Raw genomic sequence first — 72,089 nt, forward strand, 5'->3', positions numbered from 1 at the left:
TCATTCAATGACTCATTAGTCTTTGAGTCAAAATGTTCATACTCTTGAGTGAGTATTATCTTCCTGTTCTTCTTAATTGTGTCAGTTCCCTGACACCTTGTTTTCAGAGCATCCCATATCTCCTTAGCAGTCTTGTAGTTGATTACCCTGTTTGACATTACATTATCAATGGCACTATGCAGTAAGTGTCGTACCTTAGCATCCTTAGCAATTGATGCTATATCTTCAGCAGTATAATCACTCTTCTCCTTTGGTACGGTCTTTGCTGCTTCACCTGCAACTGCAACAGCGAGCTTGGTTGGTTTGTGAGGCCCTTCCTTGATTCTATCAAGGTATTCTGGATCTGTTGCTTCCAGGAACATGGTCATCCTTACCTTCCATATGGGATATTCAGATGGTCTCAGTATGGGAACTCTGATAGTCTCATACCGACTTTGAATTTGTGTCTTTGGAGGTTCTTCAGTTTTGGTAGGCTTAGTTGGAGTTTCTGTGTCAGACATGATTGTGTTTGGATCTTTAACTGTATGTGTGTTAACAGATTGGCTCTGATACCACTTGTTAGGTCACACACACTGTAGAGGGGGGTGAATACAGTGTATAGTATAATCAAATTGAACTTTAATATATTAAGTAACAGAAAACAAACTTTATTGAAACAATAAACTCTGTTACAGTATGGAACTGTTACCTCTCAGTGATGAACAGATATCACGAGAGCTGCTAGGGTTACAATAAATAATCTCCTCGAATATAATAACACTTGTAGTGTAAACCCTATGTCTGTGTTTATATACTACACAGTTACAAGATAATCGCTAATTGATATGGAATATAATTCTGCTTCCCAAAATATATCAATTAGATATCTTTTCTTCCAAGTATTCCATTCTTCACGGAACTCCTTCTTCATGCATATCTCTTCTTATGTTTATCTCGATCTTCTTTCATTTAATCAGCTACTGTCCTTATCTGAACGTCCTTCAACACTTAAGTTCTGATATCTAACTTCTGATGATTATCTCCTGATAATATAAGTACTGATATCCTTAAGTCCTGACTTCTAGTATAAGTACTGATTAATGGTTAAGTACTGACTTGTCCTGTTAAGTAAGATCTGAAATCTAAACATAAATTATATTAGCCATGACATTATCAAATATATCTAACAGAAGACTTCAGCTACAGATCAAACTTTGCTGCTCACAAGTTCTGAAATTGAAGATCAAGTTCTGATAATCAAATTCTGATGACAAAGTCTGATGTTCTCATTCAAGGTGGCAGTCAAGACTCGAAGAAATTCATGCAAACCTTAAAGTTCAAGGGAAAGAAGGCAACGTTCTTTTACAAGGATCCTAAGATTCAAGCCTTAGATGAGGAACTTGCAAAGAGACTGTTCCTTAAGGATAATCCAGGAGTGGATTTAGAGGAACTTAGAGAAGAGGAAGCAAGATTTAATGCTGAAAAGTCAAAACTACAGTCTACAGTTTCTAATGCAAAGAAGCCTCCCAAACCTAAGGAGAAAGGTATAGTAATAAGAGAAAGATCTGCCACATAGATTCCTAGATCAAGGACTAGATCTCAAACTACTATTGATCCCAAAGACAAGGGAAAAGGAAAAGTTGCGGAGACAGTCAAGAAACAGAAGATGAAGATTCCTCAAATTTTGATGGATCCTGGGTGCAAGATGGTTCAAGTCTTTGATGATACTGCTGCTGAAGATGAAACAGTCGAAACTTTGAAGAGAGGATGACAGAAGAATATAAGACAACCTCTGACATAGCTCAAGTTGTTCAGAGTGAAGATTTTTCAGAACAGCAAGGTACAAATGAAACTGCAAATCCTGACCAATTCATCCAAACATCAACCTCTGACACTGCTCAAGTTGACATAGACAGCTTAACACTTGATCAGAAAAAGAAGCCGCTATGGAACAAAGCTACTCCAGTGGAACCTAAGACCAATCTAATGCTGAATCAGCTTGTATCTTTTGGGTTTAGACCTAAACATGCTAAAGACAAGTCTGGATTAGGTTCTGACAAAGAAAAGATACAAACATGAGTAGAAGTTACTCTCAGAGATCCTTTCATTTTGAGAGACAAGCCATATGAAGAAATCAAACAAAAGCACCTTGACAAAGTGTTGTATGCTCAAATTATCATGGATACTCATAATGAATCGGAAGTTAAAGAAAAATTGATCCTGTTTCTCAACGATGGCAGAACTTACAGACTAGCAGATTCTGATGTGCTAAAGAAGTATGTCAAAGAGCTTCAACATATTCACTACCTTCTGGAAGTAAAATCTGATGTTACAAGAAGATGGTCATATTACATTTTGAAGGTTATAAGAGATCTTCTTATAAATTCTGGTGCAAAAGCTTCTGAATACATTCCAAAAATTACTGAAGATGATGGAAGGGGAGTTTCTATGAAGAAGAAGTCTGCCAAGATTGAAGTAATTCTGAAGGGAAAGTGTCTATGCTACAATGAAGACTCTTCACATCCCAGACTTATCAGACTTGGAGATGGGCTTGAAAGAACATCAATTCCTGCACTCAGAGCAGCCATTTATCAGATTGGTGATAATGAAGATGAAGAACTGATGCAAGTCAAAGCATAGTTAGTTGAAGTTCTGAGAAATGCTGAGGTCAAGTTGGTAACAGACTTTACAAGGAATCACTATGGATTCAGATTGATCCAGTGATATTGGTAAAACTACATGTACTGTAAGTTGTATTTAGCTGTTTAAAATAATATCTCATTGCATTTGTACTTAAATGTTTTTGACATCCTCAAATCTGTTAACTTGTATATTTTTCATAATTTACAAGTTGGGGGAGATTGTTAGATATATTTGTGATGTCATGTCTAATCAGAGTTGTTTAGTTTCAGAACTTATTATCAGAATTTAACTGAAAATCAGAACTTACTAAAGACAGGTTGTTATAAGAACTTAAGCCATCAGGACTTACATCAGTACTTAAGTGCGGATACACTTCAAGGATGAAAAGCGACTGATTTATAGGAGAGGATCTGGATTAAACAAGTAAAGATATGCATGAAGAATTGGACAACTATAGGACTGCAGTAGATAATCTCTGATTGATGTATTCTAGGAAACAGAATCATTATCAAATCAATTAGGAGATATCTTGTAACTGTGTAGTATATAAACACAGATTAGGGTTTACACTATAAGTGTTATCATTCACGAGAATATTATTCATTGTAACCCTAGCAGCTCTTAGTGATATCATACATCACTGAGAGAGTAGATTAAACCTACTGTAACAGAGTTTGATATATTGAATGGAATTGTTTTCTATTACATACTTGTGTTTATTATCGAATTGATTGTAGATACTATATTCAACCCCATTCTATAGTATCATTGAGGCCTAACACGCATGTCGATGACTATTTCAAAGGTAAATTTATGGATTGTAAAGTATCATTAACAAAAAGTCGACTATTTCATATTACCTAAACTAATGCTTGAACAAATAAATCAGAATTGAATCCATATGAATATTGTTGGATTTTAAACGCAGCGGGGACATGGCAAAACACTTTTACACATACAAAATCCAAATAAAAGCATATAAATCGTGAATAAAAATTCGAGGGATCGAATCTAACCTTTTAAAATAATTCGGAGACAACGATCAGAGATTCTTAGCAGTTGCTCCTCAAGTGTGAAGCACTCCACCGGTATCCACCAAGAAAACGATGTAAAGGAGGAGGAAGAAGGTGGAGAGAATTGGGTTTTCCAAACTTTTTGGGTTTTCGGGTTAGAATAAAATTAGGGTCTATAATAGTGTATTTATAGGCAAAATTTTCAGCTGAAATTTTCCCATAAATATTATTATTATTATCCCATTTATTATTCTCATTAATAATTAAAACACCTTTTAATCATTAATCCTTTTTCTAAACACTTTAGAAATAATTATCTCTCTTGATTTAATTTCCAAAAATTAAATCCTTTAATTAATAATATTAAGAACTTTTCTTAATTAATTTATAATCAATTAAATCTCATTTAATCAATTATTAAATTTGCCAATTAATTATTTATTTCACAAATAAATAATTATTTAGCCATTATTAATTAATTCCTCCACCCTTAAATCATTCTCTTTTTATGGTGTGACCCTGTAGGTTCAGTATTAAGCCGGTAGTAGAAATAAATAATAATAAAACTATTTTATCATTATTTATATAAATTCTCTAATTTATTAAATATGATTAATTAATTAATCACATTTATTCTACATCGTGAGGGATACTTCTCAGCATATCGCGGCTATCCGGATAATATGAATTCACTACTTAGAATACCAAGAACCTATTCAGTGAATAGTTATCGTACAATAAACTCCTTCTACCCTACAATGTCCTGATTAAATACAAGGCATGGATCTCGTGTCAAGCCTATCTAATTTAATCACTTGCTTACCATTTACTATGCGTAGTTCTATGCAAATTAGAAACTCCTTTCTAATTTCATTCACTCTGGCCAGAGATTCCTGAACTAGCATAAGTGGATCAGCCTTGAACATTCACTTCCTTCACTGGAAGGGGTAGATCCTTTATTGATCATACACTATCTTCGTGTACAAATTTCTATACCCAGAAGAGCCCTAATAATTGTCCCTGGAGACTAAGAAATAAACCAAAGCATAGTTCAGTGTACACAAGATGACTATGATGACCTCAAGTCTAAGGATACTTGTACAACTATCACTATGTGAACAACTGCTGACACGTGAGTGAACTCCATCAGTTGTTCAGCTGTGCGAGTCATGTTCAGTGAACTTATTCTATAATAAGCACCTACATACTAGCTATAGTGTCACCACACAAATGTCTATGAGAACAGACATCCTTCATAATGAAGCAAGCATAGTATGTACCGATCTTTGCGGATTATTAATTACCAGTTAGTAATTCTATGACCAGGAACTATTTAAGTTTAGAGTTATCATCTTTTTAGGTCTCACTATTATGATCTCATCATAATCCATAAAAAGCTTTACTCTAAACTATGGTATATCTTATTTAAACACTTAAATAGATAGAGCCCGTAATAAAAACAAAACAAGTCTTTTATTAATATCAATGAAATCAAAACAGATTACATAAAATTTATTCCTAAATCCTAATACACGATTGGACTTAGGACATATTCCTTTCAATCTCCCACTTGTACTAAAGCCAATCACTCTGGTATCTAATACCCATTTTGACGATCAAAGTGACTTTCATAAAGTAGCTTTGTGAGTGGGTCTGCTATGTTGTTATGTGTGTCAACTCTATTTCAATACAACACAAGAAATGTTATCACGCTCCCACTAACCCTTTTGTAGACGCATGGTTCATCTACATTTTTGATAAAATCAAACTCTTTGATTGTCTCATCAAAACGAATGTTCCATCTTTCGAGAAGCTTGCTTTAAACCACATATGGTTCGCAGCAGCTTACACACTAGGTTTTATTTCCCTTGGAAAGAAAACCATCTGGCCATCTGCCAGATTTCATAGTCGTAGTAAGCAGCATTCGCAAGCAAAATCCGAACTGATTTTAACAGGGCTACAGGTAAAAAGTTTCATCAAAGTCAATCCATTGCCTTTGTTTGAATCCTTTTGCCACAAGCCTGGCCTTAAAGGTCTCCACCTGGCCATCTGTTCTTATCATTCTTTCGTATACCGTATACATAGATTCCATTCCGGATTTCATGGCACTATGCCATTTCTCTGAGTCAACACTACTCATAGCCTCATTATAGGTTACAGGGTCGTCATTATCAATGATCGACAACTCATTGTCATTCTCAATGACAAGGCCATATTACCTCTCAGGTTGGCGAGACACTCTCCCTGATCTATGAATGGGCTGTTCCACAAAAGGTTGTTCAGTCAGAACAGGTGTTTCCACTTGATCCGTAGTAGTTTGTGCTTTTTGAACTTCATCAAGTTCAATTTTGCTCCCACTGTTTCCTTCAAGGATAAACTCCTTTTCCAAGAAGGTAGCATGTCTGGATACAAACACCCGATGATCGGTGTAATATTAATACCCTAAAGTCTCTTTAGGATATCCCACAAAACTACATTTTACGGATCGATATTCCAGCTTATCTAGGTCAACTTACTTGACATAAGCTGGACATCCCCAAATCTTAACGTGTTTAAGACTCGGTTTCCTTTCTTTCCATATCTCATACGGAGTTTGAGGAACAGATTTGGAAAGCACCTTATTCAGTAAATATGCTGAGGTTTCCAATGCATAACCCCATAGGAATACTGGAAGATTTGCATAGCTCATCATGGACCGAACTATGTCTAACAAAGTTCGATTTTTCCTTTCAGATACCAATCTGGAGGAGTCCACTGGGAGACTATACCATTTACTTTGAGATAATCTAGAAACACTCCATTAAAGTATTCACCACCTCGATCTAATCGAAGAATTATAATACTATGTTTGGTTTGTTTCTCCACTTCATACTTATACTCTTTGAACTTTTCAAAGGCTTCAGACTTGTGTTTCATCAAACACATATCCGAATCTAGATCTATTATCCATGAAAGTAATGAAGTATGAAAATCCACCTATGGCTTGCGTAGACATTGGTCCACATACATCTGTGTGTACCATTCCTAGCAAATTTGCAGCCCTTTCTCCATGTCTACTAAATGGAGACTGCAGTGCCACAACGAAGTGAGATTTTCATCATCCCTTTTCTTTTATTAGTTTGTTCAATCTGAAGTAAATTATGTCACATATATACAGACCATTATTTAAAGCACCACGTCCATAAAGAATATTATCTCTAAGAATAGAACATTCATTATTCTCAATAATAAATGAAAATCCATCCAAGTCTAACATGGGAATAGAAATAATATTCCTCACAATCGAGGGAACAAAATAACAATTATTTCAAACAATAGTCTTGCCCGTAGGCCTATGTAAATGAAATGATTCTACATCTTCAGCAGCAACTCTTGCTCCATTTCCCATCAGTAGAATCACCTCCTCTTCCTCAAGAGTCCTACTTCTCCTTGGTCCCTGCAACAAATTGCAGATATGAGAACCACAGGCGGTATCTAATACCCAAGTAGAAATTTGATTTAATGACATATTCACTTCTATCATGAACATACCTGAATCAGAAGCGGTAGTCTCACTACCCTTCTTCTTCTTCAATTCTGCAAGGTAAACCTTGCAGTTCCTCTTCCAGTGCCCCACCTTGTTATAGTGAAAGCAAACAACTTTGCTCTTGGGGTCTTCAGCTTTTGGTGGAACCGGCGTTTTCTCACCTACTTTCTTCTTCTTGGAAGGGTTCCTCTTCCTTTTCTTAGGATTGGAACCTTCACCAATTAGAAGAACAGAACTCTTCTTAGGGGGGAAATTCGATTCCGCAGTCTTCAACATGTTGTAGAGTTCAGGCAGGCTGACATCCAACTTATTCATGTGAAAGTTCACAACAAACTGCGAGAACGAACTCGGAAGCGATTGCAAGACCAGGTCTTGGCTCAGCTCCCCAACCATGACAAAACCAAGTTGTCCAAGACGTTCAATCAAATTGATCATCTTAAGTACATGGTCATTCACAGATGATCCCTCAGACATCCTACACCCAAACAGCTCCTTCGATATCTCATATCGAGCTATCCTCCCCGCCACATCATACAACTCTTGTAGATGCATGAGGATAGTGTGAGCATCCATATGCTCATGTTGCTTCTGTAGCTCAATATTCATGGAAGCTAGCATGATTTATTGAGCAACATTTGCATCATCTATCCACTTACGATACACAACATGTTCATCATTATGTGCATCACTAGCAGGTTCAGTAGGCTTAGGTGAGTCAATCACGTATTCCAGCTTCTCAATCCTGAGAACAATTCTCAAGTTTCGAAGCCAGTCAGCATAATTAGGACTAGTCAATTTGTGAGCATCTAGTATGCTCCTGAGTGATAGTGCAGAAGACATAACGTACAAAGTAAATCTGTAAATGATAAACACATAACAACACTTAGCAAATATTCGATTTTATTTCAAAACACTATATGAATCGGGTCTTTATTCATAAGTGGCTCCCACTAGTTTTCCTAATTTATTCAACCCCCTACATGAAAAATTAAGCATTCATAATGCTAGTGGAAATAGGGATCCTACATTCCATTACACAACCCCGGCTGTGGCACGAAACACCATGTAATGTTCAATAGGCAGACAACTCTTGTCAATTACATCTAATGTTATTCCCTAATCAAACTTTAGCCTCTTGAATAATTGAGTCATGGCTGTGGCACGATAAACTCAATATTCTAAGTCAAGTCTAGCCCAACATTCCGTACAATTGAATCAGTCCCCAAAGGCCCACGGCTGTGGCACGTAACGACCTTTAGATTCTTATTCAATGTACACATCTCTATGTAATAGACAAGTATTTCTTACTTCGAAATCAAAGCCCTCGGCTGTGGCACGAAACGACAATGATTTAAAAATAAGAACTACTTTTCTATCATGTTGGAAGGCTATGACCGACACAAGCCCGTTTTGTCATTGGCCAATTACTACTTGATATTATTTAATTTTAGAGGGATTATATTACGTTACAATCATAATCATATTATAAAGAGATTCTTCCTTTTAAATTAAATATTTCAAATCAATAATCAATAATCAGATGATTCCCAGATCGGGTGGAGCATTGTCAAGAGGCGTCACTTAATAACTCTTTCTTACAGATAGAAATTTGTTGTTGACAGAATCATCCTTTCTCTCATATCGAAAATTCATATTCAATTATGTGTTTCATAAACACAAGAATCTCATGATTGTATTAATAATATTATTATTAAGGTTATGAAACAATTTCACTATACTCGGTTGTCTAACAAACGCCTTATGTTTATTTAAGTTCACCTAAATCTATCATCGCATGATAAACTAAGCATATATCACATATATAAACATGAATAAACATCAAGGTAGGCATGTTACATCATCTAGCATATTGGTCTAAGCATTATACATCTCTATGTATCACATGAAGCATTTAAAAGCAATTAAAACAGTCAAAAACAACTTTAAAACACTTATGGAAATATAAACAGTTCAAAATTTTTATATAAACTAAAATTGATCACTCCATTAGATCCGTCTCGGAAAAACGAATCCAATGGTATATTGCACGCCTAAAACGGAGTTACGAAACTCCTAGAAAATCAATTTTAATGTAAACAGTCGGGCTGTAACGCATTACAGGAACGCGTTACAAGCCCTGTAACGCATTCCGGTGATGCGTTACACCCCTTTTAAGCCATTAAAGGGTGTAACGCATTCCGTGAATGCGCCACAGGTGTGTAACGCATTCCCGGAATGCGTGACACCCCTAATTTTTATTTTTATTTTGTTTTTGCAGCCGCCTGACAAGCTCCCGCACGGAATTCCGTGCGCCTGACTTCTCTGTACCCTGACAGTCTCTATTTCCGTGTGCCATCAACAGACAACATCATCACAGATGCAGATATATACATATAATTACTTTATATTATATATATATGATTTATTTAATTACGAATTTAATTGTAAGAACTTCAAAAATTCATAATAAAAAATCTATACATCCTAAAATTATAAAAAAAAATACCCAGACGATCTACAACACTTGTAGAACCCAGATCAACATTCAAAATTATTCTGAGAAATGATTTCTTATCAGAAAAAATTAATCCATGATATAACTTGTAAAAATCATAATTAATTCATACAAGCACATAAAATTCTGAAATTTTATCACAGATCTATATGCATACAACCTATGCTCTGATACCATTGTTGGATTTTAAACGCAGCGGGGACATGGCAAAACACTTTTACACATACAAAATCCAAATAAAAGCATATAAATCGTGAATAAAAATTCGAGGGATCGAATCTAACCTTTTAAAATAATTCGGAGACAACGATCAGAGATCCTTAGCAGTTGCTCCTCAAGTGTGAAGCACTCCACCGGTGTCCACCAAGAAAACGATGTTAAGGAGGAGGAAGAAGGTGGACAGAATTGGGTTTTCCAAACTTTTTGGGTTTTCGGGTTAGAACAAAATTAGGGTCTATAAAAGTGTATTTATAGGCAAAATTTTCAGCTGAAATTTTCCCATAAATATTATTATTATTATCCCATTTATTATTCTCATTAATAATTAAAACACCTTTTAATCATTAATCCTTTTTCTAAACACTTTAGAAATAATTCTCTCTCTTGATTTAATTTCCAAAAATTAAATCCTTTAATTAATAATATTAAGAACTTTTCTTAATTAATTTATAATCAATTAAATCTCATTTAATCAATTATTAAATTTGCCAATTAATTATTTATTTCACAAATAAATAATTATTTAGCCATTATTAATTAATTCCTCCACCCTTAAATCATTCTCTTTTTATGGTGTGACCCTGTAGGTTCAGTATTAAGCCGGTAGTAGAAATAAATAATAATAAAACTATTTTATCATTATTTATATAAATTTTCTAATTTATTAAATATGATTAATTAATTAATCATATTTATTCTACATCGTGAGGGATACTTCTCAGCATATCGCGACTATCCGGATAATATGAATTCACTACTTAGAATACCAAGAACCTATTCAGTGTATAGTTACCGTACAATAAACTCCTTCTACCCTACAATGTCCCGATTAAATACAAGGCATGGATCTCATGTCAAGCCTATCTAATTTAATCACTTGCTTACCATTTACTATGCGTAGTTCTATGCAAATTAGAAACTCCTTTCTAATTTCATTCACTCTGGCCAAAGATTCCTGAACTAGCATAAGTGGATCAGCCTTGAACATTCGCTTCCTTCACTGGAAGGGGTAGATCCTTTATGGATCATACACTATCTCCGTGTACAAATTCCTATACCCAGAAGAGCCCTAATAATTGTCCCTGGAGACTAAGAACTAAACCAAAGCATAGTTCAGTGTACACAAGATGACTATGATGACATCAAGTCTAAGGATACTTGTACAACTATCACTATGTGAACAACTGCTGACACGTGAGTGAACTCCATCAGTTGTTCAGCTGTGCGAGTCATGTTCAGTGAACTTATTCTATAATAAGCACCTACATACTAGCTATAGTGTCACCACACAAATGTCTATGAGAACAGACATCCTTCATAATGAAGCAAGCATAGTATGTACCGATCTTTGCGGATTATTAATTACCAGTTAGTAATCCTATGACCAGGAACTATTTAAGTTTAGAGTTATCATCTTTTTAGGTCTCACTATTATGATCTCATCATAATCCATAAAAAGCTTTACTCTAAACTATGGTATATCTTATTTAAACACTTAAATAGATAGAGCCCGTAATAAAAACAAAACAAGTCTTTTATTAATATCAATGAAATCAAAACAGATTACATAAAAGTTATTCCTAAATCCTAATACACGATTGGACTTAGGACATATTCTCTTCAATCTCCCACTTGTACTAAAGCCAATCACTCTGGTATCTAATACCCATTTTGACGATCAAAGTGACTTTCATAAAGTAGCTTTGTGAGTGGGTCTGCTATGTTGTTATGTGTGTCAACTCTATTTCAATACAACACAAGAAATGTTATCGCGCTCCCAATAACCCTTTTGTAGACGCATGGTTCATCTACGTTTTTGATAAAATCAAACTCTTTGATTGTCTCATCAAAACGAATGTTCCATCTTTCGAGAAGCTTGCTTTAAACCACATATGGTTCGCAGCAGCTTACACACTATGTTTTATTTCCCTTGGAAAGAAAACCATCTGGCCATCTACCAGATTTTATAGTCGTAGTAAGCAGCATTCGCAAGCAAAATCCGAACTGATTTTAACAGGGCTACAGGTAAAAAGTTTCATCAAAGTCAATCCATTGCCTTTGTTTGAATCCTTTTGCCACAAGCCTGGCCTTAAAGGTCTCCACCTGGCCATCTGTTCTAATCATTCTTTCGTATACCGTATACATAGATTCCATTCCGGATTTCATGGCACTATGCCATTTCTCTGAGTCAACACTACTCATAGCCTCATTATAGGTTACAGGGTCGTCATTATTAATGATCGACAACTCATTGTCATTCTCAATGACAAGGCCATATTACCTCTCAGGTTGGCGAGACACTCTCCCTGATCTATGAATGGGCTGTTCTACAAAAGGTTGTTCAGTCAGAACAGGTGTTTCCACTTGATCCGTAGTAGTTTGTGCTTCTTGAACTTCATCAAGTTCAATTTTGAAGCAAATGTCACCACACAAATGTCTATGAGAATAGACATCCTTCATAATGAAGCAAACATAGTATGTACCGATCTTTGCGGATTATTAATTACCAGTTAGTAATCCTATGACCAGGAACTATTTAAGTTTAGAGTTATCATCTTTTTAGGTCTCACTATTATGATCTCATCATAATCCATAAAAAGCTTTACTCTAAACTATGGTATATCTTATTTAAACACTTAAATAGATAGAACCCGTAATAAAAACAAAACAAGTCTTTTATTAATATCAATGAAATCAAAACAGATTACATAAAAGTTATTCCTAAATCCTAATACACGATTGGACTTAGGACATATTCCCTTCAAATATAACATACATTATTATTTATTACATACACATGTGAATATATATATCTATCTATCTATATATAATGTTATATTATAACTGTTAGGTCCCAATGTGTTTGTAGAAGGGGGGGTTGAATACAAACAGTACCGAATAATCGAATTAAATGCGGAATAAAAAATGTGAAACAAAATTCAAGTTAAATAAAAATATTATTAAACTTGAAAGGTGTTACAACAACTGTATCGATTACAAGGTATTAATCTTAAATCAATTATCACAAATCTAGAATAAATTCGACATGAACTTTTTCTATTTTTGTAATAATTAGAATCAAATGCTAAACGCGATTTGAGATTAAGTTCTAGGGATTTTGATCCGCTAGATTGTTACACAAGAAAAAGAGAGTGATTTCTAGTTGATTGGATTTAACTATACAAGCTAGAAATTTGATCTTTGAATTAGCAGATAAGATGAAATATTTGGTTGCTTTTTCTCTCTGTATGTTCTTGGCTTCTGTTTTTCTGGATTTGATATTCTTGATAGTGAATGTATTGCTGCTTCTGTCTTTTTGTAATCAACCGAATAGAATAGAGCTGGCATGACAATCCTTTTGAACTAGCAAGACTTTCGGTGAGACAATCAGTTGAGCTAGTATGACTATCAAATGAACTAGCAAGACTATCTCATTGAACTAGCAAGACAATCTGCCTCTCAGTGTAACTTTCGGTGAGACTATTGAAAATGGCCTAGCATGACAATCGGCATGACAATCCTGATTGTCATGCTAGTTCATTTTCAATTGTCTTGCTGATTTAATGCAGATTTTAATCCAATTAAAATTCTGAAAATTCCTAAAATTAATTCAGAATTAATTAATCAATTAATTCAATTAATAAATAAATTATTCTTCGCAGATATAATTTATTTTCTTAATTAAATTAGATGACTTAATTAATTAATAGAGAATTAATTCTAGTCTTGAGCAGCAACCATTCTTCTGCAAATCTTCTGAAAATCACTGAGAATTATGAATCAATTCCGCCACTTCAACGTTGACACTCGATGTACTGTCTGGTTCATGAGTGACTAACTTCCGTGACGTTTCTTCATGTCTTGACTTTGACGCTTTGATTTTCTTCAGATTAAATCCTTGTAATTAATGATACTCTGACGAGATCTCTGTCACTTGATTAAATCCACGATCTTGAATTATATCACTGAGGCATGATCAACTTCTTGAACTTCTTCCAGTGAATTACCTCCTCAAGTCTGTAGATGAACCTTGTTTCTCAATCCTTTGACAGATATTACTTTGCGAGATCTCTCTGACGGTCGATCCACTATTTACTTATTACATTCTTATTTGAGTTGAGTTGAATCCTCGAATATACAAATAGGCTATGATATGACTTACAATCTCCCCCTATTTGTTTGTTAGACAATAACACACAAATACCTAGAGGATAACTCAACTAACAAATAAGAAAAAGATATAAACAGAAATGCAAAGTAAATAGTAGAAAAGTTCTGGACTAGATTTAACATTTTCCAGATTCCAAGTAGATGTTCCTCTAGACTGAACATATCTTCAAGTAGTTCCATCTTCATTTGTACAACCACATTTCCTGTTGAGAAGCCCATATCTCTCTTGCTTCTCCCCCTATGAGAATCAACTGATTAAAGAAGATCACCTTCGTTTACCACCTCTCCCGTACAATAGGATCCGCAGATAAAAGCCAATGGTACTCCCCTTTTGAAAACAGCTTCTCCCCTTACTTAGAAAATCACCTTGTGTTTACCACCTCTCCCGTACAATAGGATCCGTAGTTACAAACAACAATGGTATGGTGTAGTGTACAAGTAGGATCTTTTTCTTACTCCCTGCTATTTCTCCCCCTTAGTTGAGGAATCCTCCAAACTATTACTTAAGCTTTTATCTCCCCCTTAAAGAAGGAATGTATGTCGTCGTCTGAGGGAGTTCTCATATTTCACTTGGTTGGAAAAGAAATAACAAGTAGTTTCTCTTTCTTCCTCATTGTGAGTGTGTGATCCTGTTTTAGTGTACCTCACAAGTGTTTCACTCTTCTCTCCACTCGTGTTTACACTCATTCTCACAAGTGTATCACTCTTCTCTCATAGCTCCATAATCCAGCTGTACCTGCAAGGAAAATCACCTTAGCCATCCTTAAGGAGGTCACAGGTGGTGCAATGGGAGTTCACAAATCCCCATCCTTGTTAAACTCGCCAGATGAATCTGAGTCATAATTTACAAGTTGCTAGTTTCCCTTTTAGGGTTCCAGATTTGAATTCTGGGAAGGTAAACAATGATCCAACGATTTTAGCATAAAGATCAAAGTTCCCTTCTAATGTCTGTGAAGACACTTCCTTGTGACTCATCAGGTAATATCTGAATCATTGTCAACAAGTTGCCGATCTGCACCTATGTCAGATCCACTATCCGCAGATGCATCCAGGGGATTTAAGCCTGGGGAGGTAGACACTGACCACTGACATATGGCTTTTGGATCAGTATCCTCTCCTAACACCTGTAAAGGCAATTGGTCCACTAACGAACCTTGAACAATCGAATCTGACCTTAAAATGGTCGAAACTCTTGTTTCCGTCAACTCATCCTTTGTGTGTGTAACCTCTCCTTGTGCATCAAGAATTGATTATGTTTGAAGTGGTGACAGTACATCGGATACCTTGGCCGACAGGCAAAATTTCAATAGACGCACCCTGTTGAGAGAATGAATCTAGTAACTGTTTTTGTGCCTTTTCAGCCATTACATCTTTTTGAGAAGATGTATGGGGGCTAGCAGTTGTCTCGGTTTAAATACTACTCATCTATGTAGGAGACAGAGCTACTGGGTTGACTACAGAACCTTCCTTATATGGTGCACTAGGCACTATCTCCCTCACGCTCATTCATACTACATTTAGTGGTAAGAGAGTGTTGGTTGGTTCTGTTTTTGTGTTTGTCTTTACAGTCTGGGATAGACGTTGTGGGTTTTCAACCTCATGACTGTCAATGAAAGAAAGTCATTGGAGAATGAACCTGTAACACAGAATATATGGTAATAGAGAGAAAATGATTTACAATAGTGATTTCAAAAGATTTTACATGAAATAAGAAATCACTAATGTAGAAAGAAGTTTGATTTTGTTTTTCAATATGAATGAGTTTTTGATAAAACATTGATCACTTAGGGTAAAGTCTAAGTAATTCTCATTCATGTCAAAAGCTTACAAATATCTGCAACATAATGTTAACAACATATCATTGACCGATACTTGTCAAGTACTTTAGATACTAATTGTTATGTTGCATAAACAATATATCACTGCACATATAAAACAATATGATTGTGCTTAGTGATAAGATAGTTATTAATATGACGACTCTACTTATTCATATAAAATTATAACTTCTGTTAGAGTGCCATACCATGTCCTTGATGATTGCTTGAGCAGTATACTAGTTCATACCAACCTAAAGTGAGATTGTGAAGAAGAAATTGCATAGTCCAATAGATCTGCAGCTGCAAAGTCCATGAACTGTGGTGCATTGACTTCCTCTTTTGACTTACCAACCAGGAGTACACTTGTACACATCTTACTAGAGTACAATTCCAAGTGTAATGTGCAGCAGGTGTCTGATATGTCGTAATATTCTCAAGTCTCGTCACTGGTGCTATATGTTAGATACTGCTTCCTGATAATAACCTAGCACAATATACAAAATTACAATGATAACATTCCCAGCTTGCAAACAGCCATATCCCTCAGATAAACCTTTGCTGTTATCTCCAAAGGTAACCATGGGGCCAGCTTTCTCAACCACATTTGATAGCAGGGCTCTATCTCCGGTCATATGTCTTGATGATCCACTGTCAAGAATCCACACTACCGGTTATACTTGTTTAATGCCCTGCACTACAAATGGATTAGACCTTCTTCGGAACCCAAACTTGGTTGGGCCCGGCATACTTGTAGAACTGTCCTTTGTCAGGCAAAACAACATTTTTAATTTTAATTGTCTCAACTTTCTCAATGACTGAACATTTGACCTTGTAAACAGCCTTAACAAATTTCTATTTAAGCTTAGGCACAAATGTCTCCTTTCTAGCCTTAGAAGGACTGGCAGTCTTAGACCTATCATGCTTCTTGTTATTCACATGCTGACGAGGAGTAGTCTTATCATTAGACACATGCTTACCATTAAAATAAGCATACATCATATTAAAAGCACAAGACATACAATTAGAAACACCACATGCTTTATGAGAGTGATTAACAGCAGGTAATTTATGCATGGTAGACATGGAATTATTGTTATCCAACTCATGTGTGTCTGAGTTAGTCTCAGTTGCTTTCACAACTTTGACTGGAACTTTCGACTCACTTGACTTGGAAACAATCTTCTCATTAGCATGATCTTCAGCACGTATTTCTTCATGAATAACAGAAGAGGTCGCATCAAATGGTTCAGCAATTGATGCTTTATAGAGGGGTTCATCAACACCCTTAAGCACATGTGGTACTTCCCTCCCTTTAGCACAGACATGAGGAGGGGAGTTTATGCCTAATTCTCCAATAGCAGCATTGTAATCATAACCTATTCCAGATGTTTGATTAACAGCTTGCTTACTGTAGAACTATTTAGCCTTCGAACAAGAATTGAAGTAGGCTCTAACCTTAGTCTCAAGACCGGTGATCTTGTCTTTGAGAATAGTTTTGAGTTTTCTATAACAGTCAACTCTATTCTCTAGAAAAGATACCTGTTCTTTTAATTTGTCTTGATTAATATGCACAAGTCTTAATTCATTGACCTCTTTCTCAAGGTCTGTGATCTGTAAACTTAACAGTTCATTATCACGACGTGCACAATCTAAGTTACCTCTTAGATGATAAACCATTTCAGCATCAGAAACTTTTACCTCTATTCTTGACGATGAAGCTTTTCCATCAATAGCCATAAGAGCAAGATTTCCTTCATCTTCATCTTCACTGTCAGTATCATCCCAGCTTCTTCCCTTTGCCAGATAAGCCCTTTCAGAGTTCTTTCTTACTTGCTTTGGCTTCCTACATTCTGTGGCAAAGTGTCCCAACTCATTGCAGTTATAGCATCTAATGGTGCTTCGATCAACCATCCATGTTTTGTACCCACCACTGCTGGTGTTAGAGGATGAAGATCCACCTTTCTGGAATTTGTTGTAGTTGGACTTGTACTTAAGCTTGGGATTCCTCCTGAATCTGACATGGGAGAATCTCTTGACAATTTGGGCCATTGATTCATCTTCCAATTGCTCCAGCTCTTCCAAGGAATAAAAATCATCACTTGATTGATTTGTAGTAGGAGGATCATATTCTGCTACTAACTCATTTTCCTCACCCTTGGAAAACTGTACCATTCTTTCTAACTGTTGAGATTGTTGTTGTTGTTGACCTTCAGCTACAAGTGCAGTAGATGTGCTGACCATTCTATCCTTCCCGTAGACTTCCTTCTGTTGAATCTGCTCCAACTCATAGGTTTTTAACACTCCATAGAGCCTGTCCAAAGAAATCTCACTCAGATCTCTAGCTTCTCTAATGGCAGTGATTCTATGTTCAAGATGAGCTGGCAGTGTTAAAAGGAACTTTTTGTTGACCTCCCTGATTGAATAATACTTTCCATTGATGTTCAGGTTGTTGATCAACGCATTGTACCTCTCAAACACTTCAGTAATTCCTTCTCCTGGATTTGATTTGAAATGTTCATATTCAGAGGTTAGGATTTCCAACTTGTTCTCCCTAACTTCCTCTGTGCCTTCATTAATCACCTCAATAGTTTTCCACATGTGTTTGGAATTTTTACAGTTCATCACATGTCTGTTCATCAAGGGATCAAGGGAATCAATTAATATTAATTGAAGGCTGGCATCCAAGGAGGCTTCTTCCTTCTCAGCAGGAGTAAAATCTTCAGGCTCTTTTGGATAGGTTCTAGCTTCAGTAGTCACCACACCATCTATTATTACCTCCGGTTCAATAACCATCGGAGTTTTTATACCCTTCTTTAACAAGTTTGAATATTTGGGATTTGCAACTTGTAAAAATAATAGCATCTTCTTCTTCCACATGATATAATTCTCTTTATCAAATTGTGGAATTTTAACGGTTCCAACTTTATGTGAAGTCATTATGAATTTTTGAATAAATAAAAATTCAAGGAGTTGAAAAATCACAAAAGTCTAGGATCTTGATTTGTTCGCTAATCAGAAGGCTCTGATACCAATTGTTAGGTCCCAATGTGTTTGTAGAAGGGGGGGTTGAATACAAACAGTACCGAATAATCGAATTAAATGCGGAATAAAAAATGTGAAACAAAATTCAAGTTAAATAAAAATATTATTAAACTTGAAAGGTGTTACAACAACTGTATCGATTACAAGGTATTAATCTCAAATCAATTATCACAAATCTAGAATAAATTCGACATGAACTTTTTCTATTTTTGTAATAATTAGAATCAAATGCTAAACGCGATTTGAGATTAAGTTCTAGGGATTTTGATCCGCTAGATTGTTACACAAGAACAAGAGAGTGATTTCTAGTTGATTGGATTTAACTATACAAGCTAGAAATTTGATCTTTGAATTAGCAGATAAGATGAAATATTTGGCTGCTTTTTCTCTCTGTATGTTCTTGGCTTCTGTTTTTCTGGATTTGATATTCTTGATAGTGAATGTATTGCTGCTTCTGTCTTTTTGTAATCAACCGAATAGAATAGAGCTGGCATGACAATCCTTTTGAACTAGCAAGACTTTCGGTGAGACAATCAGTTGAGCTAGTATGACTATCAAATGAACTAGCAAGACTATCTCATTGAACTAGCAAGACAATCTGCCTCTCAGTGTAACTTTCGGTGAGACTATTGAAAATGGCCTAGCATGACAATCGGTATGACAATCCTGATTGTCATGCTAGTTCATTTTCAATTGTCTTGCTGATTTAATGCAGATTTTAATCCAATTAAAATTCTGAAAATTCCTAAAATTAATTCAGAATTAATTAATCAATTAATTCAATTAATAAATAAATTATTCTTCGCAGATATAATTTATTTTCTTAATTAAATTAGATGACTTAATTAATTAATAGAGAATTAATTCTAGTCTTGAGCAGCAACCATTCTTCTGCAAATCTTCTGAAAATCACTGAGAATTATGAATCAATTCCGCCACTTCAACGTTGACACTCGATGTACTGTCTGGTTCATGAGTGACTAACTTCCGTGACGTTTCTTCATGTCTTGACTTTGACGCTTTGATTTTCTTCAGATTAAATCCTTGTAATTAATGATACTCTGACGAGATCTCTGTCACTTGATTAAATCCACGATCTTGATTTATATCACTGAGGCATGATCAACTTCTTGAACTTCTTCCAGTGAATTACCTCCTCAAGTCTGTAGATGAACCTTGTTTCTGAATCCTTTGACAGATATTACTTTGCGAGATCTCTCTGACGGTCGATCCACTATTTACTTATTACATTCTTATTTGAGTTGAGTTGAATCCTCGAATATACAAATAGGCTATGACATATGACTTACAATAACACTTTATCATTATATTATATATTTTCTAATGTGTGCCTAATGTGACACAATAAGCATTAATTTCAAAAAATTTGGTGCATTTTTATTGGTGGAGTTGTTATAAATAATGGGGGGTTCATCAATATTTATGATCAAAGGACCAATCAAAATACACTAAATTGATGGAGTAAGTGTTTATAGTGTGCATTTGGTCACGTATTATAAAAAATGTTACATCAATGTATTAGTTTATTATAATATAATATAATAAATGATAACTAGATATAAAATAAAATAATGCTCCATTAAAATTTGAAGTTGAGAAAATGACAATTTTAATTTGAATTTTAATCGCGTTCAGTTTTGGTAATAATTATTAGGTCAAGATTTGACACCAACCTTATTAATTTATTATCATGCTATGTAATATAAATGAAGTGAAGTTAAATTTTACAATAAATGTTGTTTGTCGTATTTGTTAATATTCAGTGACGTATCAGAAATCATAAAAATTTTGACGCTAAGATTTGGTTATCATATTTTCACTATCTAATGACTGTTATACATGTCGAACAACATATGTTATACTACAATATCTTATCTTGATATAATTAGATTAAAATATATTAGTTATGGTTAGTTATCGTATATGCAGTCCTATGTTAAAATAAAGATATATGTTAAAATATTTGAATAAAAATAAAGTGATTGTCAAAGCGTATCGAGGAATTCTCTCAAATCTTACCGAGGAAGACTTGTAAAGCTTATCGAGGAAGACTTGTAAAGCTTATCGAGGAAGACTTGTAAATCTTATCGAGGAAGACTTGTAAAGCTTATTGAGGAAGTTTTGTAATACTTAATGAAGAAGATTTGAATAGCTTACTCAGTAAGCCTTGTAAACCAACTACTATAAATAGCTCATTTAGCTAATGAAATAAAACACAACTTTCTCTCCATCTTCTATTCTCCTATACTTCCTCTACATTAAACATAACTCATATTTTCAGTCAATGTTTATAATAAAGGTTTATAACACGTTATCAACACGAGTCTCTGCCAACTGAAGCTTTATTCTCGAAAGAGCTACGACTTGTTCTGACCCACGAGTCCCTATCAACTAAAACTATTTCATAAAAGAGGTACGTTTTCTTTTCCTCATTTTCTTCTAAATATAATTACATATTTATGTTACTGATTGAAATCTATAAATATGACTATGCCGTCAAATAATAATATAAAGATGGCTCTGCCGTCAAGTAATAATACTATAAAGATGGCGATGTCGTCAAGTAATAATCAAAAGTTTTCTGGCCGGCTATGCCGTCGTAACTTTTGTATAAAGTTATTATTTCAACTTGCCTATTTAAATATTATGTGACATATTATATCTTATTTAAAATCTATTCAGAATGGCGAATCTTGCAAAATTAGAGTTTGTTGTCTTGGATGTTTCGGGGAATAATTATTTGTCATGGGTCCTTGATGCGGAATTACACCTTAGTGCTAATGGCCTAAAAGATACTATTGACCCAGAAAAAATCCCAACTATTGAATAAAATGAAAAAGCGATTATCTTTCTTAGGCATCACATCCACGAAGATCTAAAATCTGAATACCTCACTATCAAAAATCCATTCACCCTTTGGAATAATCTCAAGGATAAATTTGATCACCAGAAACTTGTTCACTTGCCATCTGCCCGATATGACTGGATTAATTTGAGGTTACAAGATTTCAAATCTGTAGCTGAATATAATTCTGCTCTTTTCAAGATAATCTCAAAATTAATTTTATGTGGTAAAAATATTACTGATACTGAAATGATTGAAAAGACCCTCTCAACCTTTCACCCCAACACTATGATCGTGGCTCAACAATATAGGGAGCGTAATTTTCAGAAATATGGCGAGCTGATATCTCTCCTTCTTGTGGCTGAAAAGAATAATGAGTTGCTATTGAAAAATCATCAGATACGTCCTACAGGCTCTGCCCAGTTACCTGAAGTACATAACACGTCATTCCTGAAGAATGAACGTGGGAAAGGGCATTGAGGAGGACGGGGTTATAGACGAAACCGTGGACGTGGAAATTTTTGTGGTCGGTTTCACAATCAATATCATTCTAGCCACCTGAAGTGGCAACGTGATGGTTACAACTCTGGCCACCAGAAATGGCAACGTGAAGTGCCAAATAAAAGAAAGGCACCCCAAGAAGGAGAGAACCGAGGCATATGTCATAGGTGCGGATTTGAGGGGCACTGGCAACGTACTTGTCGCACACCCAAACATCTTGTTGATCTCTACGAGTCATCCAAAAGGAATAATGGAAAGAGAGTAGAAACCAACTTCGCTAATTATAATCTAGTTAATGAACCAGTCAATAAGGCCTCAAATGAAATAGACACTAGTGCTAATCTTTATTATGGTTTAGACGACTAGACTTCATATGTATTATCTTGCTTTACTAATTTTCTTTGTGTTTTACTTATGTACTCATTTTATGTACTTGTTTCATGTTGTTGTTCTATGTCCTCGGTGTGTATTTAATAAAGATGTTTTTCGTTTATATATGTATAGAGATGGAAGGTATATGCATTGTTGACTGTGCAACCACACACACTATTTTACAGAGTCAGAAATACTTCTCACGGTTGACTAAAACCAACTCACATATCTGGACGGTATCGGGTACATCAAATATAATAGAAGGTTTTAGGAAAACTAGTTTTCTTTTACCAAATAAGACACACATACACATACAAGAGGCTCTATACTCTAGCAAGTCAACTAGAAACCTACTGAGTTTTAAAGATATCCGTCTTAACGGGTTTCACGTTGAAACTACTAATGAGAATGAAAAAGAATACCTTCTCATCATCTCAAACACCGTTGCCAATAAAAGGGTCCTAGAAAAATTCCACTCGATTTCTTCAGGATTATATGTTATGAGTATACGAGTTCTTGAATCTCATACTGTCAACATCCCCAAAGTCATAGATCCAAAATTATTTTCCCTTTGGCACGAAAGACTCGGTCATCCAGGAGTATTTATGATGCGTCGTATTGTTAAAAATTCTGTGGGACATCCTCTTAAATTCAAAAGATAATATCCCAAAATGAACTTCATTGTTCAGCATGTTCCATAGGAAAACTGATTGTCCGACCATCCCCAATTAAGCTTCAAACCGAGTCCCCAAAATTTTTAGAAAGAATTCAAGGTGACCTTTGTGGTCCTATTCATCCATCTTCTGGTCCATTTAGGTACTTTATGGTTTTAGTTGATGCGTCAACTCGATGGTCTCATGTATGTCTACTTACAACCCGAAATACAGCCTTTGCCAAATTACTTGCCCAAATAATTAAACTCCGAGCTCAATTTCCCGACCATCCCATTAAATCAATCCGACTAGATAATGCTGCTGAATTTACATCTGCAACTTTTAATGAATATTGTATGTAAGTAGGAATCTCAGTCGAACACCCGGTGGCTTACGTACATACACAAAATGGTTTAGCAGAATCCTTAATTAAAAGACTTCAACTTATCGCCCGTCCCTTACTCCTAAGGGCAAAGTTACCTATATTTGTTTGGGGTCATGCAATACTTCATGCTGAAAATATAATTAGAATAAGGCCTTCTGCTTACCACAAACAATCCCCTTAAAAATTAGTTATTGGTCAAGTACCTAATATATCTCATTTAAAAGTATTTGGCTGTGCTGTGTATGTTCCTATATCACCACCACAAAGAAATAAAATGGGACCTCAAAGAAGAATTGGTATATATGTTGGTTTTGATTCTCCATCTATTATAAGATATCTGGAACCATTAACTTGTGATGTTTTTACTGCTCGCTATGCTGATTGTCATTTTGATGAATCCATGTTCCCTAAATTAGGGGGAGATAATGATTTGCATAAATTAAATTTCGAAATATCATGGAATGCATCAGGATTAAATTCTATTGATTCACGTACTAATCAATGTGAATCTGAACTTCAAATAATTATTCATATGCAAAATATTGCTAATCAAATGTCGGATGCCTTTAGTGACTCTAGACATATTATAAGGTCACATATACCTGCTGTTAATGCTCCGGCACGAGTTAAAATCCCTACTAAGAAATCAATTCCTGAAGAATTGATTGGTGATTCAAAGCCATGCCAGAAGCGTGGTAGACCTATTAGTGTAAAAGATATTGTACCACGAAAACGAAAATTGATTGGAATTGCCCCAGAAGTGGCAAAAGTTTCAGAAAATACCCCAGAAGTGGTATTTCCTCCTGAAGAGGTTCAAGTCCCTGAAGTGGCTGTAACAAAACTCCTAGACGTAGGATTGCCTCCAGAAGAGAATGTTGCCCCAGAAGTGGCACATGCCCCATAAGTGGAAAATGCTTCCACAGAAGCAAAGGTACCTGAAAATTATGAGTTCTCAATGAATTATGTCCATAACGCGAAATTACTGGATCGTGGGAGTATTGAGGTTGATGATGTATATACTTTTTCCGTGACATCTGATATTATTATAAACTCCGATCCTGAACCACAAAGTGTGGAAAAGTGTCGATACCGAGATGATTGGCCAAAATGGAAAATTGCGATCCAAGAAGAATTGCAATCCTTGCGCAAGAGAAATGTATTTGGACCTGCAGTCCAAACACCAGCTGGTGTAGTCCCTGTCGGGAATAGATGGGTGTTTGTACGAAAACGAAATGAGAGAAATGAAATTGTGAGATATAAGGTCCGGCTAGTAGCCCAGAGATTCTCTCAAAGACCTGGTTTTGATTACCAGGAAACATACTCTCCTGTGATGGATGTAGTTACTTTTCGTTTTCTAATGGGTATGGATTGTATGGAAAAACTGAAAACACGTTTGATGGACGTTGTGACAGCATACCTACATGGATCACTTGATAGTGATATTTATATGAAAATTCCTGAAGGGTTAAATATTGAGGACACTAAGCCTCGACATTTATATTCTGTTAAATTACAACGATCATTGTATGGTTTGAAATAATCTGGTCGTATGTGGTACAACAGGCTTAGTGAATACTTATTGAATGATGGATATGTTAATAATCAAGTGTGTCCTTGCATTTTTATTAAACGATCATCAACTGGTTTTGTTATTATTGTTGTAGATGTGGATGATTTGAATATTATCGGTACTACTGAAGATATTACTAATGCTGCTAACTATTTGAAAAATGAGTTTGAAATGAAAGATCTTGGAAGGACAAGATTTTGTTTAGGTATACAGGTGGAGCACCTATCTTCAGGAATATTTGTTCATCAATCAAACTACACTGAAAAGATACTTGATCGGTTCTACATGGACAAAGCTCATCCACTAACCACACCAATGGTTGTTCGATCACTCGAGGTTGAAAAGGATCCTTTTCGTCCTAGAAAATAAGATGAAGAGATTCTTGGGCCTGAAGTTCCATATCTCAGTACAATTGGCGCTCTCATGTATCTTGCAAACAACACACAGCCTGATATTGCATTTATAGTGAACCTGTTGGCAAGATTTAGTTCTGACCCTACTAAAAGGCATTGGGATGGAATAAAACATATATTCAGATATCTTCGAGGGACAATCGATCTTGGACTATTCTTCCCAAACAATTCAAGATCACGGCTAGTTGGATATGCAGATGCTGGATACATGTCAGATCCTCATTTTGGGCGATCCCAAACAGGTTACCTATTTACATATTGTGATATTGCTATCTCTTGGAAGTCTACAAAACAGACTATGGCTGCAACTTCATCAAACCACGCAGAGTTACTAGCAATTTATGAAGCAAGTAGAGAATGTATTTGGCTAAGGTCGGTTATTCAACATATTCGAGAATCACGTGGATTATCAAGTATTTCAGACAGTCCTACAGTTTTATTCGAGGATAACTCGGCCTACATCAAACAACTTAAGGAAGGATATATTAAAGGGGATCGAACAAAACACATATTGCCAAAATTCTTCTACACTCATGAACTTCAAGAAAATGGTGATATTGATGTTCAACAAGTTCGCTCATGCGATAATCTGGCGGATATACTTACAAAGTCACTACCTACATCAACATTTGAGAAGCTGAGAAATAATATGGGTATGCGAAGGTTAAAAAGTTTGCTACATCAAAATGTCAAAATGTGAGACATTTTATTCAGGGGGAGGCTGTACTTTTTTTCCTTCGTCAAGGTTTTTATCCCATTGGGTTTTTCCTTGCAAGGTTTTAACGAGGCAGTCAATCTTTGCAACAACTCGCATTTGACAATCAAGGGGGAGTGTTAAAATATTTGAATAAAAATAAAGTGATTGTCAAAGCGTATCGAGGAATTCTCTCAAATCTTACCGAGGAAGACTTGTAAAACTTATCGAGGAAGACTTGTAAAGCTTATCGAAGAAGACTTGTAAAACTTATTGATGAAGTTTTGTAATACTTAATGAAGAAGATTTGAATAGCTTACTTAGTAAGCCTTGTAAACCAACTACTATAAATAGCTCATTTAGCTAATGAAATAAAACACATCTTTCTCTTCATCTTCTATTCTCCTATACTTCCTCTACATTAAACATAACTCATATTTTCAGTCAAAATTTATAACAAAGGTTTATAACATTATAGTAATTGTTATCAAACTACTATATATTTTCTTAATAGAGTGATTTTCGCGCTAAAATCAAGTAATTTTAAATAGGTCTATCATGAAGAATAATATCTTTTTAAACATCACAAACTTGGTGCATATGCAATAACAATCACAAAATTGAAGATTATCCGGTTATATCTTCTTCATTATACATATTTATTTGTAATGTTCATTCGTCCACAAATCTTAGAATTCTTCACGATCGACGTTTTTCTAAAAGAGATAAAAATGACAACCTCTACAAATTTGAATAATCTTACAAATTCAATCAAAAAATAGATATTATCGCTACATAACGTGTTCATCTGCACATTATTTTTAAGTTTTATTCAAAATTGACGTTTTTTCAAGTAAAAATCGTTTCAACATATATTTATAATTTTTGTAACCTTCCATGAACGGACACAAAATCAAGTATTTATAATTAACAAACTATTTGAAAATTTTATCTTTTAAAACGCTTTCACAGAAATCATTCGCTTCACGTTTCCGATTACTACTCCGATTAATCTCGAAACAATTTTGAGAACCCCTAAAATTTCATTGTCACCTTCCCCGAACCATGTTTACACTGTTGCAAAAAAATAGCTGCATCAGCAAATATTTAGAATTAAAGCATACAAATATGGCAAATTTGAAAAAATTACAAGCAAAAGATGAGAACTCGGACGAGTTAGGTCTGAGCCAAACGACGGTTCGGGAAACGAGTCGTATGAACCACGTCATTCATTACGAGTCATTCATTATATATAACTCGGTAGAGAGTGTTAGTAAAGGCTATTGCTCTCTCGTTATACCCTCATATATACATACAATATATATATCGGATAACATCAATTAGGGCATTTAGCTGTCGCTTCACAAACCCTAATCATATCTTCAATCTTTACTTACAAAGGTACGATTTTTATTCTTCTTTACACACAAACACACACTTTTATATGATTTTGATTTGATTTGGTTAAGTGGGTTGTAAAAAGATTGAATTTTGATTGTTTGATGAATGATTTGTTTGGTTTTTGATTGTTTTTACGTATGTGGGTTATGCAGATCTGTTGGATCTTTGAGTTTTGGATTGATTTGTGATTTGGGTTTTGATTGTTTGATTGATTTGTTGATTGTTGATTTGAGAAGTGATTTTGGTGTGGAAAGTAGTGTTTTAGGGTTTGAAATGGAGCCGGAAGTGGTTCGAGTGGAGCGGAGAGGGAGGAAGAGGAAGCGGAGGGATGTTGAGAATGTGGTGGAAGGGGGAATGAGGAGGGAGACTAGGTCGAAAGCGATGGTTGGGTCGTATGTGAATAAGGAGTTTGAGGGTAGTGTTTATCTTGGGAAGGTGGTGAATTATGATAGAGGGTTTTATAGGATTGAGTATGAGGATGGGGATTCCGAGGATTTGACTAGTGGGGAGTTGAGGCAGTTTTTGATTCGGAATGAGGGTTTGGATGAGGGGTTTGTTGTGAGGAAGAAGCAGTTGGATGATTTGATTACAAGGAAGAACGAGGAGATGGAGAGGGAGAAGGAGAGGGAGGCTAGGGAAATGATGAATGTTGATGTTGTTGAGGGTGCTGGAAATGGGAGAAATAGTGTATTAGCTGATGGTGATTGCTTGAGTGATTCTGGTGATGATGCTGTTGATGGTGATTTGGGAATTGAGGCGGAAGTTTGTGTTGTTCCGCCACCAGAATTACCTCCGTCGACCGGGAATATTGGTGTCCCTGATGAATGTGTTGCTAATCTTCTCTCTATATACAGTTTCTTACGTTCTTTTAGTTGTGCACTGTTCTTGAGTCCTTTTGGTCTGGATGACTTTGTGGGGTCGCTAAACTGTTCTATCCAAAATACATTGTTGGATGCTATTCATGTTGCTCTGATGCGTGTTATTCAGCGGCATTTCGAAGATCTCTTATTAGACGGTTCCGAGCTTGCATCAAAATGCCTAAGGTACTGAAGCGACTTTTTACCTCGTTTCCTTTGGAATTTAATATGTTTATGTTTTTTTGTAACAGTTAACCTAGTCTGTCATAAGGTAGATAATTTAAGTTAACTGTTTTAAAGCCTTTTTTCTCTAATCAAACTCTTGTATTAAAGAGTATGAACCAAGTCCATCTATTATGTCTTTGTTCTGTGTGTTATATTCGTGTTAGTTTTAGTAATTGAAATGTAAAATCTTCCTGCAGGTCAATGGACTGGAGTTTGATTGATTCATTGACATGGCCAGTTTTTACAGTCCAATATATAATGATGATGGGGTATACCGGAGGACTTGAATGGCAAGGCTTTTACATTGATGCTCTCCAGAGGGATTATTACAGTCTATCAGTCTCTAAAAAATTAATGATTTTGCAAATATTGTGTGATGATGCTTTAGACTCTTCAGAGCTAAGAGCAGAAATTGACATGCTCGAAGAAGCAGAGGTTAAAGATGAAATGGATCATGATAGGGTTATATATGCTACTCAATCTGGACCGAGACGAGTCCATCCTAGATACTCTAAGACTTCTGCTTGCAAGGACCTACAAGCCACTGCGGTTTTTAAGGATAATTATGAGACAAAGTCCTCTACTAACACTAATTCTTTTGGTTATATGAATACCAGATTGAATAATGGTACTGATGTAGATCAGGATGCCAACAGTGATGAGTGTCGCCTTTGTGGCATGGAGGGGACATTGCTCTGTTGTGATGGTTGTCCGTCAGCTTACCATTCGAGATGTATTGGTGTGATGAAAATGTTCATACCAGAAGGGGACTGGTACTGTCCAGAGTGTACCATCAACAAAATTGGTCCTACAATTACAAGGGAAACATCTTTAAAAGGCGCAGACTTTTTTGGTGTTGATCCATATGAGCAAGTCTTTATGGGTACTTGTGATCATTTGTTGGTGTATGTTCAGCTACTCTAATATGTCTACACACTCTTGCGCACACCATGCATACACACACATGGATTTGTTTTGTTTACTCCAAATTCAGTCTGAAGTTGGTCTAGAAAAATGCTGTCTATAATTTCTTTATTGATAGTATTCATTCTTTAATAATTTTTTTGACATAGGCCCTTCACAACTTTGTGTTACAGGATCAAAGGATCAACGAACTCTGAACAACCTGTAAGATACTACCACAAGGAGGATCTTTCAGTAGTCCTGAAAGTACTTAGTTTGTCAGCACAACATCATGATATGTACTCAGGGTTATGTAAAAAGATTGTGCAGTATTGGGACATTCCTGTATCTAAAACTGGTTCAAATTCAGCAAAAACTGAAGATGGTGCTTTTCCTACTGAAGAACTCTCTCTTTTAAGTAACAGCAGCAATGTGGTGTCCAGATTGTCTGTTGGTGAAAACACTCCAATTTGTAATGCTGAGAGTAGTTTTGGGAACATAGTTGGCCCACTGCTTGAAAATACTACTAAAAATATAGGCAAAAGTTGCTTTTACACAGGTGCTTCTTTTAAACCTCAGTCATATTTAAATCATTATGCCCATGGAGATTTTGCTGCAGCTGCTGCTTCAAATTTATCTGTACTGTCATCTGAGGAAAATCATGTTGCGCTGTCAAATGCTTCAACTAATCACAGAAAAGTTGTGTCTGCCAATATATCACTTCAGACAAAAGCCTTTTCATCAGCTGCTATTCGTTTTTTTTGGCCTGATGTTGAAAAGAAGCTGATGGAAGTTCCAAGGGAACGGTGTGGCTGGTGTATATCCTGCCAGGCAACTTGCCATAGCAAGAGAGGATGCTTATTAAATGCAGCTGCTTCAAATGCAATCAAAGGCACTATGAAAATACTTGCAGCCATACGTCCTGTAAAGCATGGAGAGGGCAGTCTCCATAGTATTGCTACTTACTTGATATTCATGGAGGAGAGCTTGCATGGTTTAACAGTTGGCCCGTTCAAAACTTCAGGTCATAGGAAAAAGTGGTGTGAACAAGCTGAGCAGGCTTCGACTTGCCGTGATCTGAAAACTCTTTTGCTTGAAGTAAGTGGGTTTCCTTTTTAGCAAGTTTGTTTTAAAAGGTTTATTCTTATATTTTAGCAATCTGGCACTTCAAATGATTTAACTCCTTAATTACTGCTGCGCTGTTGAATTTCCTGTGCACATTCATGTTGTTAGTTTCATATTTTCATTGCAGTACATAGGGCTCTATTTCTTTGAAATATGTACATGTAAATAGGAATGGCAATTTTAGTTTGTGGGCAAGGTTCATGTCGGGTCAGCTGAATCAGGGTGGCAATTTTGGTTGACCAAAATCTGACTTGGAAATTCAATGAGTTTAAGCACTTAACCCGAACACGACCCGTGGACCTGTTATATCCGGTCTCCATTCCCTAGATGCCCACTTTTGAACTTTTTCCCCAATCTAACCGCAGTTGTTCAATCTTTCCTAGTATGTCCATATTTATAATTTGACTTCTCAACTATTAACATAAATGGGTACTGTATAATTTTTTTTAACTTTTACATAAATCGAAGGATACTCACTGCTAGTTTACACAATCATACTTCAACTTTTGAAAGTACTAAATAAATTTTACAATTTATACTACCTACCATCTTTAATTTAAAATATGAAGTCACAAAATTTATTTTTAATGCATAGAATTAATATTTACTTAAATAAAATATAAAATTACAGTTCGTGTAAAATCCACAAATATTACTATAAATCATCATCTTTATGTATATATACAAAATGTCAAGTCTAGTTATGGAAGTATATATCTGTTAAATAATGTTTTTGAAAAGAGGACTAGGGTAAATTGGGATTCACTAAATCTTTCTTATCTTGTTTTCTAAAGTGATTCACTGCATTAATTGTACATTTTTTGCTATTTAGTACTGAAAAGAGAAGTTAATCTTTAAGTTCTTCAATTTTTGAATGACTTGCAATCTGTAAGTCTGTAAGTTGTAAAAGATATAGTTGCTATGTGGATAATATGCATGTGGATCTATCGATGAGTGATGTAAAATCAATTGAGAAAAGTGATGCAGGACAGCGGGTCAAAAAACCCAAAGAAAGTGTTTGGCAACAGTAACAGGCTTTGGAAGCCCATTAATTAGAATATTTTAGAATAGGTTGGAAGCCCATAAATTGGAATATTTTAGAATAGGTTTAGTTATATTATATATATATATATTTTGAGTATTATTTTAATTAGGAAAGTAGGTTATTATATATAGGATTTCAATCATGTGATTCAGCGGTGCTTTTTTATCGAGATAAATATATTGTGGTTTCCTGAGATTCTCTTGCGAGAGTTTTTGCCTTAACCCTAAAATCAGCCACCACCCCCCTTCAAAATGGTAGCATAATTAGTATAAAGGTAAAGCAAGCATAATTGTATATTAAAGAGAGGTAAATTCAAGTGGAAGGAGCTAAATAGATGGAACAGTACATTCGAAGATTTCAAAATTATTATCTTTGACTTGTATACCAGTGAGGGTATATAATCGAATTAAATGTTTTTTAATTGTCTTGTGCAACTTGATACATGTAGTTAATTTCATGCACTCATGTTAGTTCTGTGAAGAAGTTGCAATCACTTGTTTTCTTGTTTGTTAAAATTTTTAGTTAATGCTTGCAGCTTGAGGAAAATATACATTATATTGCTCTTTCCGGGGACTGGGTTAAAATTGTTGATGATTCATTAGCTGAACCATCAGCAACCCATGGTACAAGTGCTGCTGTATCAACTCAGAAACGTGGTCCTGGGCGGCGAGGCAGGAAACCATCTGCCATGCCCGAAGTTACAGCTGATGAGGACCAGGATATATCAGATGCTTTTGTCTGGTGGCGAGGAGGTATGCTATCCAAGGTTTTGTTTCACAAAGGGATTTTACCACACATTGTGGTGAAAAATTCAGCCCGTCAAGGTAAGATACTATATCTTGGTCTATCATGTCGTATACATTCCTGTAAAATAATAATCAAGAGCAGTATGGAAACAGTAGCATTCTCACCATTCTCTTTGCCAACCAGGTGGTTCTAGAAAGATAATGGGTATATATTATGCTGAAGGTGTTGATGTCCCGAAAAGAAGCAGAAGGTCAATATGGCGAGTTGCTGTTGAAATGAGTAGGAACTCATCACAACTTGCTTCACAGGTTTGTGTATTTCAGATGATCTATTATATATCTATATTATTTAAAGTTCTGATTAGTATTTTGTAGAAAATGCGGTTGTATCTTTGTAGGACATTCATTTAATAAGAACTCGTAATCTATTTAGATGTTTTTTAGTAATAACTAATAAGTTCTAGCTTCAGATTAGGTATCTTGACATGCATGTGAGATGGGGTGACCTTGTTCGTCCGGAACAAAGTTCCCTTGATGGAAAAGGTGCAGAGACAGAGGCATACGTGTTTAGAAATGCCTCCATATGCGATAAACAGGTTCTTGAAAGTAAAATTAGATACGCTGTTGCTTTTGGGAATCAAAAGCATCTTCCCTCCCGCATCATGAAGAACGTATGCGAAGTAGAAAAAGTTGAAGGTGGTAGAGAAAAATATTGGTTTCTAGAAACCCGTGTTCCGTTATACTTGATCAAAGAGTATGAAGAGAAGATGGATAAAGTATCTCCACCCCTATCCAAGAAGCCTACAAATGTATTGTCAACATTGCAGAGACAACAGTTAAAGGTTTCGCGCAAAGATATCTTCTCGTATCTAGTGCGGAAGAGGGACAATTTGGATTGTTGTCGTTGTGCTTCTTGTCAGCTTGATGTTTTTCTCGGGTAAGCGTTTCTCACTAACTTGATAAAAGATCACTTGAGCTCTTACACCTGCTCATGGAACCTTATTATACGTTTTTTTGTTTCCAGGAATGCTGTCAAGTGCAGTACATGTGAAGGTTTGTCGATGATTCTGATTTATCCTTTCAAATATTACTTTTCTGTGACTGATTACCGGACATACCATGGCCAGAACTATCTAGACATGTTGTGATTGTTCACATATTCTTTTGGTCTATATTTTCTTCTGCAAAACACTAATGATTAATGACTGATAACTGATAACATTTTACTTTCATAATGATAATTAATACTTGAACTTTTTGCGGGGATTGAATATTTAGGCCTATATTAGTTCTTGACTTCTTGTTAATGGAGCAGGCCTTGATGTTTTTAAAATCAATACAATGGTGCAAAATCCATTTGGCATCATAAAGTTTCTTGGTAGTGGTTCATATTTTGTGGATCTTTTATCTTTATCTTTTATAAGAACAGAAGTTGTTAGGTGAAGATGCAAGTGTTATATAGTGTCAACTTTTACTAGCGATCTAAACACAAGTTATCTGCTAAAGATTTACTATGCTAAAAGAAATTAAACTTCGGTATTACAATCAACTTCTCTCTTCTGATTTGGAGGAAATTGTGCATCCTAGTGATAAATGAGCTGACAAATTGTGCAGCATTGTAATGGTCTATATATATTTTGATTTGTGAAATTATGGAAGTTTTTAAATATTAATTTTATTGCTCCATCGTTAGACAAGATTTTTTTGTTTTCTTTGAAACTAATGTTCTTACACATTGTCTGACCAGTGATGCTCAAGTAAAATGTGTGTTTTCTTGTCTTCAGGTTATTGTCATTTTCAGTGTACAGTTACTTCAACAGTGCACATGAAAGCTGATGCTGAATTTGTTATCACCTGCAAAAGCTGTTACCAGACTGAAGCTTCTATGCATGGTGAAAAGTATAGTGTGGCTCCCACCGTCCCCTTGGTTCCACAAGGACAGAAGCCCCTGACCGCAGCAACAGCTGCTATAGGTGAAAAGTCAAATGGCTTTAATCAGCCAATAATATCTAATGGAGGTTCAAAACGTTCAATAGAGAGGAAACCAAGGCCTTCGGTATCCTCTGAACCCCATAATTCTGAACATGAGCTTGGAAGTGCCAGCGCTTCCAAGCCAAAAAAGAAAAGCAAGGCGTGCTCGTTGGGCCTAATATGGAGCAAGAACGGTGAAGACGGGACTGCTTTCAGACTTAAAAATGTTCTGTTGAAGGGAAATTCAAACTTTTTAGAGGTTGAATGTGACATTTGCAGGAACCCTTATAATCCTGATCTTATGTATATTTTCTGTGAGACTTGCACAAGTAAGCATCTATAATTTCTTGTGATCATTATTTTTTTTGTTAAATGTTTTACCTACTCAGGATTAATTTAATTCTTATTTCCAGAATGGTATCATGCTGATGCAGTGGAGCTTGAAGAGTCAAAGTTATTTAAGTTAACTGGATTTAAATGTTGCAAGTGCCGTAGGATAAAGTCACCTTCGTGCCCCTACACTGATCCAGAGCGCAAAACGGCATTAGAAAGTAAAAAACCTAATAAAAGAACTCCGAAGCAACGTCAAGGAACAGACTTCTGTCCTCAAACTGTTCCTGAACAGCTTACACAAAAAGAAACCGCTTCTACGGTTTTACCTATTAAAAATGAATTGGTATGCGTGAAGGTGGATAATCCGCTTACATTTTCTCTATCAAGGGTGGATCACGGTACTCAGAATATTTCAAGTGTAGCTTTAGAACAGAACCCTACTCTTTCCGGTTCTGTGCCTCAGAAACTACCAGTAAGGAGGCATATGAAGAGAGAAGAGGAGTCATACGAAGTGGCAAGTAATGTGTCTGCTGATTCATTCACACCCCTCGCTGGCAATTCATTTGTTCCGACAGATGAATCACCTCCAGGCTTAAAATGGGACGTTTCCTCTAATATTGAGGACCAAGTTGTTTTCAATTCTGATGGTCTAAATTATGAAGAAATGGAGTTTGAACCTCAAACCTATTTCTCGTTTAACGAATTGCTTCCAGATGATGATGGTGCCTATTTGGATCCATCGGGAAACATGATTAAGGATATAGACCAGTTGGACGCGGTTGACCAGTCTGGAAATTTGATTGAAAATATAGATAATTCTTCTATGATTCCTGCTGAGGTTAATGTTGAGCCATATGAGATGACTGTTGAGCAGCAAGACCATATGAACATCTATTCTTTCGAATCCTTTCAGGTGGCATGCCAAATATGCTGTTACACTGATCCAGTTCCTGATCGTTGTTGTCAGGTATGTGGAGTCTGGATGCATAGTTATTGCACAGGATGGGTTGAGGAGTCATCAAATAACGGGGCCTGGAGATGCGGCAACTGCCAGGGGCAGTAGCCAATGTTACTAAATCAGTTTTTGTATTCAGGATATTGTATAGTCACATAAAATGGTTCTTCGTCTCTATGAATTGTTGTGTAATTGTTTGTGCTGGAGGTGAGGTGGCATTCATCTGTGAAACTCCAGAACTGAAAGGAGGTTGTGGAAGGTGGTTAGTTAGCTATTGACAACCTTTCAAATTAACAACATACTTTTTGTGTTTTTAATCTTTCTAGACATCAGATTGTTTGTTTTGGTTGATAGAAGTTGAAATGTGCTGACTTACAAATTGTTGTTTTTCTTCCCCACCGGCCACCAGGGGTTGGCAAACAGTTTTTTAGGGGTTTTGATATTTACCTTTATCAGATGGATAGGCTGGATTTTTGTTGCTCATCTGTTTGTCATATCCGTATATATTAGGGGCTGGAATTTTTCTCCTTGTTTTTTATGGCAATGCTGATTTGCCGCAGCTCGTAGTTTTTTTGTCAATTCCAGTTATCTTTTAATTATAGAATTCCAGTTCATATATTGCCTTGTTCATGGCAGAAGCAAAAACCCTTTGAAAGTAATGAAATAACAGCTTTGAAGTGGGATACATGGTGAGTGGGTTTAGTGTAGCATTTATGAGAACGAAGTGACTTGGATAATGTTGACGTAAAATTTTCTTCTTGCTGTTTCGGAATATACATTCTCAACTTCTATGAAGCCCGTTCTGGAATCAGCCGTGTGTTTGTTCTGTTTCCAGCTCTATTCGGGTTGACTTTCGACAACAACTTTCCATGAATATGTCAACTACACCTCGGAGTTCCTGCACAACACTCAATAGCCCTCCAATGCATTGTGCAAAAACATCCGGAATCAAGTGCATTGAAACTGCATCACGATCCACACCAAAACTAAATGAGTTTACTGGAATGTTAGCTCCCGCATTTTTATCACCAAGCATGGAGGATGGCAGGAGTAATTGCTACACAGACAGGGTATAAAGTAAAATATAGAGTACAAATCATGTTTGTATTTCTACAGCCTCTTCTGTCATTTACATTAGAGTACAAGTACCCCAAGGCTCATGTCTGTTTTATCAACGTTAATGCTTTATTTGGGAAAAGGGGCCAGGGGGTGAACATATCAATGCTTTGTAATTGGCTGCAACTTTTACTTCCCTATTTTGGGAGACTGTGTGATCTACTCTTGGTTTATTACCAACGTTAATGCTTCATTTGTATAACCCTGTAAACCTTGGTGCTAAATGAGTAAACAGGCCAATTTATAAAAAATCACAATTTTTGCATGAAGATTGCACCATTTCCAACTTAGATGGGACTAAACTAAACTAATTGAGTAATACACAGGCATTCACAGTGGGCAGCATTCAAGGATTCCTAACAAGTAGCAAGTCACATCACAAGTGTGCCTTATTAAACCAACAAATTTGCAACAAAGTTGAAGTAAATAACTGAAAACCCCAGTGTTCTTATTAAACTCTCATGTCTCAAATGAAATTACAAAAAAGATCTGACTTATTTTTAGTATTTCATGGAACTCAAGCTTTTGTTTAGATGAACGCTAATACATCTGTCCATGACTGATGTACATAAAAACCATGATAGAACATCATTGTCTCTAGTTTACATCTCTATTTTCCGGTTGATGCCAGCTCTTCCTTCTTCGGCTGCAATTTAAGGGATGGTCCCTACACATGCAAACAAGTATGAAATTAGTGCGGAAAACTTGGTTCTTTTTCCCTTACTGTTGTTTGGAAATTAGATGTAATTACAGGGGAAGACGCTTGAGAAATATACTGTGTAAAACACAACTAATTAAATGTTTTAACGCAACAAAATATGTTACAAATAGGCAGGTCGTAATAATATTGGAAACTTCTATCATCTGTTCAACACTGACCAAGTGAATCTATTTCCTGACACAAAATTTGTGTAACTTCAAACGTAGCACAGAACAGAAGAGACTTCCTTATAAACATTCATTTCCTCATGATTTGGACCCTTATGTTTGCTACAACTTACAAATTTAACTGCTTACAACTTACAAATTTAACTGCTTTTACTTTTATCAATATCAAAAGCTGTAGCTTAGGCAACCTGTACTTTCCCCTAGTGGCAAGCTAGGACCCCTAGTGGCAAGGTAGGAGGGCCAGTTAGCATAATCAGCACCTAGGACACTAATTATAAAGGTTTGACCACACTATATACATCCATATACCTTGATCATTTTGTTTCTACTGCTTAGAAGATATCATTTTGGCCTTTTGGGGATATGCTGCCTTAAAGTACATCACAAGAATCATCAAACACAGAGATACAGTTTATTGGCTTTGTTCCAGAAGAGCTACCATGTATTAGTGTAAAATTAAATGGGAAAACAATAGTAATGAAGTAAAAAAAATAAATAGATACTTAACTGATACTATAACTTGCCTGCGAACTTCTAATATACGTTGTTATCAACCAAAAAGAAAAAAGAAGGAAAAATTGTTCAACCTAAGAAGCTTACCCCAGATTAGTGACTTAGTCATTCGAGATGTTGCGCGAATTTTAGTAAAATTAAATTTCATAGACACATGGGAAAAGATGCTCAACCTAAGAATCTTATCTTCAGATTAGTGACTTAGCCATTCATGTTGTTGCTTGAATTTTATAAAACAAAATTTCATAGAAACATGGGAACCTGTTGGAAGGAAAAAGTATATGAACTCATTGACACGGTATGGAGAGAGGACGATATAATGCCTGCTACCAACACAAAATTTAAATTCGGTGATTACTCAGTTTACTTTTCCGCAACATTTTACATGATTTGGTAGATAGAAACCATAGAGTTTTCTCAAAGGAGAACAAACCAAAAGGGATCAACTAATCTATAGAAACAGTCCAGCTTTTATCTGGTTTAAATATGTCTCGAGTCTTGACGTTGTTAGGGTATTTGAAAGTTCCCGCGATGAACCTAAGTCATATTTCGTCATTTTTCCCTACTGATCAATCACTGCTACATTTATTTTATGCAGTACTATCAATTAAACTGAAACCAAATGAAACAAACTTAATCCAAGAACAAACATAACATCCAAGTAGAAACTCAAAATAAGGTAGCACAACTGCACAGGTGTGACATACATAATCTTCATTATATTTTGCTGGTAAAACCGAACACAACGCAACTAGAAAATAATTTAAGTTTTAGTTGAAGCCCGAACATTTTAATTTTTCCATAAACATCCAATTTATCCAGGAAAAACCTTTGCTCAACTATTTTATCAATTAAATTTTACGGGATTATATCATTTTTCCATTCTAAAAAAACCAAGCTCATTTACCAGAACCTCCTAGAATCTAAAGTCTAACATGTCAAAAAAATCATAAAAACACCCAATAAATCAAATGAATTAGCAAGACACAGTTAGGACAACAAACTAATGACTAAAATAGATTATAATAACTTACACATGATTAAAAACATGTCTTAAATCAAACAACAATCTGACAAAACATAACTAAATTTCAGGGTAGATCTAGGGCTTTTAAGAGAACCCATATATATACATATATATATATAGAGAGAGAGAGAGAGGTGTAAATATAATATATGGAGAGAGAGGGCGAGAGAGAGAGATGAGAGAGATGAGCATATACAGTTTTGCCGAAGAGGAGCTGGAGGACAACGACGGAACCGACGACGGCGCCGGCGATGGCAGGTGGGCCAGTGAGGAGACTCCATCTTCTGTATATCATCTTTCTCGACTTCTTTTGGGATCTAACGAGTAACTCAACAATAAATTATGATATGTAATGTAATTCATAATTTAATAAGAATAAGAACAGAGCAATATATATTTATTCGAGTCATGATAAATAAATTATTAAATTATTGAATCGGAAAATAATAAAAAAAATTGACAGAAAAAATATAAAATTCTTGGATGCATATTTATAATTTTATTATATTTTAATGTTTTTTAGTTTAAAAACTAAAAGAATGATTGGTTTTATACATCTCATTGTTGTAACACTTATTTTAAAGTAAAATTTTAAAATTAAGTGCCAATTAATTTTATTTGAAAATTGAACCTAACCCTCTATTTGATTTGGTTCTTTTCTGTTTTTCTTTGCCAAATAAATAAACGGTTTTTATTAGATCAAATGTAACACAGTCGGATAAATCCTTAACTGCCGAAATAATCAGCTTGAAAAACAAATATCATATTAAAAATAATTAGTTTAATTTGTTTCTTGATTGTTTAACACATAAAATTTAAGAATCAGGAAACAAATATCATATTAAAAATAATTAGAGGATGGGATGTTGCATGTGGGTACAATTGGTAGAGGGCCACCATCGGTGCATATTTAAGTTTTAATTGTTTTTCGTAAGTTTATTTCTAAGTCTAAATTTTAAGGAATAAGTAATACAAAAAATAAATACGAGTAATTGTTAGGGTGGAAAACACGCGCTAATAATACACGCAAGTATACGCGTCCGCAAGTAATATAGAATACTTTCTAGTTCGTTCCCACAGAGACTCAGAATAATTTTGTTCAATTAATACTTACTCACCAATGTATGATTACTTCTCAACGTCAAGACAACAACACATAGATTTGATTAACTAAGTATTAACTATAATTAACTACGAGAATTAAACACTTAATTGATATTTGAATTAACAATATTAAACACACATGAGATCATAACTTCATTACTACTTCCTTCAATAGTTATTGTTATTACCCTTAGCATGTAATAGTGATGATATTAATCGAACAACACGAAACTGATAAAAATCAAATTTCATTGTACTAATACCATTCTACCAAACATCCACAATTAAGATAGAAGTTGAATAGTCATCAATTATGTTGAGACCCTATATGTCTACAGAATTTGACAACATACCGATTAAGCACAAGTTATTCCTTATGATTACACAGGGCAAGTAAAACGGTTAGAGTTACCCACTAATCATGCATACACATACATGAACCTATGCTAACATGGCAAGTTCTAAATCTCAAGATCCACCATCGCTTCACAAGAGATTAACACCCTATCTTATATGTTCGTGATGCACATAAAACGAATAAGCACAACCAATACTAGATATCATACAATCATCACACACTAAGGTATTAAACAACTAACTAAAGAATTCCATAGTAAATCCGTTACGACCCCATGATCACGATTAACCCATGATTGAACTCATCGTCACCATGGGTTCATATGAAAACATGATAATAACATACGAGAATAACTAATAAAAATACTTATTAAAACCAGGGTACGTCACAAGAGTAATAAGGTTCAAAGTAAAGAAAACTAGCATCCACTAATACAACGAATAAAAGAATCACAAGAAAACTATGCTTCCTCTTCTTCGTGGCGATGTGCTAAAACGGTCTTCTTCCTTATCTCCTTGCTCCTCGATTGATACCACGATTCAACACACGTGAAACGTCTCTGAAAAATACTTATATAGAAGCCCCACAAGTCCCAACTATCTCAGAAGTCGGAAATTCAACAGGAATAGAACTCTAAAATCAGGATTTTAATTCACGACCCTGAGCGGCCGCCCAGCAATCCTGAGCGGGCGCCCAACTTCCTGAGTGGCCGCCCAGCCAGGCTGAGCGGGCGCCCAACACCTCGCTGGAAAATTTATTATTTTTCTCCTATTTTCTGCTGCGTTCTGCTCCTAACTTCCCACTTGCAATGCCAAGCACATACTTAGGCCTATTCCTGATGAAATCTCTCCACAAATGCAAGTAATACCCTGAAATGCATAAACACTAGAAAAACACATCAAATACACAAAATACTTGATTTCAAGACATCAATTCAAGCCATTATAAGACGTTCTAAGTGGTATAAAATGCCACTTATCACACCCCCAAACTTAAATCGATGCTTGTCCTCAAGCGTCACAGACTCAAAAATAAAACAAAAATATGCATGAATGCAATCTATATGAAATGGAGCGATCCCCCTCACTACGACTAAACCAACCAATTCACGATATCTCAACAAATGCAATTAGACGACTAAAGATCAATCAAATCATGCAAACTAACATACACCCAGAGATGTGGTGTGTGCGGATGCTTAACAGATATGCTTCGAAACTAGATCAATTATCATAACTCGACTATCCTCAAGGCAATCACATGATTATACGAAGAATAAATTCTAGGCAAAAAATGACTTAAACACTTCAGGATTACTGGAGCTTATTACAGAATCATGCTTTTATTCAACACAACAACAAATGCTTATTTGACCGTGCAATGAGTGAGGTCCACAAAAGACTTATGCAATGTCATCCATTTAGCGAGCGTTAGGTTAGCGGATCCTAGACTATAAAAGCCTTAGATCACTAGGCACAAAGTCCCCTAAGAACTTAATAACTCGAATACCAAAGAACCCACTCGTGGTCAATTATGCACAAACACATACTTTTTTTTCTCTTTTTTTTTCTTTTTTGTCTTTTTTTTATTCTTCTTCTTTTTTTCAAATTTTTGAGCAATTGCGTTTCGCTCCATCTTGCTCAACCCTAGACTACTCGCATAAAAATACGAGTCGGCTACTAGCCATTTGACGACTAGCAATGAATTCCAATTTTTACTCCAATTTTTTTCTTTTCATGCCTTTTATCATTAAGAGCCTATAGCATAATCAATAGATTAACCTCAAAAACCATCAAACCATGACAACAATCTAGTCCTTAAGCATACTCTAAGACTTAGTGAAATTATAAGTGTTTCTAGCATGCATGTCAACCTACAAGACTCAACATTACTCTAACGCTATCACTACACTCACATCAATATCACAAATCAATTGATAAAGCAACGCAAAAGGGATCATGGTAAATGCATGAGCTAAATGACATGATAAATAAAGCTATAAAAATAAAATAAAAAAAACTATATGGCAAAAATATGCAATTATATAAACTAAACTATCATGAATATGCAACTACATGACACACACACAAAAATATTCCCTAACTACCACCCCAAACTTAAAATCTTCACTGTCCCAAGTGAAGGTAGTAGAAAGGAACACATGGTATACCTACTCGGAGAAATCATCATCATCACCCTCAGAGGATGGAGTATCAGGAGGCGGATAAGCAGAGTCCTCACCAAAAACGGGCCACTGGATGTCAGCTCCAAGGCCTTTGAAAGCAGTCCCAAGTGCAAGGGTGAGCTCCTGAGCAAACCTACTCTGCGTCTCATACATAGCATTCATCCTCCTCGACAGCCTCCTATACTGGGCATCAGCCATCCCAGCACCCTCCTGGGCTCTAGAAGAGCCTGTCTCATCACGACCCGGCCTAGCCATGGTAGCACTAGCTGCTGGACATTCTCCTGGAAGACGATAACCCAACCTATGCTCCTCGGGCTCTCCACCCGTCCACTCCTTCATCGCATTCAGAGTCGCTGAATAAATAGAAGCGGCCGGCATCTGCAACTGCTCGTGAGAAGGCCAATGAACTCCCACTGCTCGGCATAGCTTCGTGACAATAGATGCATAAGGGATGTTCATGTGCTTCGCTCCCCTCAAAAACTTCAAAATTCCTTGGTAGATGAACTCACCAAGGTCCATATAATACTCCTCATTCAAAATACCCCATAATAACCTTGCTCTCTCAACTGTATCCTTGTGTGCATGTGAAGTAGGCAGAATATTAGCACAAATAAAGGCATTCCATGCACGGGCATACCTATTCATTGCAATCGCCGGAAAAGAACGATACTCGTTAGTTCCCGTCTTGAACTTCCAAACTGTGCCCGGCTGACAGAGAGTAGCACAAATCAAATCCAAATCAAACTCCTCTGAGGGCTTCTCATTCTAATTCTCCTCCGTGGGCTTCCTCTGTCGCTGCCCAATCACACGGCGAATCGCCTCAGGATGATAATCCACCAAAAGCCCACGAACAACAGTAAACCCATTCTTTTCAGCCTTTGCGTTCGCATAAAACTCGCGAACCACGCTCATCGAAACCGCCTCCGGCGACTCATAAAAAGAAATCCACCCCTTTTCAGCAATCATCGGCAACAACTCACCATCCCTCCCCGATGGTAAGAATCCCCTCTCCTTCAAAATTGGCTTAGCCAGAAGCCTAGTATACTCCTCCTCATCAACCCTATTAATCAAACGAGGTCTCGCAGCAGTACCCCTCGAAGAATCGGTAGTAGGCACAGTGCTGCTGCTATCAATAGTCTGGGATCTCTTGGGTGCCATTGAAACTGAGAAAAAGTGTTTAAGAGTTGTGTTTTTGAATATGGGAGAGAGTTTTAAGGTTAAAATTATATGGGAGAGTACATGGAGGAGTTGTATGTATATATAGGGTAGGGATTATGGTTAGAATTTGAATAGGAGTGAGGTTTGAGGGAACAAACGTGGGTTAATGGGAAAAGAATTCGTGGGTTGTGGGTTTGTGTTTTTATTTTTGGTTTTCCTGATTTTTTTTTTGGATTTTTATAAGGATAAAAAAATTTCAGACATTCGGGGGCTGAGCGGCCGCTCAGCAAAGTTGCGCGGGCGCCCAACATCCTGAGTGGCCGCCCAGCAGAGCTGAGCGGGTGCCCAGAGGGTGTCTGGAATTTTTTTTTTCTTGCCCTTTTTTTCTGATTTTTTTTTGTTTTTGGATAGGTTACTAACTCCTAAGGGTTCCTATAATAACAAATCTTGGGTTGCCTCCCAAGGAGCGCTTATTTTACGTCATTAGCTTGACGTAGAGTACCTTGCTCAAGTTGACAATAAAACGACACTAACCACTTCCCGGTTTGGCGTATCCCCATAGTAATGCTTCAAACGCTGACCATTAACCTTGAATGCTTGGCCGGATCAGTCTCAAAAATCTCCACCGCTCCATGTGGAAACACAGTTTTGACAATAAAAGGTCCAGACCACTTTGATTTCAACTTTCCAGGAAAAAGTCGGAGACGAGAGTTGAATAAAAAAACTTGCTGCCCCGACACAAATGACTTAGGATATAGCTTCCTGTCGTGCCACCTTTTTACTTTTTCCTTGTATATTTTGTTGTTCTCATAAGCTTGGAGTCGAAATTCATCAAGTTTATTTAACTGAAGCATTCGCTTCTTTCCAGCTGCATCTAGATCAAGGTTCAACTTCTTCAATGCCCAATAAGCCTTATGCTCAAGCTCCGCAGGTAAATGACATCCCTTACCATAAACAAGTTGAAACGGGGACATCCCAAGTGGATTCTTGTATGCTGTTCTATAAGGCCAAACAGCTTCATCGAGCTTTAAAGACCAATCCTTCCTTGAAGGACAAAAAACTTTCTCTAGAATGCGCTTGATCTCTCTATTAGACACTTTCGCTTGACCATTCGTTTGCGGGTGATAGGCAGTAGCAACATGATGATTCACATTGTAGCGCTGCATCATAGAAGTGAACTTACGGTTGCAGAAATACGACCCCTCATCACTTATGATTACTCGTGGCGTTCCAAACCTTGTGAAAATATGCTTATAAAGAAAATTCAACACTACCTTTGCATCATTCGTCGGTAGAGCCTTGACTTCTACCCATTTTGAGACATAATCGACTGCCAGCAAGATGTACTGATTATTACAAGACGAGACAAATGGTCCCATAAAATCGATTCCCCAAACATCAAAGACCTCGACTTCAAGCATTACATTTAACGGCATCTCATCCTTCCTTGTAAGATTCCCCACTCTTTGGCAACGATCACACCTTAAAACGAACTGATGTGCATCCTTAAACAAAATAGGCCAGAAAAAACCTGCTTGCAAAATACGAGCTGCTGTCTTTTCACCACCATAATGTCCACCATAAACTGTGAAATGGCAGTCTCGTAATATCCCCTCCGTCTCACAGAATGGGATACATCTCCTGATGATCTGGTCAGCTCCTTGTCTAAACAAATATGGTTCATCCCACATGTACCACTTCACCTCATGCATAAACTTCTTCTTTTGAGCTGTATTCATATTATGAGGCATTATATTGCTGACAAGATAGTTCACAATATCTGCGAACCATGGCTCTTCCTCCTGAACTGCGAATAACTGCTCATCCGGAAAAGATTCGTTGATCAATGTCTTATCATGTGAAGTAGAATCGGGATTCTCCAATCTAGAGAGATGGTCAGCTACTTGATTCTCAGTACCTTTTCGATCCTTGATCTCTAACTCAAATTCCTGTAGCAAGAGCACCCAACGAATAAGTCTAGGCTTCGAATCCTTCTTGGAAACCAAATAGCGAATGGCAGCATGATCAGTGAATATTGTCACCTTTGTCCCAAACAGATAAGATCGAAATTTTTCGAAACCAAAGACTATAGCCAAGAGCTCCTTCTCAGTAGTGGTGTAGTTCATTTGAGCTCCATTTAGAGTCTTACTAGCATAGTAGACCACATGAAAAAGATTATTCTTGCGCTGCCCAAGAACTGCTCCCACCACATAATCACTCGCATCAAACATCATCTCAAAAGGCTCTGTCCAATCAGGTGCCGTAATAATTGGAGCAGATATCAAACTCTTCTTGAGAGTCTCGAATGCCGTCAAACATTCATCATCAAATTTGAAAGGCACATCCTTCTCGAGCAAGTTACACAACGACTTAGATATCTTCGAGAAGTCCTTGATGAAACGCCGATAAAAACCCGCATGACCAAGAAAACTACGGATTCCTTTCACAGAAATAGGTGGTGGAAGATTTTCAATGACTCCCACCTTGACTTTGTCCACCTCAAGACCCTTGCTAGAGACTTTATGCCCAAGAATAATGCCTTCACGCACCATAAAGTGACATTTTTCCCAATTTAGCACAAAATTAGTTTCCACACACCTTTTGAGCACCGCACGAAGATTATTCAAACATTCATCATACGAATGTCCAAAGACGGAGAAGTCGTCCATGAACACTTCGACATTATTTCCAATTATATCAGAGAATATAGCCATCATACATCTCTGAAAAGTGACAGGTGCGCCACATAAGCCAAACGAAACTCTGCGAAAACCAAACGTGCCAAATGGATAAGTGAAGGTAGTCTTTTCTTGATCCTCTGGTGCAATGCACATCTGATTATACCCCGAATAGCCATCCAGAAGATAATAATACTCATGACCGACCAACCTGTCAAGCATCTGATCAATAAATGGAAGAGGGAAGTGATCCTTTCTCGTGGCCTTGTTCAACTTTCTGTAATCCATGCATACCCTCCATCCTGTGACTGTTCGAGTGGGGATGAGCTCGTTCTTCTCATTTGCTACCATAGTTATACCTCCTTTCTTCGGTACATATTGCACGGGGCTCACCCAAGAACTGTCAGAAATATGATATATGATTTCTGCATCCATCCACTTCAGAATTTCTTTATTCACCACTTCTTTCATGATAGGATTAAGTCATCGCTGTTGCTCAACAATTGGCTTACTACCTTCCTCTAGCAGAATTTTATGCATGCAGTACGAAGGGCTGATCCCTTTGATATCTGCTATAGTCCATCCGATAGCCGATTTGAATTCTCTCAAGATCCTCAAGAGCTTGTCCTCCTCACTACCTGAAAGGTCAAATGCAATAATAACCGGTAAAGTAGATGCATCACCTAAAAAAGCAGACCTCAAGTGTTCAGGCAATGGTTTAAGCTCCAAAGTAGGTGCTTCCTTAATAGATGGTTTGAGCTTTCCTTCAGCATTCTTGAGATCAGAAGTACCAAGAGATTCAAATGGCATGTCTGAAAGAGATATGTCCTAAGTCCAATCATGTATGAGGATTTAGGAATAACTTTTATGTAATCTAATTTGATTTCATTGATATTAATAAAAGACTTGTTTTGTTTTTATTGCGGGCTCTATCTATTTAAATGTTTAAATAAGATATACCACAGTTTAGAGTAAAGCTTTTTATGAATTGTGATGAGATCATAATAATGAGACCTAAAAGATGTAACTCTAAACTTAAATAGTTCCTGGTCGTAGGATTACTAACTGGTAATTAATAATCCGCAAAGATCGGTACATACTATGCTTGCTTCATTATGAAGGATGTCTGTTCTCATAGACATTTGTGTGGTGACACTATAGCTAGTATATAGGTGCTTATTATAGAATAAGGTCACTGAACATGACTCACACAGCTGAACAACTGATGGAGTTCACTCACGTGTCAGCAGTTGTTCACATAGTGATAGTTGTACAAGTATCCTTAGACTTGAGGTCATCACAGTCATCTTGTGTACACTGAACTATGCTTTGGTTTAGTTCTTAGTCTCAAGGGACAATTATAAGGGCTCTACTGGGTATAGGAATTTGTACACGAAGATAGTGTATGATCAATAAAGGATCTACCCCTTCCAGTGAAGGAAGAGAATGTTCAATGCTGATCCACTTATGTTAGTTCAGGAATCTCTGGCCAGAGTGAATGAAATTAGAAAGGAGTTTCTAATTTACATTAAATAGAACTAAGCATAGTGAATGGGAAATCAAGTGATTAAATAAGATAGGCTTGACACAAGTTCCATGCCTTATATTTAATCGTGACATTGCAGGGTAGAAGGAATTAATTGTACGGTAACTACTCACTGAATAGGTTCTTGATATTCTAAGCAGTGAATTCGTATTATCCGAATAGTCGCGATATGCTGAGAAGTATCCCTCACGATATAGAATAAATATGATTAATTAGTTAATCATATTTAATGAATTAGAGAATTTTTATATATAATGATAAAATAGTTTTGTTATTATTTATTTCTACTACCGGGTTAATATTGAACCTACAGGGTCACACCATAAAAGAAAATGATTTAATGGTGGAGGAATTAATTAATAATGGCTGATAATTATCTATTTATGAAATAAATAATTAATTGGCAAATTTAATAATTGATTAAATGAGATTTAATTGATTATAAATTAATTAAGAAAAGGTTCTTAATATTATTAATTAATAATTTAATTTTTGGAAATTAAATCAAGAGAGAGAATTATTTCTAAAGTGTTTAGAAAAAGGATTAATAATTAAAAGGTGTTTTAATTATTAATGAGAATAATAAAGGGTTAATAATAATAATATTTTATGAGAAAATTTTCAGCTGAAAACTTTGCCTATAAATATACTATTATAAACCCTATTTTTGCCTCAACCTAAATTTTTTACAAAACCCTAATTCTCTCCACCTCCTCCTTCTCCATTACATCATTTTCTTGGTGGATACCGGTGGAGTGCTTCACACTTGAGGAGCAGCTGCTAAGGATCTCCGCTCGTGGTTCTTGGATTGCTATTAAAGACCTCCATCTTTCCATTAATGTAAAGCTTCTTAAGGTAAACATACTGAACTACAAATTAAATATTATTTTTCGCATGGATCCTGCGGAGGGTTTCGTTTTTTTTTTAAGATTTAAGTTTACGTTTTCGCTGCGTTTATGTGCTAAAACCCTTCAATGGCATCAGAGCTACTTGTGAAATGTTTTTATTCGTTTATGTGTTTAACTGTTTTCGATATATGAGCATATACGTGATTCGCCATGATTTGATGTTGATATAATATGTTTATATATGTATGGTTTTGAATATATGATATTCATGTGAGTTGTATAATCATAAGATGATTATGTAATCTGTATATATACTGATATATACATGATTTATGTTTGTTCTAATTATGAGAATCATATTAGATACGGATTCTGAATTGGCTGCTGCAGATTTGCTAAAATTTGGATTTGGTGTCCGATTTACGCAAACGAACACCCTATTCCATAGGTAAACGAGCGTCTGAACAAAACTGATAGATAAAGCTATCAACGACTCATTTGTAAGGCATTTGACGTCGTTTACTGTCCGTAAACAGTGATTCTTGTTTTTCTGATTTGATTCTGATTTTTGTCATATTTTCTTTTTATGATTAGATCATGGATAATATGATATGTTAAGATCAGATTATGTGTTTTAACATGCTTTTATGTGTTGTATGAGCATGGTGGATGGTTATGGCCTTTCGACCTTAGTGTAATGGTTTTGGTTTTGGTTTTAAATACGACTTGCATGGCGTCAATCTTTGTAATCATAAATCTCGAATGTAACTCAAGTTATTCTTGTAAGTTCATTAGATTAGTTTTACTTTCAATCATGTAATGTAAGTGAATACTCAAGAAGGCTATCCAATGGAGGTGATACAAAGAAGAAGACTTATGTAATAAGTAGTTGTATTTATTTCCATCACCATATTAGATTGACCTTAATCTTTGTCATGAGCTTGATAAAGATCAAATAGGATGGAGCCATAACCAAACACATTTACTTTATTGCACTTTACATTTACTTGTTTATTTAATTTTATATATGAGATATATGCCTATATTTACCATGCGATGATAGATTTAGGTGAACTTAATTGACATAAGGCATTTGTTAGACAATCAAGTATAGTGAAATTGTTTCATGACCTTAATATAAATATTATGAATACGGTCATGAGGTTCTTGTGTTTATGAAATACGTAATTGAATATGAATTTTCAATATTGAGAGAAAGGATGATTCTGTCAACAACAGATTTCTATCTGTAAGAAAGGGTTATCGATTATTGATTTGAAATATTTAATTTAAAAGGAAGAATCTCTTTATAATATTATTATGATTGTAACATAATATAATCCCTCTAAAATTAAATAATATCAAGTAGTAATTGGCCAATGACACAAGGGGCTTGTGTCGGTCAAAACCTTCCAACATGGTAGAAAGTAGTTCTTATTTTTGAATCATTGTCGTTTCGTGCTACAGCCAAGGGCTTTAATTTCGATATAAGAAATACTTGTCTATTACATAGAGATGGGTACATTGAATTAGAATCTAAAGGTCGGTACGTGCCACAGCCGTGGGCCGTTGGAGACTGATTTAATTGTATGAAATGTTGGGTTAGACTTGACTTAGAATATTGAGTTTATCGTGCCACAGCCGTGACTCAATTATTCAAGAGGCTAAAGTTATATTAGGGAATAACATAAGATGTAATTGACAAGAGTTGTCTGCCTATTGAACATCACATGACGTTTCGTGCCACAGCCGAGGTTGTGTGATGGAATGTAGGATCCCTATTCCCACTAGCATTATGAATGCTTAATTTTCACTTAGGGGGTTGAATAAATTAGATAAACTAGTGAGAGACACTTATGAATAAAGACCCGATTCATATAGTGTTTTGAAATGAAATTGAATATTTGCTAAGTGTTGGTATGTGTTTATCATTTACAGATTTACTATATTCGTCATGTCTTCTGCACTATCACTCCGAAGCATACTAGATGGTCACAAGTTGACTGGTCCTAATTTAGCTGTTTGTTTTCACTGTAACAAGTTGGGGCACTGGAAGAGGAACTGCAAGGTTTACCTTGCAGAATTGAAGAAGAAGAAGGGTAGTAAAACTACCGCTTCTGATTCAGGCATGTTTATGATCGAAGTTAATATGTCACTAGGTCAAATTTCTACTTGGGTATTAGAACCGTCTGTGGTTCTCATATTTGCAATTCGTTGCAAGGACTAAAGGGAAGTAGGACTCTTGAAAAAGATGAGGTGATTCTACGTATGGGCAATGGAGCAAGGGTTACGGCCATATCTGTAGGATCATTTAGTTTACATATGCCTACGGGCAAGACTATTATTTTGAATAATTGTTATTACGTTCCCTCTATTGTGAGGAATATTGTTTCTATTCCTATGTTGGATTTGGATGATTTTTCATTTATTATTAAGAATAATGAATGTTTTATCCTTAGAGATAATGTTCTTTATGGACATGGTATTTTAAATAATGGTCTGTATGTATGTGACGTAGAGCATGATTTACTTCAGATTGAACAAACTAATAAAAGAAAACGAGATGATGAAAATCTGACCTATTTATGGCACTATAGGCTAGGTCATATTAGTGAAAATAGACTGCAGACATTGCATAAGGAAGGGTTACTTGACCCCTTTAATTTTGAATCATATCCTACATGCGAGTCTTGTCTATTGGGTAAAATGACCAAATCTCCATTTAGTGGACATGGAGAGAAGGCTGCAGATTTGCTAGGATTGGTACACACAGATGTATGTGGACCAATGTCTACGCAAGCCATGGGTGAATTTTCGTACTTCATTACTTTCATAGATGATAGATCTAGATTCGGATATATGTATTTGATGAAACACAAGTCTGAAGCCTTTGAAAAGTTCAAAGAATATAAACATGAAGTGGAGAAACAAACCAAACACAGTATTATAACTCTTCGATCAGATCGAGATGGTGAATACTTGAATGGAGAGTTTCTAGATTATCTCAAAGAAAATGGCATAGTCTCCCAGTGGACTCCTTCATATACTCCACAGTTAAATGGGGTATCTGAAAGGAGAAATCAAACTTTGTTAGACATGGTTCGGTCCATGATGAGCTATGCGAATCTTCCAGTATTCCTATGGGGTTATGCATTGGAAACCTCAGCATATTTACTGAATAAGGTGCCTTCCAAATCTGTTCCTCAAACTCCTTATGAGATATGGAAAGAAAGGAAACCGAGTCTTAAACACGTTAAGATTTGGGGATGTCCATCTTATGTCAAAAAGGTTGACCCAGATAAGCTGGAATCTCGATCTGTAAAATATAATTTGTGGGATATCCTAAAGAGACTTTGGGGTATTACTTTTACACCGATCATCGGGTGTTTGTCTCCAGACATGCTACCTTCTTGGAAAAGGAGTTTATCCCTGAAGGAAACAGTGGGAGCAAAATTGAACTTGATGAAGTTCAAGAAGCACAAACTACTACGGATCAAATGGAAACACCTGTTCAGACTGAACAACCTTCTGTGGAACAGCCCATTCATAGGACAGGGAGAGTGTCTTGCCAACCTGAGAGGTATTATGGCCTTGTCATTGAGAATGGCAATGAGTTGTCAATCATTGATGATGACGACCATGTGACCTATAATGAGGCTATGAGTAGTGTTGACTCAGAGAAATGGCATAGTGCCATGAAATACGAAATGGAATCTATGTATACCAACCAAGTATGGACTCTGGTTGAGGCGCCTGAAGGTGTTAAGCCTATTGGGTGCAAGTGGGTATACAAAAGAAAGATTGGAGCAGATGGCCAGGTGGAGACCTATAAGGCCAGGCTCGTGGCAAAAGGATTCAAACAAAGGCAAGGGATTGACTTTAATGAAACTTTTTCACCTGTAGCCCTGTTAAAATCAATTCGGATTTTGCTTGCGATTGCTGCTTACTACGACTATGAGATCTGGCAAATGGACGTGAAAACGACCTTCCTTAATGGGGAACTTGAGGAGGAAGTGTATATGACACAGCCAGAGGGTTTTCTTTCCAAGGGAAATGAACACCTAGTGTGTAAGCTGCTGCGAACCATATATGGTTTAAGGCAAACTTCTCGTAGATGGAACATCCGTTTTGATGAGACAATCAAAGAGTTTGGTTTTATCAAAAACATAGATGAACCATGTGTCTACAAGAAGGTTAGTGGGAGCGCGGTAATATTTCTTGTATTATATGTAGATGACATACTTCTTATAGGAAATGATATACCGATGCTACAATCAGTCAAAGTATGGCTATCAAAGAACTTCACCATGAAGGACTTGGGAGAAACATCCTACATTCTCGGTATGAAGATCTATAGAGATAGATCTAGAAGAATGATAGGTCTTACCTAGGGTACATACATCCAGAAAGTGCTTAAAAGGTTTAGCATAGAAAACTCCAAAAGAGGTCTCATACCGATGAGCCATGGAGTGTCCCTTTCCGAAAAAATATCTCCTAAGACACCTGAGAAAAGAGAGCGTATGAGTAAGATTCCTTATGCTTCAGCAATAGGATCTATCATGTACGCGATGTTGTATACAAGGCCTGATGTTGCTTATTCAATTAGTGTGACGAGCAGATATCAGTCCAATCTAGGTGAAGACCACTGCAAAGCAGTGAAAAACATCCTTAAGTACTTGCGAAGGACTCAGGATATTTTTCTTGTTTTTGGTGGTGAATCTGAGTTAAAAATAGAGGGTTATACTAACTCTAGTTTTCAATCAGAAAGTGATGGCAAATCCATGTCAGGGTACGTGTTTACTCTGAATGGTGGTGCGATTAGTTGGAAGAGTTCCAAACAGTATACAACGGCTGACTCCACAGCGGAAGCAGAATATATAGCTGCAAGTGAGGCTACAAAAGAAGACGTTTGGATGATGAAATTTATTTCTGAGTTGGGAGTTGTTCCTAGCGTTGAAGAGCCTATTGTGTTGTATTGTGATAACAACGCAGCAATAACACAAGCCAAGGAACCTAAGTCTCATAAAAATTCCAAACATGTCCTGCGGCGCTTTCATCTGATTAGGGAGATTGTTGAAAGAGGAGATGTCAACGTCGAGAGAGTTGACACACATAACAACGTAGCGGACCCACTCACAAAGCCACTTTCTCAAAGTCAATTTGATCGCCATAAAGACAAGATGGGTATTAGATACTAGAGTGATTGGCTTTAGTACAAGTGGGAGATTGAAAGAGATATGTCCTAAGTCCAATCATGTATGAGGATTTAGGAATAACTTTTATGTAATCTGTTTTAATTTTATTGATATTAATAAAAGACTTATTTTGTTTTTATTGCGGGCTCTATCTATTTAAATGTTTAAATAAGATATACCACAGTTTAGAGTAAAGCTTTTTATGGATTGTGATGAGATCATAATAATGAGACCTAAAAGATGATAACTCTAAACTTAAATAGTTCCTGGTCGTAGGATTACTAACTGGTAATTAATAATCCGCAAAGATCGGTACATACTATGCTTGCTTCATTATGAAGGATGTCTGTTCTCATAGACATTTGTGTGGTGACACTATAGCTAGTATGTAGGTGCTTATTATAGAATAAGTTCACTGAACATGACTCACACAGCTGAACAACTGATGGAGTTCACTCACGTGTCAGCAGTTGTTCACATAGTGATAGTTGTACAAGTATCCTTAGACTTGAGGTCATCATAGTCATCTTATGTCCACTGAACTATGCTTTGGTTTAGTTTTTAGTCTCAAGGGACAATTATAAGGGCTCTACTGGGTATAGGAATTTGTACACGAAGATAGTGTATGATCAATAAAGGATCTACCCCTTCCAGTGAAGGAAGAGAATGTTCATTGCTGATCCACTTATGTTAGTTCAGGAATCTCTGGCCAGAGTGAATGAAATTAGAAAGGAGTTTCTAATTTACATTAAATAGAACTAAGCATAGTGAATGGGAAATCAAGTGATTAAATAAGATAGGCTTGACACAAGTTCCATGCCTTGTATTTAATCGTGACATTACAGGGTAGAAGGAATTAATTGTACGGTAACTACTCACTGAATAGGTTCTTGGTATTCTAAGCAGTGAATTCATATTATTCGGATAGTCGCGATATGCTGAGAAGCATCCCTCACGATGTAGAATAAATATGATTAATTAATTAATCATATTTAATGAATTAGAGAATTTATATAAATAATGATAAAATAGTTTTATTATTATTTATTTCTACTACCGGCTTAATATTGAACCTATAGGGTCACACCATAAAAGAGAATGATTTAATGGTGGAGGAATTAATTAATAATGGCTGATAATTATTTATTTATGAAATAAATAATTAATTGGAAAATTTAATAATTGATTAAATGAGATTTAATTGATTATAAATTAATTAAGAAAAGGTTTTTAATATTATTAATTAAGAATTTAATTTTTGGAAATTAAAATCAAGAGAGAGGATTATTTCTAAAGTGTTTAGAAAAAGGATTAATAATTAAAAGGTGTTTTAATTATTAATGAGAATAATAAAGGGTTAATAATAATAATATTTTATGAAAAAATTTTCAGCTGAAAATTTTGCCTATAAATATACTATTATAAACCCTATTTTTGCCTCAACCTAAATTTTTTTACAAAACCCTAATTCTCTCCACCTCCTCCTTCTCCATTACATCATTTTCTTGGTGGATACCGGTGGAGTGCTTCACACTTGAGGAGCAACTGCTAAGGATCTCCGCTCGTGGTTCTTGGATTGCTATTAAAGACCTCCATCTTTCCATTAATGTAAAGCTTCTTAAGGTAAACATACTGAACTACGAATTAAATATTATTTTTCACATGGATCCTGCGGAGGGTTTCGGTTTTTTTTTAAGATTTAAGTTTACGTTTTCGCTGCATTTATGTGCTAAAACCCTTCAATGTCTAGCTTTCGCCTCCAAGGAGAAGCATTTAGATATTGTAGTTGCTCATTGCCATCCTCATCACACTGTCAAACTCCCCCACTAAGGCTTTCTCTAATGTATCAGACATTAGCATATGATCAAGTTCTGAAGTTACCGCAGAATCAATCAAATCCACCTTTAAGCACTCCCCATCTTCTGTAGGGAATTTCATCACTTTGAATACATTGAATGTCACATCCTGATCCTGCACCCTCATAGTAAGTTCACCTTTCTGCAGATCTATCAAGGTACGACCTGTAGCCAAAAAAGGTCTTCCTAAGATTATGGGGATCTTCTTATCTTCCTCAAAATCCAAAATGACAAAGTCTGCAGGGAAGAAGAGCTTATCCACCTTTACTAACACGTCTTCCACTATGCCTCGGGGATATGTAATAGAACGATCAACCAATTGTAGAAACATGTAGGTGGGTTTTGGATCAGGCAAATTCAACTTTCTGAAGATAGAAAACGGCATCAGATTGATGCTTGCTCCCGAATCGCACAGGCATTTATCAAAAGATAACTTGCCAATGGTGCAAAGAATGGTGAAGCTACCTGGATCTTTAAGCTTTGGAGGTAATTTTTGTTGCAGCACAGCACTGCACTCTTCCGTTAGAGCGACGGTCTCAAGGTCATCCAGTTTCACCTTCCTTGAAAGAATACTCTTCATGAATTTCGCATCACTAGGCATTTACTCCAGAGCCTCAGCGAAAGGTATGTTGATGTGAAGTTTCTTGAACACCTCCAGAAACTTACCGAACTGCTTATCCAGCTTTTGTTGTTATAATCTCTTAGGGAAAGGCGGTGGAGGATAGAGCTGTTTCTCCCCTGTATTACCCTCAGACATAGTGTGTTCAACAGTAGTCTTCCTTGGTTCCGCCGCTTTCTCTTTTTGCTTCTCTTCTTCATCACCAACTTCAGCTTCTCCGTCTATTGCTTTTTCAGCATCAGCAACTTTTCCAGACCTTAAGGTAATAGCCTTGACTTGCTCTTTAGCTTCCTTCCTGCCTGGCACTTCAGTATCATTAGGAAGTGTGACAGGTTGATGATTGAGCACTGCATTGGCTATTTGACCGATTTGATTTTCCAAGGTCTTGATAGAAACAACCTGACTTTTGCACAACAGCTTGAGTTCCTCGAAATCAGCACTAGAAGGTGGAGCAGCACCTTCTTGTTGAGGGTATGATTGCCTTTAAGCATAATTCTGTGGTTGTTGGAATCCAGGTGGATTAAATTGTTTACTTACACCTTGCTGATATGGTTGCTGAATAGCATTCTGATTATTGCTCCAGCTGAAATTGGGATGATTTCTGTTGTTAGGATGATAGCTAGCTGGCACAGGCTGCTGCAGTCTCTGATAATTGTTCATATACTGAACAGATTCACTAACAAGAGAACACTGATCCGTAGCATGAGAACCTGCACAAAGCTCACAGACCATAGCTATCTGATTGACTCCATAGGTGGCTAAAGAATCGACCTTCAAAGACAGCGCTTGGAGCTGCGCTGCAATAACTGTAGCTGCATCAACTTCCAGAATCCCTGCTACCTTCCCAGGCATCATCCTTTGAGTTGGGTTTTGATGCTCATTTGCAACCATAGTTTCAATAAGATTATAAGCCTCAGTATAGCTTTTGGCCCACAAGGCGCCTCCAGCTGCTGCACCGAGCATGGGCCGAGATTGGGCCCCCAAACCATTATAGAAACTAGTGATCACCATCCAGTCAGGCATACCATGATGTGGAAACTTTCTCAACATCTCCTTGTAGCGCTCCCAAGCTTCGCACATAGATTCTGTTGGTTGCTGCGCAAACTGAGTAAGAGCACTCCTCATAGCTGCAGTCTTGTCCATTGGATAGAACTTTACCAGAAACTTTTGTGCAAGATCTTGCCAAGTAGTGATGGACCCAGCTGGTTCAGAATATAACCAGTCCTTAGCTTTATCCCTCAGAGAGAATGGTAAAAGCCTCAGCTTGATAGCCTCATCAGTCACACCATTATATTTGAAAGTACTACAGATCTCGACAAAATTCCTGATTATTGGTTCTTTATGCTCACTCTCTTTATCCGAATCTTCAAAATCTATCTTCTCCGGAATATCAAGAACTGAGTCTGTCTCTTCAACCGTATCTAAAGTCCTCTTGCGAGTACGAGAACGTGTTTGCATAAACGCTCGCTAAAGTAACTAAAACACAACCGGAAACACTAAGTAACACGTCTTAATCAATGAGTCCTAACTACCACTGATGGTAAGTACATAAACATAACAAATACGCCGAGTCCCCGGCAGCGGCGCCAAAAACTTGTTAGGGCGGAAAACACGCGCTAATAATACACGCAAGTATACGCGTTCGCAAGTAATATAGAATACTTTCTAGTTCGTTCCCACAGAGACTCAGACTAATTATGTTCAATTAACACTTACTCACCAATATATGATTATTGCTCAATGTCAAGACAATAACACATAGATTTGATTAACTAAGTATTAACTATAATTAACTACGAGAATTAAACACTTAATTGACACTTGAATTAACAATATTAAACACACATGAGATCATAACTTCATTACTACTTTCTTCAATAGTTATTGTTATTACCCTTAGCATGTAACGGTGATGATATTAATCGAACAACACGAAACTGATAAAAGCCAACTTTCATTGTACTAATACCATTCTACCAAACATCCACAATTAAGATAGAAGTTGAATAGTCATCAATTATGTTGAGACCCTATATGTCTACAAAATTTGCCAATATAACGATTAAGCACAAGTTATTCCTTATGATTACACAGGGCAAGTAAAACAGTCAGAGTTATCCACTAATCATGCATACACATACATGAACCTATGCTACCATGGCAAGTTCTAAATCTCAAGATCCACCGTCGCTTCACAAGAGATTAACACCCTATCTTATATGTTCGCGACACACATAAGATGAATAAGCACAACCAATACTAGATATCATACAATCATCACACACTAAGGTATTAAACAACTAACTAAAGAATTCTATAGTAAATCCGTTACGACCCCATGATCACGATTAGCCCATGATTGAACTCATCGTCACCATGGGTTCATATGAAAACATGATAATAACACATGAGAATAACTAATAAAAATACTTATTAAAACCAGAGTACGTCACAAGAGTAATAAGGTTCAAAGTAAAGAAAACTAGCATCCACTGATACAACGAATAAAAGAATCACAAGAAAACTATGCTTCCTCTTCTTCGTTGCGATGTGCTAAAACGGTCTTCTTCCTTATCTCCTTGCTCCTCGATTGATACCACGATTCAACACACGTCAAACGTCTTTGAAAACTACTTATATAGAAGTGCCACAAGTCCCAGCTATCTCAGAAGTTGGAAGTTCAACAGGAATAGAACTCTAAAAATTAGGATTTTAATTCATGACCCTGAGCGGCCGCCCAGCAATCCTGAGCGGGCGCCTAGCTTCCTGAGTGGCCGCCTAGCCAGGCTGAGCGGGCGCCCAGCACCTCACTGGAAAATTTATTATTTTTCTCCTGTTTTCTATTGTGTTCTGCTCCTAACTTCCCACTTGCAATGCCAAGCACATACTTAGGCCTATTCCTGATGAAATCTCTCCACAAATGCAAGTAATACCCTGAAATGCACAAACACTAGAAAAATACATCAAATACATAAAATACTTGATTTCAAGACATTATAAGACGTTCTAAGTGGTATAAAATGCCACTTATCAGTAATTGATAAGTGACATTTTATACCACTTAGAGCGTCTCATAACGGCTTGAATTGGTGTCTTGAACTCGAGTATTTTATGTATTTGACGCGTTTTCTAGTGTTTTTGTATTTCAGGGTATAACTTGCTTTGATATGTGGTTTTTGTCGAATAAAGTTTAAGGAAATTCTTGGAATCAGTCTAGGGGTTATGAGCGAAGAAATCAACCAAAACAGAAGTAATTCAAGGAATTTTCCAGAAGGGTTGCAGGCGCTCGCGTGCTAGTAGCAGGCGACCGCGTGGAGGATGGAGGCGACCGCCTGTGTGCGGAATTTCAGATTCTGGATTTTATTAATTCGAGTCCAATTGGGCTTCTGTTAGCGCTGGTTCTCTTGGGCTATTATATAAACCTTATGGGAAGGTGTTTTCTTCATAGAGGAGATAATAAAGAGCGAAGGCAAGAAGATTGAGAAGACCATTTTAGCACGGAACAACGAAGAAGAGGAATCATACGTTTATCTTGTGATTCTTTTAATTTGTTGTAACTGTGGATGCTAGTTTTCTTTATGCTTTAAACCTTAATACTCTTGTGACGTACTTCATTATTTATTAAATATTTTTCATCTTTATATTGTTGTGTTATTATCATGCTTTTATATGAACCCATGGTGACGATGAGTTCTATTATGGTCTAATCGTGATCATGGGATCCTAGCGGATTTACAATGGATTTCTTTAGTTAATTGTTTAATATATTGGTATGTGGTGATTGTATGATATCTAGCATAGGTTGTGCTTATTCGTCTTATGTGCGTCGCAAACATGTAAGATAGCCTGTTAATCTCTTGTGAAGCGACAATGAATCTTGAGATTTAGAACTTGCCATGCTAGCATAGGTTCATGTCTTATATGCATGATTAGTGGGTAACTCTAAACATTTTACTTGCCCTGTGTAATCATCATATATAACTTGCGCTTGAATCGTTATGTTGTCAAATTCTGTAGACATATAGGGTCTCAACATAATTGATGCCTATTCAACTTCTATCTTAATTGTGGATGCTTCGTAGAATGGTATTCGTACAACGAAAGTTGGCGTTTATCAGTTTCGTGTTGTTCGATTAATATCATTACCATTACATGCTAAGGGTAATAACAATAACTATTGAATGAAGTAGTAATGAAGTCAAAAATCTCATGTGTGTTTAATATTGTTAATTTAAGTATTTAATTCTCATAGTAATTATTAGTTAACCAACCTTAATTGTTATTGTCTTGACATTGAAGAATAATCATACATTGGTGAGTAAGTATTAATTAAATATAATTAATCAGAGTCTCTGTGGGAACGAACTAGAAATTATTCTATATTACTTGCGAACACGTATACTTGCGTGATTTATTTAGCGCATGCTTTGTGCCTAACATGTTTTTGGCGCCGCTGCCGGGGACTCGGTGTTAATTTGTTAGTTTATGTACTTTCCATCAGTGGTCATTAGGATTCATTGATTGAGACTTGTTACTTACTGCTTCCGGTTGTGTTTCAAGTACTCTAGCAAGCGTTTATGCAAACATGTTCTCGCACTCGCAAGAGAAATCTGGATAAAGCTGAGGAGACAGATACATCTCTTGACTTTCTGGAGAAGATAGTTTTTGAAGATTCGGATAAAGAGAGTGAAAAGAAAGAACCTGAAACAATGGGTGATCGTTTAGTTCAAGCTGATCCAGCTCTTATGGACTTTTCTCGGCCTAAAATTGATGACATTCAGTCAAGCATCATTCATCCGGCTATTCAGGCCAATACTTTTGAAATCAAGCCGGACACTATTCAGATGGTGCAGAATTCTGTTTTTTTCGGAGGTGCTGCGACTGAAGATCCCAACATGCATATCAGGAATTTTGTCGAGATCTGTAGTACTTTCAAATATAACGGTGTCACTGATGAGGCTATCAAGCTGAGGCTTTTCCCATTCTCTCTGAGGGATAAAGCTAAGGACTGGTTACATTCTTTACCAGCTGGGTCCATCACTATTTGGGAAGATCTTGTGCAAAAGTTTCTGGTGAAGTTCTATCCAATGGCCAAAACTGCAGCAATGAGGAGTGCTCTTACTCAGTTTGCGCAGCAACAAGGAGAATCTATGTGCGAGGCTTGGGAGCGCTACAAGGAGATATTGAAAAAGTGTCCACATCATGGTATGCCTGCCTGGATGGTGATCACTGGTTTCTATAATGGTTTGGGGGCCCAATCTCGGCCCATGCTGGATGCAGCCTCTAGAGGCTCCTTGTGGGCCATAAGCTATACTGAGGCCTATAATCTCATTGAAACTATGGCTGCAAACGAGTATCAAAACCCAATCAAAGGATGATGCCTGGGAAGGTAGTAGGTATTCTGGAAGTTGATGCAGCTACAGCTATTGCAGCGCAGCTCTAGGCGCTGTCTATAAAGGTCGATTCTTTAGCCAACTATGGAGTAAATTAAATAGCTAGTGTCTGTGAGCTTTGTGCAGGCTCTCATGCTACTGATTAGTGTTTTTTTGTTAATGAATCTGTTCAGTATGTGAACAATTTTCAGAGACCGCAGCAGCCTGTGCCCGCTACTTATCATCCCAATAACAGAAATCATCCCAATTTCAGCTGGAGCAATAATCCGAATGCTGTTCAGCAACCATATCAAGAAGCTGCAAGTAAACAGTTTAATCCACCTGGATTCCAGCAACCTCAGCAATTTGCTCAAAGGCAATCATATCCTCAACAAGGAGGTGCTGATCCACCTTCTAATGCTGATTTTGAGGAGTTAAAGCTGTTATGCAAAAATCAGGTTGTTTCTATCAAGACCATGGAAAATCAAATTGGACAAATAGCCAATGCCTTGCTCAATCGTTAGCCCGACATACTTTCCAGCGATACTGAAGTGCCAGGCATGAAGGAAGCTAAAGAGGAAGTCAAAGCTGTCACGTTAAGGTCTGGAAAAGTTGCTGATGCTGAAAAAGTAAAAGATGTAGAAGTTGAAGATGTAGATGAAGAAGGAATGCAAAAGGAGAAAGAGGTGGAACCAAGGAAGACTACTGTTGAACACACTCTGCCTGAGGGTAATACAGGGGAGAAACAACTCTATCCTGCACCACCTTTTCCTAAGCGATTGCAAAAACAAAAGCTGGACAAGAAATTTGGTAAGTTTCTGGAGGTGTTCAAGAAACTTCACATCAACATATCTTTCGCTGAGACTCTTGAACAAATGCCTAGTTATGCGAAATTCATGAAAGGTATTCTTTCAAGGAAGGTGAAACTGGATGATCTTGATACTGTTGCTCTGACGAAAGAGTGCAGTGCCGTGCTGCAACAAAAGTTACCTCCAAAGCTTAAGGATCCAGGTAGCTTCACCATTCCTTGCACCATTGACAAGTTATCATTTGACAAGTGCCTTTGCGATTTGGGAGCAAACATCAATCTGATACCGTTTTCTATCTTCAAAAAGCTGAATTTGCCTTATCCGAAGCCCACCTACATGTCTCTATAATTGGCTGATTGTTCGATTACATACCCACGAGGCATTATGAAGGACGTGCTAGTAAAGGTGGACAAGCTCATATTCCTTGCAGATTTTGTCATTCTGGATTTCGAGGAAGATAAGAAGATTCCCATAATCTTGGGAAGACCTTTCTTGGCTACATGTCGTACCTTGATAGATGTGCAAAAAGGTGAACTCACTATGAGGGTGCAAGATCAAGATGTGGCATTCAATGTGTTCAATGCGATGAAATTCCCTACGGAAGATGAGGAGTGCTTCAAGGTGGATTTGGTCGATTCTGCAGTTATTTCAGAGCTTGATCATGTGCTAAGGTCCGATGCCTTAGAAAAAGCCTTTTTGGGGGATTTTGACAGTGAAGATGACGAAGGCAATGAGTAGCTACAATATCTAAATGCTTCTCTTTGGAAACGAAAGCTAGACATGCCATTTGAATCTCTGGGAAATACTGATCTCAAGAATGCTGAGGGAAAGCTCAAACCATCTATTGATGAAGCACCTACTTTGGAGCTTAAACCATTGCCTGAACACTTGAGGTATGCTTCTTTAGGTGAAGCATCTACTTTGCCAGTTATTATTGCATCTGACCTCTCAGGTAGTGATGAGGACAAGCTCTTGAGGATTTTGAGAGAATTTAAATCAGCCATCAGATGGACTATAGCAGATATAAAAGGGATCAGCCCTTCGTACTGCATGCATAAAATTCTGCTAGAGGAAGGTAGCAAGCCGAATGTTGAGAAACAGCGAAGGCTTAATCCTGTCATGAAAGAAGTGGTGAAGAAAGAAATTTTAAAGTGGCTAGATGTAGGAATTATATATCCTATTTCTGATAGTTCTTAGGTGAGCCCCGTGCAATGTGTACCTAAGAAATGAGGTATTACTGTGGTAACAAATGAGAAGAACGAGCTCATCCCCACTCGAACAGTCACAGGATGGAGGGTATGCATGGACTATATGATGTTGAATAAAGCCACAAGGAAGGATCACTTCCCTCTTCCATTTATTGATCAGATGATTGACATATTGGCTGGTCATGAGTATTATTGTCTTCTGGATGGCTATTCGGGCTACAATCAGATTTGCATTACATCAGAAGATCAAGAAAATACTACTTTCACATGTCCATTTGGCACATTTGCTTTTCGCGGAGTTTCTTTTGGCTTATGTGGTGCACCTGCCACTTTTCAGAGATGCATGATGGCCATTTTCTCTGATATGATTGGAAATAATATCGAAGTGTTCATGGACGACTTCTTGGACATTCATATGATGAATGCTTGAATAATCTCCATTTGGTACTCAAAAGGTGTGTTGAAACCAATCTAGTGCTCAATTGGGAAAAATGTCACTTCATGGTGCAATAAAGCACCATTCTTGGGCATAAGGTCTCCAGTAAAGGTCTTGAGGTGGATAAAGCCAAGGTGGGCGTCATTGAAAATCTTCCGCCACCTATTTCTGTGAAAGGAATCCGTAGCTTTCTTGGTCATGCGGGTTTTTATCGGCATTTCATCAAGGACTTCTCTAAGATATCTATGCCGTTGTGCAACTTGCTCGAAAAAGATGTGCCTTTCAAATTTGATGAAGAATGCTTGGCAACATTCGAGACTCTCAAGAAGAGTTTAATCACCGCACCAGTTATTACGACACCGTATTGGAGAGAACCTTTTGAGATGATGTGTAATGCAAGTGATTATGCAGTGGGAGCAGTTCTTGGGCAGCGAAAGACTAATATCTTTCATTTGGTCTACTATGCTAGTAAGACGCTAAATGGAGCCCAACTGAACTACACCACTACTGAGAAGGAGCTCTTGGCTATAGTTTTTGGTTTCGAAAATTTTTCATCTTACCTACTCGGGACAAAGGTGACAGTGTTCACTGATCACGCTGTCATCCGCTATCTGGTCTCAAAGAAGGATTCAAAGCCTAGACTTATTCATTGGGTTCTCTTACTACAAGAATTTGAGTTAGAGATCAAGGATCGAAAAGGTACTGAAAATAAAGTAGCTGACCATCTCTCTAGATTGGAGAATCCCGATTCTACGTCACATGATAAGACATTGATCAACGAATCTTTTCCGGATGAGCAGTTGTTCGCAATTCAAGAGGAAGAGCCATGGTTCGCAGACATTATGAACTATCTTGTTAGCAATATAATGCCTCCTAATATGAATGCGGCTCAAAATAAGAAGTTTCTGCATGAGGTGAAGTGGTACATGTGGGATGAACCATATTTGTTTAGACAAGGAGCTCACCAGATCATTAGGAGATGTATCCCATTCTGTGAGACGGAGGGGATATTACGAGACTGTCATTCTATAGCTTATGGTGGACATTATGGTGGTGAAAAGACAGCAGCTCGCATTCTTCAAGCAGGTTTTTTCTGGCCTACGTTGTTTAAGGATGCACATCAGTTCGTTTTAAGGTGTGATCGTTACCAAAGAGTCGGGAATCTTACCAGAAAGGATGAGATGCCTTTAAATATGATGCTTGAAGTTGAGGTCTTCGATGTTTGGGGAATCGATTTCATGGGACCATTTATCTCATCCTGCAATAATCAGTACGTCTTGCTGGTAGTCGATTATGTCTCGAAATGGGTAGATATCAAAGCTCTACCGACTAATGATGCAAATGTAGTATTGAGTTTTCTTCATAAGCAGATATTCACAAGGTTTGGAATGCCACGAGTTATCATAAGTGATGAAGGGTCGCATTTCTGCAATCGTAAGTTCACTTCTATGATGCAACGCTATAATGTGAATCATCGCATTGCTACTGCCTATCATCCGCAAACTAATGGTCAAGCTGAAGTGTCTAATAGAGAGATCAAGTGCATTCTAGAGAAGGTCGTTTGTCCATTATGGAAAGATTGGTCTTTGAAGCTCGATGAAGCTGTTTGGGCTTATAGAACAACATACAAGACTCCACTTGGGATGTCCTCGTTTCAACTTGTCTATGGTAAGGGATGTTATTTACCTGCGGAGCTTGAGCATAAGGCTTATTGGGGATTGAAGAAGTTAAACCTTGATCTAGATGCAGCTGGGAAGAAGCGAATGCTTCAGTCAAATGAACTTGATGAATTTCGACTTCAAGCGTACGAAAATAACAAAATGTACTAGGAAAAGGTAAAAAGGTGGCATGACAGGAAGCTATCACCTAAGTCATTCGTGCCGGGGCAACAAGTTCTTCCATTCAATTCCCGTCTCCGACTTTTTCCTGGAAAGTTGAAATCAAGGTGGTCTGGACCATTTATCGTCAAAACTGTGTTTCCACATGGAGCGGTGGAGATTTTTGAGAACGATCCGGGCCAAGCATTTAAAGTAAATGGTCAGAGATTGAAGCACTATTATGGGGATACAACAAACCGTGAAGTGGTTAGTTCCGTTTTATTGTCAACTTGATCGCATTACTCTACGTCAAGCTAATGACGTAAAAGAGGCGCTTTTTGGGAGGCAACCCAAGATATGAGACCATAGGACACCTTAAAATTTAGTACTTTTTCCAAAAACCCAAAAAAATCCGAAAAAAGTTTGCAGAATTTTTTTTCCAGAAGCCTTGCAGGCGCCCGCCTATTAGGATCAGTCGGCCGCGCGCTAGCAGGCGCCCGCGTGCTGGTGCCAGGCGGCCGTGTGCGACCCTGATTTTTAAAAAATCATTTTTCAGCCTATAAAAAAAACAAACAAAATAAAAACAAAATTTACAGGAACCATATCACCCATTAACCCACGAATTCTCCCAATACTTAGCCACAATCCCCACTCCTAATTAATTTCTAACCCTAATTTAGCCCTATAAATACATACAACCTCTACATAAACATCCCACACACTTTCAACTCTACAAAATCTCTTCTACACAGAAAACACAAACTCTCCAACTCTTATTCTCAGTTTTCATGGCCCCAAAGAGATCACGAACTGTGGATAACAGCAACACCAATCCGACTGCTACTGATTCTTCAAGGAATACTGCTGCAAGGCCCTGATTGTTGGATAGGGCTGCTGAAGAAGAGTACACCAAGCTTCTGACTAAGCCGATTATGAAGGAGAGGGGGTTCTTGCCATCAGGGAGGGATGGTGAGTTGCTGCCGATGATTGCTGAGAAGGGATGGATTACATTCTACGAGTCACCTGAGGCTGTACCGATGAGTGTTGTTCGCGAGTTCTATGTGAACACCAAGGCCGATAAGAATGGGATTTCTGTTATTCGTGGGCTTGCTGTTGATTATCAGCCCGAGGCGATTCGCCGATTTATTGGGCAGTGATAAGGGAAACCATACGAGGAGAATTGGAATGCAAAGGCCCCTGAGGATTTTTATTTGGAATTGATTATTGCTACTCTCTGTCAGCCGGGCACAGTGTGGAAGTTCAAAAGGGGAACCAACGATTATCATAGTTTCCTTGCTGTTGCGATGAACATGTATGCTCGTGCTTGGAATGCATTTATATGTGCTAATATTCTTCCTTCTTCGCATGCACATGAAGTTACAGTGGAGATGGCGAGGTTGTTATGGGGGATTCTGAATGAGAAATATTATGTGGACCTTGGTGAGTTCATCTACCAAGGGATTTTGAAGTTTTTGAGGGGGAAATCGCAGTACTCTATTCCGTATACCTCTTTTATCACGAAGCTTTGCAAGGCATGTGGAGTCTAGTGGCCGTCTTATGAGCAGCTGCAGATGTCGGCCGCTCCCATTGATTCATCGATATTGAATGCGTTGCAGGAGTGGACGGGTGGAGAGCCCGAGTCACATGGTTTGGGATATCACCTTCCAGGAGGAGTTCCAGTAGCTGGTGCTACCATGGCTAGGTCCAGTCAGGCTCAGGGAGAGGAAGGTTCTTCAAGAGCCCAGGGAGGAGATGGTTCGGGAATGGCTGATGTCCAGTACAAGAGGATTTCCAGGAGGATGGATGCAATGTATGAGTCACAGAGTCGGTTTGTGTAGGAGCTCACCCAAGCACTTGGGACTATATTTAGAGGCCTTGGAGCTGATATCCAGTGGCCCATTTTGGTGAGGATTCTGCTTATCCACCTCCTGACACTCCACCCTCTGAGGGTGATGATGATGATTCGTCTGAGTAGGTATACCCTGTGTTCCTTTCTATTACCTTCACCGAGGACAGTGAAGATTTTAAGTTTGGGGGTGGTAGTTAAGGAACATATTTGTGTATGTGTCATGTAATTGCATTTTCATGTTAGTTTAGTTCATATAGTTACATATTTTTGCCATATAATTTTTTTATAGTTTTTTTTAGCTTTATTTATCATGTCATATAGCTCACCATGATCCCTTTGTGCTGCTTTACCAATTAATATGTGATATTGATGCGAGTGTAGTGATAGCGTTAGAGTGATGTTGAATCTTGTTAGGTTGACATGGATGCTAGAAACATTTGTAATTTCACTAAGTCTTAGGGTATGCTTAAGGACTAGATTGTTGTCATGATTTGATGGTTTTTGTGGTTAATCTATTGCTTATACTTATAATGCATGATAGGCTCTTAATGATAAAAGACATGAAAAGATAAAAATTGGAAAAAAATTGGAATTCATTGCTAGTTGTGGCTAGGCGTCAAATGGCTAGTAGCCGTCTCGTATTGTATACGAGTAGTCTAGGGTTGAGCAAGATGGAGCGAAACGCATTTGATCAGAAATTAAAAAAAAAGAAGAAAAAGAAAAAAAAGGAAAAAAAAAGAAAAGAAGAAAAATATGGTTAATGCACAATTGATCACGCGTGAGCTATTTGGTATTCGAGTTATTAAGTTCTTAGGGGAATTTGTGCCTAGTGACCTAAGGCTTTTATAGTCTGGGATCCGCTAACCTAACGCTCGCTAAATAGGTACCATTGCATAAATCTTTTGTGGACCTCACTCGTTGCATAATTAAATAAGCATTTGTTTTATGTGTTGAATAAAAGCATGATTACGTATCAAACTCCAATAATCTTAAAGTGTTATAAGTCATTTTGTGTCTAGAATATATTCTTCGTATAAGCTTGTGATTGCCTTAAGGATAATTAAGTTATGGTGATTGATCTAGTTTCGAAGCATATCTGTTAAGCATTCGCACACACCACATTTCTAGTTGTATATTAGCTTGCATGATTTGATTGACCTTTAGTCGCCTAATTGCATTTGTTGATATATCATGTGTTGGTTGGTTTAGTCATCACGAGGGGATCGCTGCATTCATATAAGTTGCATTCATGCGTGTTTTTATTCTATTTTTGAGTCTGTGATGCTTGAGGACAAGCATCGATTCAAGTTTGGGGGTGTGATAAGTGGCATTTTATACCACTTAGAGCGTCTCATAACGGCATGAATTGGTGTCTTGAACTCGAGTATTTTATGTATTTGACGCGTTTTTTAGTATTTTTGCATTTCAGGGTATAACTTGCTTTGATAGGTGGTTTTCATCGAACAAAACTTAAGGAAGTGCTTGGAATCAGTCTAGGGGTGATGAGCGAAGAAATCAGCAAAAACAGAAGCAATTCAAGGAATTTTCCAGAAGGGTTGCAGGCGCCCGCATGCTAGTAGCAGGCGACCGCCTGCTAGCAGGCGCCCGTGTGGAGGATGCAGGCGACCGCCTGTGTGCGGAATTTCAGATTTTGGATTTTATTAATTCGAGTCCAATTGGGCTTTTGTTAGCACTGGTTCTCTTGGGCTATTATATAAACCTTATGGGAAGACGTTTTCTTCATAGAGGAGATAATAAAGAGCGAAGGCAAGAAGATTGAGAAGACCGTTTTAGCACACAACAACGAAGAAGAGGAAACATACATCTATCTTGTGATTCTTTTAATTCATTGTAACTGTGGATGCTAGTTTTAATTATGCTTTGAACCTTAATACTCTTGTGACGTACTTCATTATTTATTAAGTATTTTTAATCTTTATATTGTTGTGTTATTGGGCCTGTTTGGCAATATACTTATAAGCCACTTATGGCTTATAAGCCCGTAACAGCTTATCGACGAGTGTTTGTTGACCCAACTTATAAGCTGAATTTACAACTTATAAGCTGATAAGTTGAAAGTTGGCAGTGACGTACTTTTTTCCAACTTATTTTCATTTTTCACTTTTTTCTAAAGTTTTGATTTTAAAGTATAAATTTTTAAATATTTACTAATTTAAGATTCATGAGCTAAGATAATTGTATTTAATAATTATTTGTTTTAATTCATTTAAGTAAAAAAACTTCTGACTTATAAGTAAATTTATCCAAATACTTATAAAATTTATAAGTATTTATCAACTTATCACTTATTTTGCAATTAATCATTTTAAGTCATAAGTTACTTATTTTAAGATTTCCCAAACGGGCACATTATCATGCTTTCATATGAACCCATGGTGACGATGAGTTCTATTATGGGCTAATCGTGATCATGGGATCCTAGCGGATTTACTATGGATTTCTTTAGTTAATTATTTAGACCTTGGTATGTGGTGATTGTATGATATCTAGTATAGGATGTGCTAATTCGTCTTATGTGTGTCGCGAACATGTAAGATAGCATGTTAATCTCTTGTGAAGTGACCGTGAATCTTGAGATTTAGAACTTGCCATGCTAGCATAGGTTCATGTATTGTATGTATGAGTAGTGGGTAACTCTAACCGTTTTACTTGCCCTGTATAATCATCATGAATAACTTGCGCTTAAATCGTTATGTTGTCAAATTCTGTAGACATATAGGGTCTCAACATAATTGATGCCTATTCAACTTCTATCTTAATTGTAGATGCTTCGAAGAATGGTATTCGTACAACGAAAGTTGGCGTTTATCAGTTTCGTGTTGTTCGATTAATATCATCACCATTACATGCTAAGGGTAATAAAAATAACTATAGAATGAAGTAGTAATGAAGTCAGGATCTCATGTGTGTTTAATATTGTTAATTTAAGTGTTTAATTCTCGATAACCAACCTTAATTGTTATTGTCTTGACATTGAAGAATAATCATACATTGGTGAGTAAGTGTTAATTAAATATAATTAATCAGAGTCTCTGTGGGAATGGACTAGAAATCATTCTATATTACTTGCAAACGCGTATACTTGCATGATTTATTTAGCACATGCTTTGTGCCTAACAGTAATAAATAATAGAGACAAAAAATTGTTGACGCGGGAAACTCCCATTTGGGAGAAAATCGCGGGTGGAAATTGTACCCAATCGAATGATGTCCTAAAATCATTTTTGTTACAAATAATGAACCCTATTACAAATTACCAGAGTATTCTTTCTTAAGCTAATTGTGGATGATTGTTTTAGCTCAAGTAATTGATCCCTACATTAACTCTATTGCCTTGCATTTTATACAAAAATTCCAACGTCCACCTCCTATTCTTCCTCTTGATAATGCCTATTTATGTTCCAACTGATAGATTATCCCAATTTGAATGTTACTGGCATGATTTTCGGAACTAACTATATACAATTATTCATTTATTGTTATTCTATCATCGACCTAGTCTTCATATTTGTTATCCTCCCGTCTTGCATCCTTGTCGATATGT

At 36.8% G+C, this 72,089-nt stretch overlaps 3 protein-coding genes and 1 non-coding gene across 4 annotated transcripts; 3 read left to right on the forward strand and 1 right to left on the reverse strand.

Annotated features, from left to right (window-relative positions):
* The first annotated feature begins 22,042 nt into the window (after nt 1–22,042).
* On the forward strand, nt 22,043–22,660 carry LOC141696123 (uncharacterized). The gene is made up of 2 exons (XM_074500309.1): nt 22,043–22,266; nt 22,348–22,660. The coding sequence occupies exons 1-2, from the start codon at nt 22,043–22,045 to the stop codon at nt 22,658–22,660; spliced, it is 537 nt and encodes a 178-aa protein (XP_074356410.1).
* A 1,318-nt stretch (nt 22,661–23,978) lies between these two features.
* On the forward strand, nt 23,979–24,608 carry LOC141696124 (uncharacterized). The gene has a single exon (XM_074500310.1). The coding sequence runs from the start codon at nt 23,979–23,981 to the stop codon at nt 24,606–24,608; it is 630 nt and encodes a 209-aa protein (XP_074356411.1).
* Nucleotides 24,609–27,517: 2,909 nt separating this feature from the next.
* Nucleotides 27,518–36,469, forward strand: LOC141697084 (DDT domain-containing protein PTM-like). The gene is made up of 10 exons (XM_074501294.1): nt 27,518–27,782; nt 27,935–28,825; nt 29,062–29,769; nt 29,962–30,865; nt 32,473–32,761; nt 32,868–32,992; nt 33,154–33,620; nt 33,708–33,736; nt 34,468–34,983; nt 35,068–36,469. Exons 2-10 carry the CDS (start codon nt 28,056–28,058, stop codon nt 36,048–36,050), a joined length of 4,791 nt encoding a protein of 1,596 aa, XP_074357395.1. The 5' UTR covers nt 27,518–27,782; nt 27,935–28,055; the 3' UTR covers nt 36,051–36,469.
* Nucleotides 36,470–62,135: 25,666 nt separating this feature from the next.
* Nucleotides 62,136–62,242, reverse strand: LOC141699552 (small nucleolar RNA R71). The gene has a single exon (XR_012566004.1). It is a non-coding gene; the product is annotated as a small nucleolar RNA R71 (small nucleolar RNA).
* Between the last annotated feature and the right edge of the window lie 9,847 nt (nt 62,243–72,089).

The sequence above is a fragment of the Apium graveolens genome, chromosome 11 (genome assembly GCF_009905375.1).
Source record: "Apium graveolens cultivar Ventura chromosome 11, ASM990537v1, whole genome shotgun sequence".
NCBI lineage: Eukaryota > Viridiplantae > Streptophyta > Magnoliopsida > Apiales > Apiaceae > Apium > Apium graveolens.

Bases quoted from the DNA above. Each gene is read 5' to 3' on its own strand.
- LOC141696123 (XM_074500309.1), top strand. From the start codon at position 22,043: ATGATTGAAAAGACCCTCTCAACCTTTCACCCCAACACTATGATCGTG. The intron at 22,267-22,347 runs GCATTGAGGAGG...ATATCATTCTAG, and splicing joins AAGAATGAACGTGGGAAAGG to CCACCTGAAGTGGCAACGTG.
- LOC141696124 (XM_074500310.1), top strand. From the start codon at position 23,979: ATGGGACCTCAAAGAAGAATTGGTATATATGTTGGTTTTGATTCTCCA.
- LOC141697084 (XM_074501294.1), top strand. From the start codon at position 28,056: ATGGAGCCGGAAGTGGTTCGAGTGGAGCGGAGAGGGAGGAAGAGGAAG. The intron at 32,993-33,153 runs GTTTGTGTATTT...TTCTAGCTTCAG, and splicing joins CATCACAACTTGCTTCACAG to ATTAGGTATCTTGACATGCA. The intron at 34,984-35,067 runs GTAAGCATCTAT...TCTTATTTCCAG, and splicing joins TTTCTGTGAGACTTGCACAA to AATGGTATCATGCTGATGCA.